The 72,089-nt window shown below is 32.6% G+C and overlaps 1 protein-coding gene across 1 annotated transcript; it reads right to left on the bottom strand.

Moving 5' to 3' along the window:
• Positions 1–24,216: 24,216 nt before the first annotated feature.
• Positions 24,217–53,318, bottom strand: LOC145307581 (uncharacterized). Its single transcript, XM_080150035.1, has 23 exons — positions 53,269–53,318; positions 53,042–53,095; positions 52,815–52,868; positions 48,543–48,667; positions 42,929–43,027; positions 42,640–42,738; positions 42,307–42,405; positions 41,941–42,039; positions 39,519–39,617; positions 37,411–37,461; positions 37,105–37,188; positions 36,518–36,610; positions 35,360–35,449; positions 31,902–33,748; positions 31,235–31,427; positions 30,083–30,339; positions 29,616–29,669; positions 29,438–29,500; positions 29,241–29,312; positions 29,036–29,101; positions 27,564–27,632; positions 27,275–27,412; positions 24,217–25,933 (listed from the first exon to the last, which is right to left on the bottom strand). The coding sequence occupies exons 1-23, from the start codon at positions 53,316–53,318 to the stop codon at positions 25,901–25,903; spliced, it is 3,888 nt and encodes a 1,295-aa protein (XP_080006161.1). The 3' UTR covers positions 24,217–25,900.
• Positions 53,319–72,089: the final 18,771 nt, after the last annotated feature.

The following is a 72,089-nucleotide window of genomic DNA, read 5'->3' as shown; positions in this document are numbered from 1 at the left end:
TCCTATTCATTTTATTTTTTTGAATAATGATTCTCAGGACAACTTGGCAAAGTATTAAAAGCGAGGTAACTTAATAATCAAATCCTAAAAATTAAAGTATGCCCTTTTAAATCCTATATTTACGCAATTTTGCTACAAATTTATGTATAATTTCGTTCAGACTTAGAAATTAATGTTCTGCTTAATAAATTCTGACACTCTCCAAGAGTTATTGTTCGTTTATCCTTCCTTCTGATTTTAGGGCTTCACTTTTATGGATGTTGTCATCCTTGTTTTTATACACGTACACAATTTGTAGTATTTACTTATTCATATAATATAAATTTACACAGAAATATTGTAGTAAGGTTCACCAATGAGTTGTAGAGTAGCTTTGCTACAAGGATTTAAAATGTATAACTGTAATATATATATATATCAATAGAGTTCAATTAGAGTTCAATTACCCCTAACCCTGATTGATGCCAGGGATGAGGGATACTTGCCTCTTATTACATATTATTATTCTATGTAATTGTTATTATTGTATTTATGTATGTCCATTGTCTATTCTTGTATCTATGATTTATAACCAATTTTCTATTGTACTTAGTTCTCTGTAAATCATTTAAATTCTGTCCTTGTTATTTTTCAAGGAAGCAAAGCTTACTTATACTTGGGGTATATACGTCAATGTCTGACCGTCGTTCAGTATTCACCTTTGCAGAACTTGCGCAGTATCCAGCAGGACAGGATACTACAATACAATAATGCGTAAAATTATGTAATATAAAAACGCAAAATAAATTTTTACTCATATTTGTATTTCAAACACATTCAATATTGAACAGAGAAAGCTGAACAGTGAACATTCATTTTTCTATATTCTCGAATCGGCTCATGTATTTGTGATTAAATAGATAGGTAAGCAATTTTTACATTAAACAATCAAATATATATAATACATATATATTTCATACATACTGACTAAAAAAGAAAGATAATACACAGAACAATTCCCACTACTCAATAAGCATGGATCAAAAACTCGAAAATTTAAAAACTAAATTGATAAAAGATTCATCCGATTTTGTACATGTAAACGACAGACAAAAATTCACTGAAAAAATGACAAAATTACTCAATATTGAGCTTGAAAAACTCAAGATAGAATTGGGGGTACTACCTAAAATACAACGAGAATTCGCTAAATCGAAAAACTGCTTCTTCTTAGCCACCCAAAATGACCAAAATACAGAGGAAATTGACAACATAGTTAGGGACATCCTTAATGATGGACTTGAAAAAAAAACGGACGGAAAAACAGACACAAAAAAAGAGATTGAAAAATCTTTCCCAAAAATGATCAACAACCCACCCGTTAAGATTCCCATGGGCGGAAAGACGGACAAGAAAGAGAAGAAAAAAACAGGTTGTCTCTACAAAATCTCTTTTACTAACAATAAGTTCAATCTTTCAGATGATACAGGCTATTATCCAGCTGAAATCTTCCTGATGGGTCTTGCAAGCTTAAGTTTTTGCTTCGCTACTTATGAATGTTGTCATCCTTGTTTTTATCAAATTGAATAAGGATAATTATAACAATAGTGTTAAAATAATCGTTGATTAAAAAGAAGTCATGTTTGTATTTTTTGTATTCCCTATTGTTTTGTATTTGAACAAGAAAGATTGTATACATTAGTACCATTTAGAAATTGTATAATAACAACACCAAGTAATTTTGGGATGGTATTTACTAACTATGAATTTTTTAAGGGTAGTAAAACTTTTAGAAAGTCTTTAAAAACTAATTTGTTACAAAAATGGTTTTATTCATGCATGGGGTTAAGCTCGAAATTAATCTTTAAGGGTAAATTTTATAATAAGGGGTTGGGAATCAAACATTATTTTTTGGGATTAGTTTAACGCCCCATTAGCCCCCTTCTCTGACCTACCTGGATTTCATTCAATTTGTCCCCTGAGAAAACAAAAGACATTCAGACTGACAAACTTTTCCATTTGTAGAGTAAATTCGCTTTATTGAAAATTATCATGTCTGAATTTATATTATAATTAATTATATTGTCTGAGACCTTGGAATTAGAAAACAATTGCTACTTTGAATGTATTAAAATATATTAACTAAAAAAGAAATGAGTTAATGCGTTTAATTTTAAAATATACACCATTGTTGTTTTAATCCTTATTAAACAATTCAAAAATGTCAAATAAAAATGAATTTTAAGGTCATAATGGGCATTTTCTCTCAAATTAGATATCTTAGTATTTATATTCTACCTACGAAAAAATAAGTTTATAATTAAGGATTACAGCATCCATCCATAAGTATAACGTAACAAATCAGAAATAGATTTTACGAATTTACACAATTCTAATTCATAAAATTGAAGCTTTTCTATGATTATGGTCAGTCCGTCCGTCTGAAACGGTTAGCTATTTCCACTAATTCTAGTAATAAAGTAATAGTATGTCTGTCTGCCTTTGCTGTCTGCTTGTCTGTCTGTTTGTACCTAAGGATAACGCTAATTGCTAAACTGATATGGCTCTCCTTTAAAGTGTAGCTCCTCATAGGTTCTATTTTGGAGGAGGGTACCAACAACAACAAAATCATCCATAGAAAAAAATTTGAGGCTTCTAGGGACTTAGCCGCTAGTTTAAATATAATTTATACTTGGAAAGCAAAGAAACTCTATAATCTTTACCAGAAAGTCTTACATTCATTAAAAACATGCAGATTTTTAATTTTTTGTATAATATAATTATTCTATTTTTCTAGATTAGGTACAGTTAGGTACAATATAGAAAGCAAAGTCACTCTATAATAGTTACCAAAAAGACCGTACTTCCATATCATTTTGGTTTTTAACCTAATACAACATAAATTCTGAAACTCTATAAGTTTAATGATCGTTTGTCCTTCCATTTCAGAGCTTTGCTTTTATGTTATCATTCTTGTTGAATAAAAAAATAAAAGCATAGAAAAGGTCCATGAGGCCTGAGGGTGGCGGGCGCTAGTTAACAAGGATAAAATTAGTGCAATTGATAACCTATTGGGAAGATGTCGGGTTCAAGTCCCTACCATATAATATTATAGAAAAGAATTAAGGGGAGTGCCAATAATAAATGCATCACATCAATATGCAAAGGGAGAGAACAATGGAGTGGTTGTCGGTTAAGTGTTAATCTGGATAACCTGTACGGGATGGGATGATCTATTTACATTACATTATAATTAATTGATGTATCTCTAAACTAAAATTTTTTTCTTTTAATTCAATAATATTTAATTTAAAAAACTGTATAATCCTCCCCCCTCCCCATTGTTCTACAGATTTATCTAGATTTTACAGATATAATTATGTATCATGAAATATTTTGTTTTTGTAAATTAAAAAACTTTATCATATAAAAACAATTGTGTATGCATCAAATTTTTTATTCAACAGGAAGAAATGTTTCCAAAGTTAGAGTATGGAATAGCTATTTAAAAACTAATGTCAATCACATTTTCCTGTATTCTTATTAATTTACTTTAAAACTTTGGGTACTTTTTATATATTTTGATTAGTTGGTTCATTAATTTGAATGTCCTAACATATAAATAGTTGAAATATACATGAAGGGTAAAATTGTTTATCATCATTTGGTATTCGAATCTATTTTATCATGTATCGTTTTATTTATGCTTGTATTTCCTTAAATAATTAAAAAGACATGTCAAAGAAATATATCAGGTTTCTTTCAAAAGAAAAGAAAAAAGTAGACATTTATTTTCATAGATTCAGATACAATATATACTACTAGCGGCCTCTAGGGGCACTCAAGGTAAAGAAGGAAGGGGTAAGTCGACACGATAATTTCCATTTCAGTTTTAAAAATGAAATAATATTAAAGGTTGTTTTTTTATTTTTTCTTGAATGTGTGGATGTACCCTCCCGTAAATATTTTGGATGATGACCTTTTGGGGACTAGGTGACGTTTTGGGTTCAAATCTTTCCACACCATATTGAACATATGCTGACGCCCTCAATCGCCCAGGGTATTAAGTAAGGTAACAACTAACAGACAACAAACTCTTTGATTGCACAACCTTTATCTGAAAGTCCTAACTGTGCACAGAAATGTGTTGCATCTGTTTTGGGCCAAGGAATCCTCCTACTCTAACTATTTATGTCCCACATCTGACATAACAGCAGTAGGAACCATTTCTAATGTCTATATTTTGACGCAATGTGGATTCCTATAACAGTACAATTTAGAAAGCGCAGCAACTCTATAATCTTACTAGAAAGTCCTTACGTCCTTTTAAAACAATCTGATTTTTACTTTTTTGACAAAAAACATGTTAAAATTATCTTTTTCTTCTGATTTTTGGAATACTGAATCCTATTAAAACAAGGTACAATGTTATGAGCGAAGCATCTCTATAATCAAATCCTATAAATGTCAGTATTACAATTTTTTAAACTTTTATACATTCATATTCTAATTATTAAGTTCTGACACTCTACAAGTGTTAATGTTCGTTCGCTCTTCCATTTCAAAGCTTCGCTTTTATGGATGTTGTCATCCTTGTTTGATTAGATTTATATTTGATATTCTATGATACAAATTCACAGTGAAGTGTGGTTTTACATGCCTCAGGGAGGGAGGGGACATTGGAATGTAAATCATACTGGTACCAAAAGTTTTATACCTACAGAAGGGGTAATTTTATTTATCATCAATTTGGATATATGTATATCCCACAATCGTCCATTGACTTATCCCTAAAAACTCCTGCAGATATCAAAGCATTAAACAATGTGTTACAATTGCAGCTGCCGAGCCCTGTTTTAATATCAAATTTGTCAGGGAATTAAAGGGATAAGACAACAGCCAATAAATGACGATACACAAAATAACCCCTTCTGTAGTGGTCTAAACTTTTAGACTCAAAACTTAATGAACTAACTTTGAGGACTAGTGTAATAAACAGCCTAATTTCCCCTCCCCCCCTTACTGCAGATTTGTACTTGTCTCATTAATATTAATGTAGATAAAACAAATCTTTTTGGAAATAATATTTATAGCAGCAATTAATATTTTTATATTTGACATAATGACAGGTTTTTTTTATTAATCTGTTTTAAAACATTTGTATCCTATTTTTAATTGCAAAAATCATTTTGGATCATTTTTGACACAATTTTAACACAATATAGGCCTTGTCGGTTTTCAGCCATACTGAAAAATTATGTATAGCATCCTATTATATTCAGTTTTCTAAGAATATAAGAATGCACAATCATAGTATTAAAACCAGTTTTGTTAGACTGTGCCTTCGGCCTCTTCTCAGGGCTATCAAAACTGGTTCAATCTTATAATTGTACATTTTGATATTCACAGAAAACTGTTTATAATACGATGCGATAAATAACTATTATCATATCGTCATGGAGTTTATTTATATTGATATCCTTCAAGAGTAGGATGTAGCAAACATTTGATTATAAAGCATAAATGAAAGTTTCTTAAAATTGTTCTCCCGCCTGTAGGTTCAGAAACACCAGGGACTTTTTACAAAATCTTTGATAATCAGATCTGTGCCGTCAGATTTTAATCTAACTGGCAGTTCACATCTAAAACAATCTTATTTTAAATCGAAATTCTGTTGGATGCAGTGTTTTTTGTCGTCTTGTGTCACTTTATGATTTACTAGCGGCTACGCCCCTAGAGGCCTCTGAGGACTAAGGTGGATGGAGGGGGGGGGGGAGGTGTTAGGTCTCAAACTTTCAAATTTAGTTTTGTAAAAAGGAAAAAAATGTTCAAGGAGGGAGTCAGTTTCTTCTAGAGGAGGGTATAATACAAAAATGTTATATATCTATAACGGTTAGCAAGTTCCTTTTGAGCTGACTGACACAGAGTTTACTGTTACTCTTATATAAGCTTTGCTTTTTATATAGCTTTGCTTTTTATATAGCTTTGCTTTTTATATGCTGTTTAAAAAATGTTACTGATCAATGTATATGTGAAAAGTAATTGGGTAGTAAAATGATTCTTTAGGTATCTGCCGAACTGGCCATTTTTATTTGTTGAAATAAGGTTGAATTATCCAATATAATAGCCATGCAACAAAAAAGCAACATTTTTTCAATTCGATAGAGCAGGTTTTGTGACTTTATTATATTAATTATATTACATTATTATAATTATATTAATTTTTGCACACTTGTTAAGAGCGAAGCTTTTCTATGTGTGTGTAGCCCTAGTTTCTTAGTGTTTAGACCTAAGTAGTGATGGAGTATGCTGGCACCAGGGCCTGCTCAAGGTCCACGCTCAAGTATAATTAGAGTTGGTCCATCTGTACATTTGTCACTTGTCACATTTTTAAAAATAGGTTGGAATTGTCCTATCGATTTCAAACTTTGCATGATGATTCCTATAATAATTTGGTAGACACTCTTTATACTCTTTACAAGAAAGACTGAACGTCCATTAAAAATATGCTGATTTCTTACTTTTTTGATAACAATTTTTGTAGGTCATAATTATCATAATTTTGGAATACTAATTCCTATTACCACAAAGGATAATGTTATTGGCGAAGCATCTCTATAGTAAAATCCTAAATATGTAATTATGTCCTTAAACAGTATCCTGTATTTAAGAAGTTTTTCGACAGATTTATTTACAATTTTGTTTAGACTTAATTGTGTCCATCAATATTCTGTTTATTCAGATCTGACGCTTTACTAATTTTAATGTTTGTTTCAGAGCTTTGCTTTTTATAATGTTGTCATCCTTGTTTTAGTTCTTTTTATGTTAAAGAGAGGTTTTGTGATTTTTATAATTATCAAAATTCTAACTATTAGTACACAGTATATCTATTGGCTGCGCCCCTGGCACCTAGGAGAGGAAGGACAGATATAGCCTAAACCAATCTCAATCTGAAAACAAGAATAATTATGTAAGTGCTATGCTTTCTAGATTGTACCTTATTGTTACAGTAATCATTATGTTAGTTAAAGATAGATAGGACAATTATAACATGCATAGTAAAAAGATATTTATAATTAAGGTTTAAACTGATTAACAAGTATTCCTAAATAAAAAAAAATTCGCATTTAATTAACGCGTGGACATTTAAAACAAAAAAGCAAATGCCTAGATGAAGGCATGCAGAAAGGTGATTTATAGATGTATCTACTCCTTGAGTCAACAGGTCTGGATCTTCCAAGTATTTTTCAACTCAGGAACTTATAGGTGCAAATGAAGGCTTGCTTTTGGTAACGGGTTCAAGTCAGGACCAAACCATATTATATTAAAGACCAGTGAAAATAACTGACTAAGCCCAATCTGTCCTACTTTTGATTCCCGTGACGTCATAAGAATGAGGGAGTATCCATCTTTTTTAGGGGATATCTTTCCCACTTCTCCTCTCATCTCTCTTATTTTTGTGACGTCACAGGAATCAAAAGTAGCTCAGATTGGGCTTCGTCAATTAATTATATTGTTTAGAAGTCGAAACTGAGCATTGTTTCTTCGCCTGTTTTGGTGTCAGGCATTCTCCCATTATGAATATTTTTGTCATACGCTTTATATATCTGCAGCAGGAAGCATTTCTAACACCTTTAGTTTTAGTTACTACAAAAATTACATTATACTGGCCTACCATTGGTCAATTAAAATGTATCCTGGCCTGCCATTGGTAATTTAGTCTATGTATTTGCATTTCATTGGTCATTTGTATTGTATTGTTTGGAAAAGATTTTAACCTAGCACCTTCATGATATTTCTCAGTGGCATATGTTACCAGAGAGAGAGAGGGGACAATGGGCTGTTTATTACACAAGTTCCCAAAGTTTTATAATAACATTTTCTTCTAAGGCTTAACAACTTTGGGGACATTAAGTTGAGTGTTCAAGCGTTTGAACAACTAATTTTGATCTTTAAAAGGGGTAATTTTGTGTATCATCATTGGGGTGGAGATCTACATAAACTTTTATCAACAGCAGTCTTTTCTCAACGACCTTTCAAGATAGCTGAAATTTTTTCTATAGTATAAAATTTACTTTATTCGCCAGTCTGACAGAATTGCTATAAAAAATATAAATATTAAAACATAAACATGAAAGGTTTTGTGATTTTTAAATTGTTTTGTCAATAGCATAAAAAAAATTAATCCAGGGATCAAGAAGAGATAATGGAACAATGACCAATAACTTTATGTGCATCCCCAATGATGATAAACAATATTATTATGACACTTTTTATACTTATATTACTTTTTATATTTAGCAAAGGTACTACTACAATTTACTTTGTCTGTATATTGCTTATACAGGGTGCGGCAAAATTGTCAACACAATTTAGACATTTTTAAGTATCTTTTTTTGAAAATCAAATCTAAGACTGGCATATGTTATACGTGATTAATCAATAGAATCACCGTTGGCCTCAATGACCGCCTCGATATGGCCTTTAAACCATAAGATATGAACCAGTTTGATAGCACATTTCTTCGGCATCTTGGGGCTAAAAAAAACTTGTTTTGATCTTATAATTGTACCTTTTTTATATTAGCGGAAAAAATACGATGTTCCGCTTTATTTTTAGTTACTGTAATTTAAGATTATATTGAGTACATGGCAGGAATAAGTTATAACCAAAAAGCGAAATAAATCTTAAATAATATTTGGGGGGAAAATGGAGAGGTTGTCAATCTGTCAATATCCGGTATCTAGATATTGCAAATGGCCGGATATCAGGCCCAACGCTAGTTTTAGTATTTTAATAAGGATGACAATATCTATAAGCAACAAAGCATAAAAAAATTAAAGAAATAGAAAAAGCAGATATTTAATTCTCATAAAAAAATATTCTCTAAGTAGAAATCAAGTCAAGAGAGAGAGAGAGAAAAAGGGACATATGTATATATATATATATATATATATAGAGAGAGAGAGAGAGAGAGAGAGAGAGAGAGGGAGAGAGTTAAAAGGACTCTCCACAGAAAAATCAACTTTGGATTTTTGAAAATCTAACCTGAAACTATTATTCTCTGTTCAATTTTAGGCATTTTTTGTTTTTGTGGCATCGCGATCGAAGCCCTTTGAAAATTTTGTCCGCCGCCTATTTGTACTGCCGCTATAACAATATATACTACACTTTCCTCCACTCAATATGTGTTCGCCGCTAAAGAACATTTGCTCCATTGCAACCGGCCGCTCTACGATTTATCCTCTTCCTTGACTGGACAATCCTGCCGCCTCCATTTTGTGTTCGCCTCCGCCAAATATAACCATCTTTTGCCGCAGTTGCCGCATTCATCGCCCTTCTCCGCCGCTACTCCGCTATACATTGCGTACGTAGCTAAACACAACACCCCCAGCCTCCATTTAATTTCTGAACAAGGGAGAGGGGAGCATGTATTAAAAAGCGACGTACAGCGGAGTGGCGGCGGAGAAGGGCGATGAATGCGGCAACGGCGGCAAAAATAGAAGCTAAAAATCACTAAAGCAGCACAAATTAAATGGCGGGAGGATTCACTTAAAGGAGGTAAAAAATTTCAAAGGGCTTCGATCGCGATGCCACAAAAACAAAAAATGCCTAAAATTGAACAGAGAATAATAATTTCAGGTTAGATTTTCAAAAATCCAAAGTTGATTTTTCTGTGGAGAGTCCTTTTAAGTGTAGTTGGCTTTATTTGCTCATAATATTTGTATTAACTGATAAGAGTTAGAATTCAAACATTCGAATTTATGAAAAATTTAAAAAAATGCACTGAACATTCATAATTTTTATTTACAACAAGTATGACAACATCCATTAAGGCTGGTGACAGAGAGGACTCTAGCCCAATGTGGGGACAACATCCATAAAATCAACGCTATAAAATAAAACATTAATACTTGAAGGAAAGCCAGAACATACATTTTCAGAAGGAGATTGTAGAGATGTATTGCTCATAATATTGTTCTTTGTTGTCCTGGCCTGGGGGTTAATAATCCAAAATTCAGATCATAAAGAAGTGTGGCTCACCTTCGTGGTATTATAGGCTTGATCCACTCTAAAATACACAAGCCAATTAGAGATCAGGGTACTTGCTTACATGTGGTAGACTGGAGCACCGAAACCCCCCCCCCCCCCGCTTAGTTTTGACAAAAATCAAAAATAAGGGGGGAATAGTTTTTTAATGTCTGGAAAATGGCAAGGAGGAAAAGGGCACGGCAAGGCAAAGACTTAACCCCCCCCTTAATTTTGAAGAAAATCAAAAATAAGGGGGGGGGGTAGTTTTTTCACTGTACAACACGCCAGAAAGTTGAGTGAGGTAAATCAAGTAAATCCAGTATACCAGAGGGGAAACCTTATTACAGGGATATTCATGTTTTGGGGCATAATTTCCTTATTTATTGACTGATTTTAGTAATTGATGTATCCCTGAACAGGTAGTCCTAAGGAGAATATATCAGAAGTGTTTTCATGGGGACTGAGGGGGAAAGGGGGAAAAAGGGAAGGAAGGGGACAATTTCTTTACTTTTCACCATAGACTTTTTATTTATTGTCCAAATTTAGTGATTGGTGTATTTTTGGAAAGGTAATCTTTAGGGGAACACATTAGAAGCCTTTATATAGGGAAGGGGGGTAGGGGAAAGGGGGAAAAAAGGGAAGGAAGGGGACAATTTCTTTACTTTTCACCATAGACTTGTTATTTATTGTCCAAATTTAATGATCAATATATTTAAGGTCATTATTGAATACAAGAAAATAGGTATAAACCTTCCCGGGACCTATGAGAAGCTACCCTGTAAAGGAGAACCCTATCGGTTCAGCGGTAAGCGAGATCCTTTGCTGCAAACAAACAAACAAACAGACAAACAGACACACAGACAAACAAACAGACATACATCGATCTACTTTGTATTATAGATATTTTTGTTATTTTGAAAAAATCAACCACCCCTCCCTCCTTTTATGTAGATATGATGGAGTCTTAGAAAATGCCATTTCTTGCAAATGTGTCATGTTGGAAGGATTTGCTATTTGAGAAAAAAGTATCTTTATATTATAACGAATTGGTTAATTTTGAATAATCTTGCGATAAATGGCAATTAATTTACCCAATTGGTTAAATATATATGAAAAGGAAATAAAGTAAGAGGTAAATACATCAAGTTGTTAATAACTTAATACATTAATAAAGTGCGATCAACTGAATTTTGATTGCCGATTGTGTACACAGTTTCCTCATCCTATCTCAATATCTACTACTAGCTATAAAAAATCTTCAAACCTCCAAAAAAAAATCAAAATTTGAAAAATTAATATTTAAATGTATAACGTATAAATCTGTCATACATTCAAAAAAATTTTTTTTTTAATTTTAAAAAAAAGTTTTTTAGCTAGTAGTGAATATTTAGATAGGATGATGAAACACTGAGGAAACTGTGTACACAATCGGCAATTCAAATTCAGTTGATCTAAAATGCATATTATATACTTGTATATGGGCGTGAATAGGATTTTGTCAAAGGGGTGCGTGAAGTTAAACTTTTTTTTTAACACCCATATGTTTAATTAACCCAAAGCTTTTACAAAAATGTTCCTATAGAGCAGAAAAGGTTATGCAATCAAAGGGTTTTGTTGTCTATTGGGGAATTAACGCTTTAAACCACAATTATTTCAAGATTTTTTTTTGGGGGGGGGGGTCATCATAAACTAAAAGTTAATATCGCATCATTTAATATTCATAGATATTAAAATTCAAAATCATAAGATTAATACTGACTTTGCCTTTAGCTTTGTGTATGTGTTGTTGAAGGTCAGTTTAGGTTAGGTTTTTACTGGGAACATTGGTAGGGTTAGGGAAGAGTAGGTATAGGCTTCTGTGAAGGAGGCCCTAACCCTTTGGGGCACATACCAGTGCTGCACATACCAACTCTGCAAGGCTACCCAGTATCAAAAATAACCTGACCTAACAGGATTTAACTAAAGTTAAATAGAAGAGAAATAGAAAACTACCCTCTTTCATTTACAATAGAGTTCCACAGGGTTGGGGGGCAATCATCTGGAAGGGTAGGTTGTGCAGTGAGGGTTGGTCGTTAATCCGCTGATAGCTGTTCATGGCATTTGGTTAGAGCTTGGCAGTCAATTTTCTTATAGGTGATACGTGCAAAGTTTTGTTATCAGCAATGGTGGGGGCGAAGGAGCGAAGCATGCTTGGTGTTGGGTCTATTATTCCTTCCCCCATTACCAGGGGCGTCCAAGCTTTTTATTTTGGGGGGGGTAAAATTTTTTTAAGGTGGGGGTAATTCGGTTTTGGGGGGGATAAAATGGCGCGCGAAGCAAATTTTTTTTACCCCACCCAAAATTTTTACCCCGGGGGTAAAATTTGCTTGGGAGGGGTAATTACCCCCCCTGAAATCTGTTGGCAGGGGTAAAATTTGTTTCCCCCCCCACAAATTTACCCCTGGGGTAAAATTTTTGGGGGGGGTAATTTAAATTTAGCATTAAAAATGCGCGTGAAGCGCGCAAAAAAATTTTTGTAAGAGATTTTCTATTTTGGGGGTATTTACCCCCCCATAATTATATTATGAAATATTGTTTAAGGTTTTTCTGTGTCTGTAGTTTATTATCTAGGTAACCGCTGAACCGACAAGGTTCTCCTTTAACATAAAAATAGACCAAAGGCATAAAATATCCCCTTTACAGTGAAGCTTCTTATAGAGAGGTGACTTTAATCACAAAAGTGTTCCCAAAACTGTATTGGTACCAGCTAAAGTAATGCACATCCTCAATGATAATATACATAATTACCACTTCTGTAGAGTACTAATAGTGATTGATTTGTTTAGACACTCAACTAAATGATCCAGATAATCAAAATTCAATAAAAGTCCCCCAAAGTTATTCAGTCAAATAATAAGAAAATTTGTAATTTAAGTAATTATAAAACTTTGGGGACTAGTGTAATAAATAGCCTAATGTCCCTAGGAGTTTTAAATGCTTGTATCCTTAACCCCTCCCCCCCCTTGTATTGCTAGGAGGGTGGGTATACCCTCTGACTACACCCCCCCCCCTAGTATTGCTAGGAGGGTGGGTATACCCTCTGACTACACCCCCCCCCCTAGTATTGCTAGGAGGGTGGGTATACCCTCTGACTACAACCCCCCCCCCCCCTAGTATTGCTAGGAGGGTGGGTATACCCTCTGACTACACCCCCCCCCCCTAGTATTGCTAGGATGGTGGGTATACCCTCTGACTACATCCCCCCCCCCCCCCTAGTATTGCTAGGATGGTGGGTATACCCTCTGACTACACCCACCCCCTAGTATTGCTAGGAGGGTGGGTATACCCTCTTGTATCCTTAACCCCAACCCCCCTTGTATTGCTAGGAGGGTGGGTATACCCTCTGACTACACCCCCCCCCCCTAGTATTGCTAGGAGGGTGGGTATACCCTCTGACTACACCCCCCCCCCATAGTATTGCTAGGAGGGTGGGTATACCCTCTGACTACAACCCCCCCCCCCCTAGTATTGCTAGGAGGGTGGGTATACCCTCTGACTACACCCCCTCCCCTAGTATTGCTAGGAGGGTGGGTATACCCTCTGACTACACCCCCCCCCCTAGTATTGCTTGGAGGGTGGGTATACCCTCTGACTACACCCCCCCCCCCCTAGTATTGCTAGGATGGTGGGTATACCCTCTGACTACACCCCCCCCCCCCCCTAGTATTGCTAGGAGGGTGAGTATACCCTCTGACTACACCCCCCCCCCCTAGTATTGCTAGGATGGAGGGTATACCCTCTGACTACACCCCCCCCCCCCTAGTATTGCTAGGAGGGTGGGTATATCCTCTGACTACACCCCCCCCCCCCCTAGTATTGCTAGGATGGTGGGTATACCCTCTGACTACATCCTCCCCCCCCCCCCCCTAGTATTGCTAGGATGGTGGGTATACCCTCTGACTACACCCCCCCCCCTAGTATTGCTAGGAGGGTGGGTATACCCTCTGACTACACCCCCCCCCCCTAGTATTGCTAGGATGGTGTGTATACCCTCTGACTACACCCCCCCCCCCTAGTATTGCTAGGATGGTGGGTATACCCTCTGACTACACCTCCCCCCCTAGTATTGCTAAGATGGTGGGTATACCCTCTGACTACACCCCCCCCCCCCTAGTATTGCTAGGAGGGTGGGTATACCCTCTGACTACACCTCCCCCCCTAGTATTGCTAGGATGGTGGGTATACCCTCTGACTACACCCCCCCCCCTAGTATTGCTAGGATGATGGGTATACCCTCTGACTACACCCCCCCCTAGTATTGCTAGGAGGGTGGGTATACCCTCTGACTACACCCCCCCCCCTAGTATTGCTAGGAGGGTGGGTATACCCTCTGACTACACCCCCCTCCCCCCTAGTATTGCTAGGAGGGTGGGTATACCCTCTGACTACACCCCCCCCCTAGTATTGCTAGGAGGGTGGGTATACCCTCTGACTACACCCCCCCCCCCCTAGTATTGCTAGGAGGGTGGTATATACCTTCTAACGACACCCCCTCCTTCTGCACGCCACTGCTTATAATGTTTACTTAAAAGATAAGGCAACAATTTTAACAAAAAAAAGTCAATTTAGAAGCAAAAATAAAAAAATGCATATTTTATTTTATCAAGTACAATAATGTTCATACTTAGATTTGAAACTGATTAATTATGGATTGTAACCGGTTATGATCAATTAAAAAGAACATGTATCATATCACAGACAAATATCTCCGAGATTTTAGGCTACAGATAGACATTTTTTTCTTTTTTAAAAGAAAAGCTTTTCTATAAGTAGGGTCAGTCCGTCCGTCACGGACAATTAGCTCTTTTTGTTGATTAAATCAGGCACTATCGATTCCTATAACAATTAGGCACAATTTTGGAAGCTTAGCAACTTTTATAGAAATAAGAGTTATACTTTGATTATGAATTTGTCCATAAGGGGAATAAGGAGTATAGTCTAGCCCTTCACCAAAAAATAATAAATGATTGACGATCGGATAGAAAGGATTATATATAAGGTCGCTTCACTACTAAAAGATGCCAATATACTAGTATAAACGAGATTTTTTTTCAAGTAAGGTTGAAGACGGAAAAAGTCCCTAAAAAATCAGCATGTTTTTTAAGGGTTTTCTTTCCCACTCCTCCTCTTCTCATCCCTCATTTTTATGACGTTATTGGGGAACTTTCTTCGTCTTTTAAAGGTCATCAAGAAGAAATACATTTGAAAATTGTCCAACGCAGCTTATACCAATAACAAAATTAATACGGAAAAAATCACGAAACCTATTCTTGTTTTTCAGCTGTCGTTTTGGGGGGGGGGGGGAGCAACTTACTGCAAATTTGACGACCTCCCCATTTGCCCCCAAAATATTATTTAATATTTATATCATTTTTTGGTTATATACCTCATACCTGTGTTAAACGGAAAAATAATATATTATTACTTTTTTTGAAAAGAAGCTACGCCCCTAGAGGCACTAAAGATAGATAGGTTGTCGAACCTGTAATTTAATATTATCCTTAACCCTCAACGGTCAAGGGGGGGGGGCGTTGAACGACTGTGGCGGCTGGCAGCTGCCAAGTAAAGCTGCGGCCGCTGAAATTTATATTTTGATATTTCTATTATAAAATTTACATAAAGATAAACATATTCTGCAAAAAGCTTTCTAGCTTAAAAAATAAGAAAAATGTCTTTAATAGAAACTGAGATAATAGTGGGGGGGGGGGGGCTTTAATTTGTTTTGTTTTGGAGGGGGGGGGGGCGGGATATTTTTTGTTGGAAGGTTGGTGTTGAATCCTGCTGATATGTAGATATGTTGCAATATGAGAAAGAGCTGAATAATCAGAATATAATGTATAATTGTAAGTAAATTTGCTAAAAACTGCATATATTATATTTACATTGTGTTATTTAAGGACATACTTACATTCTTAGGATGCTTTGTTTATAAAATTGTACTTTGTTGTCATAGGAATCAGTATCAATCGGGTTACTAAATCACATAAAAATTTGTTGTTAAAATGTTGAAAATCAACATGTTTAAATTGGACGTACGGACATTCTTGTAATGTTTATAAAGTTGCTATGCTTTCTATATTGTACCTAACTACTAAAGGAATCACCATGCAAAGTTTATAATCGACAGGACAATTCTAACATGCTTAAATTAACGGAAAAGAGCTATCCGTTATAGACGTGCAGGCGGACAGACCGACCCTAGTTATAGAAAAGCTTCGCTTTTAAAACTATGTTTAAATGGCATATATGGAATTGACAAATCTTCTTTGTAACTCACTTGGTCCGCAGGTTTGTGTGTGTGTGTGTATATGTGTGTGTGTGTGTGTGTGTATGTGTGTGTGTATATGTATATAAGTGTGTGTGTGTGTATATGTGTGTGTGTGTGTGTGTATGTGTGTGTGTATATGTATATAAGTGTGTGTGTGTGTGTATATGTGTGTGTGTGTGTGTATGTGTGTGTGTATATGTATATAAGTGTGTGTGTGTGTATGTGTGTGTAGGTTTGACTGTGTAATGTTTTTAAACTTGTCAAATTTTTATTACATGATGGTTATATTTTTTTAATTTTGTGCTTTTTAAAATTTCTTCTTTAAAATTAAAACAAGGATGACAACATTCATAAAAGCAATACAATCTTTTAAAATTCAAAATATTTATTGGACATTTGGACTGTACGTGAAGATTATGAAATTGCTTTCAAAATTGTACTTAACTGTTTCAGACATTACTATGCAAGCAAAATTGATTTCAATATGAATAAATTAATAATAAACATTCGGAGGGGGTCTCTTCATCCTTAAATGTAGTCCAGGGGGGGGGGATACATCTCCCTATGCCCCATTTCTGCAAATCTTCGATTAATTACACTAATGGATATAAAATACCTGGAAACAAAATTTGACGTCAATTTACTATTTTGCTTGCTAATATGGATTTCATTTATTGGTCAGTTCGTTCATCCAGTAATAGAGGTATAAGTAATGGGTTTAAGGACGTTGACTAGTTTTAGCCAACTGCGAGTATTACTTTATTAGAGTACATACATAAAAATCTGGTGCAACATCCAAGTAATAGTATAGCGATTATTACAGTTAATATAATTGTATTATCGCATTGAAGCTACTCTTCATATTTATTTGCCCAGCTGCTATAAAGATAGACAGCTGAATTTTGTAATTAATTCTAAAAAAAAGTATCTTTTTAAAAAATTGGTCGATCGGTCTATCAGCATTTATTATGGATAGACTTTCCAATATGACTTCAAAATCGATTTATATCCGCAATAAATAGAACAGGTTCTCTATGCTGAAAAATTATGCATTGTATTATAGACAATTTTTCATAAATATTAAAATAAAAATCATAAAATTAATACCTACAAGTTTTGTTAGGCCCCGCCAACAAGCTGGTTTTAGTTTTATAATTTTTACTTTTAATATCCGTGGAAAGCTGTCTATAATATGATGCGATGAATAACTATTCCAGTATTGCTTCAAAACCGATTCATATGCATTATATCATATCAAAGCCAATTTTCCACGAATAAGAAAATAAAAGTCATAATAGTTATTTCTCGTATCGTATAATAAACGGCTTTCCGCGTATATAGAGTGTACAATTATAAGATTAAAACTAGTTTTTTTAGCCCCGAGGTGCCGGAGGCACCGGCTAAAAAACTGGTTTTAATCTTATGATTGTACATTTCTATATTCGTAGAAAACTGGATATAATACGATGCTAGACATAGTTTATTCGTATGGATGAGAACCGGTTTCTATCCCGGATTCGAATGAATACGAGAAAATTATTATTAGTTTTGTTGGCCATAAGTGGACTATATAATATATAGTTTTTATTTGTATGCTTCACAACTTAAAAAGTAATGGATGATGTCATTCTTGTTACAATATATTCTCATCCAAGATGGGTTTTTAAAAGCTCTTTTAAATATTTTTATTCATGTTTTAAGATGAGAAATGCTGCGAAAAAAAAAAAACAATTTCGAGGCATTTTCACATTCGAAGTTGCAACTTAGAATCAAAATAAGTACACATTTCTTTCAAAGTTGCCAACTAAGAATCATCATAATAAGTACATTTGGGTATAGTCCCTTTCATGGCAACGCCTATTAAGGGGCGATTGGTCGTTTTTTAATAGTAGCATCTTTCCTATTTCTAGCACCTGTGGGGGGCTCTAACCATGCGGGGCCAATTGCCTGATCCTGCGGGGCAATCACCTAGCCTAACTTAACCTAAAATAATCAAAAGCTACTGTGAAAATACAATGCATCACCCAATATAAGGAGTTGCCACGAAAGTGACTCTATCCGTACATTTTTCTTTTAAAGTTGTCAATTAAGAATCATCAAAATTTTTTCTTTAAAATACATTTATTTTGATTCTAAGTTGGCAATTTCTGCAAAAATAGCGTGAAATTGTTTTTTTTCCGCGGTATTTCTCATCTAAAAACACAAACAAACATATATAAAAAAGCTCTTGAAAACCCGTCTCTGGTGTTATCTAAGGTATGTTATTATTTCCGCATACTATAACATGTAGCATAGCTAGCTTTATGTCAAAGTACCAGGATGTCCATTAGACTGTATGTTTGTACTAAAGAATCAAACTAAGACTAAAATTTAATAGGGGATGCGGGTCTAATTTCTTCTCCATCCCCCCCCCCCCATTAGTGCTCCTAGAGGTCTGTAGAGGCGTCCTATATAAAGTAACACGATGTTTGGGGGTTATTTTTTTTCTGGTGGCGATTCCTCTACTGTACTTTTATATATAAGGATTATCATGTTCTATTGATTTAAAAATGTCATATTTTTGTGGCATTAAAGACTTTAACACTATAAACTGTTCAGGGATCTAAAGGGATAAGACAATGGCCAATGAAATGATCTATATCCCCAATGATGATATACTAAATTACCCCTTTTGTAGATTATAATTAGTTGTTGAAACGTTTGGACACTTAACTTAATGAACCAACCAATAAGAAATCAACAAAAGTCTCCAAAATTATTATAGAACTTCGGGGACTAGTGTAATAAACATTCCAATGTCCCCTCCCTCCCTGCTAGAAACTATTCAGGGATAAAGGAAAAGTTAAAGAAAGATAATTTTATCTCCCTCCAAATATGTTCAAGCTATAATTATAACTATTGCATTACCAGCGGCTTTGCCCCTAGAGGCCTCTAGGGGCACTTAAGTAGGGGAAGGGGGTCGATCTTCCATTTTTAAAAGAAAAATAAATAAAAAATTTGAGGTGTCATTTTTTGTAAGCGATTTCTCCCGGGACCCCTCGACCTTGGCTAAACACGAAGCACATACGCTCGTCGTTGGGAAGGTGATATGTTCAAATCTTGTTCCGACAATGCGTCATAATTAAAGAATTAAAAATTGTTCCTACTGCCGCTATGTCAGATGCGTAACATTTATAGTTAGAGTAGGGGGAATGCTTTGGCCCCAAACAGGCGCATCTCATTACCATTGACAGTCAGGACTTCTCATAAAAAGGTCGTGCAATCAAAGGGTTGGTTGTCTGATGGGTGTTTGTTCTAAGGTGACGTGGAGAGGACTTGTACCCGAAGCGTCACCCCCCCCCCCACACCTGTCATCATTGGTCATTTGTATTGTATGACAAAGTTTTTTTATTAGGCACTATAAGCTGTTTCTATATTAATTACTAGCGGCTACGCTCCTAGAGGCCTCTAGTGGCACTTTAAATGTGTTTTTTTTTATATTTAAAATATATCTATGTCAGTTTGACGTATAACTCTCTTTGTATAATCAAGAGACGGAAAAAAAATTAGATTTTTTGTGATTTCTCTTGGGAGGGTGGTGGTACCCTCCCCAAAAAAGTTATAAACCTTGCCAAGACCTATGCGAAGCTACCCTGTAAAGAAAAACCCGATCGGTTCAGCGGTTAGCGAGATCCTTCGGTACAGGCAGACAAACAGAGAGACATCCTGTTGCTTTATTATAAGGATAAATTTTCCTATATCTATCTATGTCCCTGGAATTATAATGTTTACTTTTAGAGATAAGCAGAAAAATTTAACACAAAAAACTTAAATTTTAAGGCAAAATTAATAATGCATATTTTAACTTTAACGAAAACGATTGTGTCCATAAGCAGGCAGGGATCTAAAGGGATAAGACAATGGTCGAGAAACTGATGTACATCCATCGTCTTCATACATTAAAAATTAGTGGTTGAAACGTTGGAACACTAAACTTAATGAATTTTAAATTTTATGAGAAAAACGTTATTATAACTGTGGGGATTAGTGTAATTAATAGCCCATTGTCCCATCTCTCTCTGATAATTAGGGCAGTGAGCTATTAATGAATAAGCGGCTAGGGGTCGCTGCGGATGGCAATGGCTAAGGATGGTCGCAGCTGTAGCCGGCTGTGGATGGCAGTTTATTGCGGCTGCGAGTGCAGCTTTGTCTAGAAAAATACGGGCGCGGGTTTAGCCCCTAAAAAGCCACATTACTGAAAGTGGTTGCGGCTAAGGCCATGTTGAGGGGATTGAGTAAGCCGTGCGCTGTTCGTACGAATAGATATTTATTGCATCGTATTATAAACACCTTTTTAAAATGAAAAACTATAAAATTAAGACCTCGGGTCTAACAAAATTGGTATTACATATATTTGATTATATGAGTACATTCCCTATGATGATATATAAAATTACCATATCTATTGACAAAATATTATTTTATAGATTAGAATTATTGGTTAAAAAGTTTGGACACTTTCAGAACTCAGATAAGAATTAACTAATCAAATCAATAAAATTACCCAAAGTTTCTAAGCCAAGAAATAAGATTACTTGACTATAAAACTTTGGGTACCAGTATAATTTATAATACAATGTCCACGCTCTCGACATAAGGTTAAGTAATTGTTTAAAATGCCTTAGGAACTTATGCATAGAAAAAACTAATTAAACTTTAGACTACTTCCAAATTAAGACAATCAAATATTAACACTTGAGTGTCAGTGCTTAGAAAATAGGAAAATATTTCTTACTAGCGGCTTCGCCCCTAGCCTCTAGGGGCTTCGCCCTATTTAGTTATGGGAAGTCAACCCTCCTTAATAGAAATATTCAAAAAAAATTATTCTTTGTTTAATTACTCTGTGGTTAAAGTAAACCCAGGTTGTGCGCTTTATGCACAAAAATTTTAATTTGTACAAATTAAACCCAGGTTGTTTGCCGTATACACAAAAAATTTCCATTCGTAAAAATTAAACCTAGGTTGTTTGCATACACAAAAATTAAAATTTCAAAAAAAAAATTAAATTTTTTTTGGGGGGGGGGGATTCATGGGGGCTTCGCCCCATGTTGCAGTGGGGTTCCCCCACCCCAATTACTGGTTTTTGTTTACAAAAATTTTAAAAAATTAGAAATTTTGGAAGTGGGGATTTTTTTATTTTCTGGGGGGTTGGGGTGTCCCACCCCCCAAGAAAATAGCTTATAACCACCAGAGGACCAGTAGGTATATTCCCAGAAGGGTAGAGCCCAATTTGATCAGCAGTTACTGAGATTTTTAAAAAAATGTAAAAAAAAATTTTTGGGGGTGGTTTTTTTTTATTTTTGGGGGGGTTGGGGGTGTCCCACCATCCAAGAAAATAGCCTAAAACCACCACAGGACCAGTAGGTATATTCCCTGAAGAGTAGAATCTGATCGGTTCAGTGGTTACCGAGATCTTAAGGGACAGACAGACAGACAGACGGACAGACGGACAGACGGACAGACATCAAGCTACTTTGTATAATAGATATGACTCAACTAACCCTCCTCCCCAACCCTAGAGGCCTCTAGAGGTGTAGCCGCTACTACAGAATATTTGAAGATAAAATAAAGGATATACTGGAAAAAATACTGCATGGCTGAGGGCGTCTTAAGCTACAGCAATCGAAATATTATTACTTGGATGTTGCACCAGATTTTTATGTACTCTGATGAAGTAATACTCGCAGCTGGCAAAAATAACAATACTTCTCATTCACCCACTTGATCCCATTCTCTCCCCTACTACTGGTTACCAATAAATGAGTTCCATATTAGCAAGCAAAATAGTAAATTGACTATAAAATTTTCGCTTCCAATATATCCATGTATATCTTAAATCCATTGCTACAGCTTCTACAAAACTGCGTAGCTTAGAAGGTTACAAATGGGTTGAAGCTACTTTGAAGTGAACCATATCGGTTCAGCAGTTAGCGGGATCCTTCAGTACAAACAGACACACAGAGAAACTAATAAACCTCATGTTACTTTTATATAAGGATATTTTTTTCAAATTAGAAATTTTTATTTTTTTTGAAAAATCTTCGAAACCTTTTGTAAAAATCTTTAAAATATTTTTTTTATTTTTCAATATAGAATGTTTCTTTGTAATAAAATGTGTTGCTTCATGAAATAATTCATTAGAATTCTTTTTAGAATTCAAAGTTTTATAATAATGTTCTTTTATTCGTTGGCTTAACAACTTTGGAGACTTTACTTTTGATTGGCTGATTCATTAAGTTAAGTGTTCATACGTTTCAACCACTAAATTTTATCAACAGAAGGGGGTAATTTGTGTATCATCGTTGTGGGAGTACATCAATTTATCTGGAATTATCTTATTCCTTTCGATCCTTGAAAATATCTCCTTACTATTCTTAATTTGTTTGTATAAATGAGTAGTGTTCAATGCTCGACTAGAAAGTTTGAGGGAAACCCCTAATTAATCAAAGTCCTATTAAGTACAATTTTTGTGTGTAAAAAGCCTTAAAATTGAATAATTAAACTGACTCTACAGTAATTATTATACAGTTCACACATTTTTGCTACAGGTTTTTTTAAGCAGAGTTCAAGATATATAGGACGATTATAACATGCCTTACTTATTTAATGTTACACAATAGTCGAAGTCTAGATATAGCAAAGTAAAAAATATCTAAGAGGTGATGACAAACAAACAATTACTCTTGCAAAGCGTCAGTGCTTACTAAGCATAACATTAATTTGTAAGTCTATTCAAAATTGTACATAAATTTGATAAAAATTGTGAAAATACAGTAAAAGAACATACTTCTTTTTTTTAAATTTAATTATAGAGATAATAATGGACCTTGTTGTCCTTAATCATTCTTGAAAAAATCAGAATAATAGGATAATTATATCTAAAGTTGTTGTAAAAAAACTTAAAAATCAACAGTTTTTTAATGGACGCACAGTGGTAACAATTAAAGAGTTGCTATGTTTCCTTATTCGTACAAACGTAGTAACACATTGAAAAAACCTTGTAAAACCTTTAACCCGCGACCGTGGCTCAACACGTAGCGCATCCGCTCGTCTTCAGGAAGGTGATAGGTTCAAATCTCGGTCCGACACCGCGTCATAACTAAAGATGTTAAAAATGTTTTCACTGTTACTATGTCAGATGCGCGACGTAAATAGTTAGAGTGGGGGGAATGCCTTGGTCCAAAACAGGCGCAACTCGCTACCATGCACAGTTGGGACTTCTCAGACAAAGGTCGGGCATCTCAGAGAGTTGTCTGATGGGTGAATGGACGCTTTACACCACAATCATAAGTGTTGTATGTATGTTTCAAGGTGCGTGGAGAGAGGTCTAGTACTCGAAGCTACACCTAGCCCAATAGAGGCTTAACTCTTATGTATGACAAACGGACCAACACCAATTGTAGAAAAGTAAATTTAGAAATTGAATGTAGTGTGAATATAAACTAAACAAGGATGACAATATCCATAAGTAGCAAAGCTCCTGAATAAAATATTATGTATGGTATTATGTACAAAAGTAACATGATCTGTGTACCAAGGATCTCGCCAACTACTGAACTAATAAGCTTCTCTATAACAATGTAGCTTCATATAGGTCTTGGAAAGGTTTATTGCTGTTTTGGGAGAGAGTACCACAACCCTCCCAAGAACAATAACCCTTAGAAAAAAATGTCCCCCTCAAAATAATTTAATTTTTCTTTTTCTTTTATAAACTAAAATAAAAAGTGGTGATGGGTAGAACCACTCCCTCCCCCAACCTTAATTATCCCCAGAGGCCTCTAGGGGCGTAGCTCTAGTTTACAAATATTTAGACAGAGCTAATTATAGAGTATACATTGTAAATAATAATAAATAAAGGATTCTTGTTAGTTTTTTATTATCAAACCATACAAAATCAAGATAATGTTAGTAATTATATAAAAAGTATACAAAATATAAATCAATTTTCCATACTTAGTAGGTAATAATTAGGGTGGGCCCATTTCCCCCTTTTTTTTAGATTTTACTGTTATCATAAGTTGTGGAAGTCATATATGTATGATAAGCCCCATTCAAGTTTCAAAAGTGACTTGGCTCTTATGGCTGCCGGCGCGCGGGGGGTATAAATGGTGCCCACCCCCTTATAAAACCAAAATTTTTAATTCCTTCAAATACAGGCATGTTGCATATCAAAATGACCGCATTGAAATGCTGATTACGAATATGAAAACTGTTTTGAAAAATATTGCTCCTAGTTCGAATAAGATCTCATTAAGTACCTAAAAACAGCTAATTTGGTCAAAATTGTTCATTTTGGTAGGTTATTTGAAAATCATTTCAGACTGAATCAATATTTTTCAAAGCCGTTTTCAGATTTGTAATCAGCATTTCAAAGCGGTCATTTTGATATGCAACATGCCTGTGTTTAGAGGAATTTCAATTTTTGGTTTTATAGAGGGGCGGGCACATTTTATACCCCCCGCGCGCCTGTTGTTTTTGGTTTAAAAAACCTCTTTCAAGTTTCACAGGTTTTTATACTGGCCCAATAACCCTTGCCAATGTCTACTAATGTGAAATTCCAAAATCGACCCACCCTAGTAATAATAGGTATTTAAACAATTGCAATCAAAACCGGAAAAAAAGTAAAAATATTGCTTTTTGAATTCTATAAATAAATTCTCTACAATTAAATGAATATGATTTAAGTTAAAATCATGTTTACAAATAAATACAAAAAATTAGAAATTACCTTGAGGGACAAAGTGACTCAAAAATCAGCATTATGACGTCATAAAAATGAGTGATTATCCATCTCTTTTTCAGGAGTTTTCTTTTCCACTTCTCCTCTCATCCCCCTAATTTTTATGACGTCACATGGCTAAATTTTTAATCACTTCTACGAAATTACCATAAAAAAATTAAACAGGCATTATTCACCTCTATTAGTAGCAAAGCATAAAAATACCCAAGATATTTGAATTTAAAAATTAAATAAAGAAATACATTTCCTATCATCTATAAACACACAGTTTTACTTTTACCAATACTATCACAAGCAAAAAAATGCGGCTTTAAAGCAGTTCAACTGCCATGGATGTTTTATAATCCATAATGAAGGGAATATTTAATATATATTCAAACTTCAGTTGTTATTTGTATAAGAGCCAAGAAAAATTCTGACAGACATTTCAAATTATAGAGTAGCTTTGCTACTAAAAATATCCATCATACAATAAAAGGTTAAAATAAAAATATGTTACTGTGAAATGTTTCCATTATATGTGAGGAAATTAAGCTTTTTAAACCATTCAAAGCAATAAATATTGAATAAGAAAAATGCTGAAAATCCCCAATAATGTATTCAAAAAAAGGTAAAGCAATTTTTCAAAATGAAATTAAATCTAAAATCTCAAGACTAAATCATATTTTCAAGCAATTTCATAAATATTCTGCTACTATATGGTATAACTCATATTAGTCAAGCAATTAAATCAACCGAAAACCATATAAAGTAATGGGAGAAAAAATTGCATGTATCCATTTTAAAGAATTTTTTTCTCCACTTTAATTTTCCTTCTCTGGCTGTTCAATTAAAGCCTGAAATATAAAAAAAAATCAATTTCATTATATTTATATTTTAATACTTAAAATATATACTAGCAGCTATGCCCCTAGAGGCACATAATACAACTTCTTTTCAATCTATGTTGTTAAAATCAGCTGTTTACCAAAAATATGTTTTATGTTTATTTTGTTTTAGCTGTTTACCAAAAAAACAACTAGGCCAATTTTTTATTTATGGCGATTTTTCTTTGGTGTGTTAAGGTACCCTCCCCAAAAACAATTATAAACTTTTCCAGGACCTATAAGAAGCTACACTGCAAAGAATCACCGGTATTATCCTCTTAGAAATTTTTTTTTTCAATTTTGAAAATTTGAGCAACCCCCCCCCTCCCCCCCCCCCCACCGACAGCGAACTATGAACTCTGGCCGCAGCGCTCGGCTCCCTAGCCTGCCTAGCCGCAGCGCTCGGCCCCCTTGCCTGCCTAGCCACAGCGCTTGACTCCCTAGCCTAAAACCTAACCTAACCTAAAATAGTTGTTCGTCGTTGTCAGGGGGGGGGTACTCAAATTTTCAAAATTGAACAAAAAATTTCCTAAGAGGATAACGCCGAATCACCATATTAGTTCAGCAGTTAGCGATATCCTTACAAACAGACAGACAAACATCCTGTTACTATATTATAAGGATACTAACAATTACTCCACTAGTATATAGGAGATCTCTATTGGAATGAGCAAGGAAAGTAGGAAAATAACCTAAACTAGAGGTCTATAGGGGCATTTTAGTAGGACTCCCCCACCCCAATTTAAAAATGAAATGATTTATATGAATTAAATTTTTTTTGGGGGGGGGGAAGGTTAATTTTTATAGGGGTGATTTTTCTTGGAAGGTATCCTTCCCATAAATCATTATAAACCTTCATAGGACCTATCTGACACTACCCTGTAAACAATATCAGTTCAACAAATAAGATTCGGAACAAACAGTCAAATTGATAAATATAGTTAGACATTCTATTACATTTTTTTTAAAAGTTGAAAGAAGAATTACTTATAATTCTGATCATATTTTGTTCAGTTTTCCACAGTACTTAAGACAAAAAATGGGATTAATTTTAATTTTATATTTGTGGCAAATTGTTTGCAATCCATTGCTTTACATAATTTTTCAGTTTGGCTGAGAACCAGTTCTAACCCAGTGGATATTAATGGGTTTTAAAGCCATACTAGTATAGATTTTATGAACAGAAATGAATAATGTATCTAATCTCTTGGTTGATAAAACCAGAAATATGGTTATCATCTAAGTATTATAACTTTTTCTTGAACTACATGTTGTTGGTAGAATATGAAGGAAATAAATGTAATGTCATACCTTTACTACCACAACTTCAGGGATCTCAATATCCCAATCATCCACAGTGCCAGGTGGAGGAACATCCACAGTGCCAGGTGGAGGAACATCCACAATGCCAGGTGGAGGAACATCCACAGTGCCAGGTGGAGGAACATCCTAGTAAAAAAAATTTCAATTAAATCTTATAAAAATTTCTCCTTGTTACCTTGAACAAAAAAAAGTTTTTTTAAACTTATAAACTTTTTATAAAAGAAAATGCAAATTTAGATTTATAAATTCTTAAATTCCCTGGAACTGGTTAACTCACCTGTTTTACATTTGCAAGCAAGGGCTCTGTCTCAAAATCATTACTACTGCAAGTTTCTTTCCCAGTTTCCTACAAGGAAAAATAATGAATGTTGTAAAATTAGAATGATAATCAAGAACCATCACAGGCTTTATACAATTTTTATATTGAATATATGATCACTTTCATCTAATACATTTTGATCCATTTTACTTATAACTTTACTCAGCATTTAATTACATTATACTTATTAAAGAGTTAATATAGATATTTTATTTTGTAAATAGATACAATATTGAAATAACTTTATACCTTTACATCCACATCTTTAGGGATATCAATATCCAAATTATCCTCAGTGCCATGCGGAGGAAAAGCAATTTATATCAAATTAACCCTTAACGGTCGGGGGGGGGGGGGGGCGTTGAACGCCCCCCCATCCGGTTTTTTCTATCTCATTTTCTGTGTGTGAAAGATAAAGAGCCCAAACTGCTTGACTTTTTAAGTATGGGTATGACACATAACTGAGAGTTGGAATTTTTTGAATATCTCCATCCTGGCGGGCACAGGATGCCAGCAAACCTGGCAGGGTCATCCAGGTAAAGAGCAAAAATATTTTTTTGACTAAAACAAAGCATTTTATCATACCAAAATACTAAAAAATCCTCTAGTAGTACATCCTTATATGAAATACAGGTGTTCAAGTCACTTTCAGGTTCCAGGTATGATCCTGCAGGTCCTGATCCTCCAGGTCTCCAGAAATTTAAAAAAGGCTCCTGTGGCCGCAATTTTTGACTTAGAGACCTCAAATTTTAAACTTAAGCTTTTCTTACATGTCTACATAACGTATAAAAATTTCATGAAGATCCGCCGCCGTTTTCCCGCCGACCGCCGACTGCGGCGGCTGGCAGCTGCCAAGTACAGCTGCGGCCGCTGAAATTTATATTTTGATATTTCTAATGTAAAATTTACATAAAAATAAACATTTTCTGGGAAAAAATTTTTCTTCTAGCTTCAAAAATAAGAAAATTACAGCCGTTTGAAATTTTTAAATAAAAAAAGACCTAAAAACAAAGGTTGTTAAATAAAAGGGTGAAGGAAGCGAAAATTGACTAAGACTTATAAAAGGTCGGAAATTCATTATCAAACAGGGGACTTGCACAAAAAAAATTAGCCCTCTAGCTCTAATAGGAACTGAGATAATTAGGGGGGGCGTTGAACGCCCCTACCCCCCGGCCGATTAAGGTGCGGCAAGGGGCCCGACTGTAGAGATATGCAAATATCTTTTTGTTACCTCAGAAGTTTAAAGTTTACTTATAGTCCATTATTAAAGACTAATGTTTTAAAAAGTGACAAAAAATTTAAAAAAAGAAAATGCAAATTGGTTTTTAAATTCTTAACAACCACTGAAACTGATTCTTGAATCTCATCAACCACCTTATCAGTTACATTTAAAAGGTGTTTTTATTTATATTGAAAAAATCATATAATACCTGTTGTTTCATTCTTACAACTGGTTCTTTCTCAATGTCCAAACTTGGCAGTTCTATTTCTTGATCCTAAACGAATTGATTAATGCTTTATATGACATTGGAAAATTTGATATGAAACCATTGCAACTGAAGATTAATTGTATAATCATTAATTGGATTTATTTGTTTGTCTCCAATAATTCTTTGTCTACACTACAATATTTACCTTTACTACAACTCTTTCCTTAGTATCATCTGCCAGAATTTCAAGAACATCAGGTTGATGAATGATTACATCCTATATAAATATAATATATTTATAATGTATCAATATTTTATATGTAATTTTTACCAAACATGTATGGTAAAGTAGTAAATTATAATCATTTTTACGATCACAATATACAACGCAATATTACTTGCCTGAGTTACATTTCCAATCAAAGGTTCTGTTCCAATATGAATTATTGTTTCATTCCCAGTGTCCTAGTCAAAATATAAATTTAAAATTCTTTCTTTTAACAAAAATAATAATACATTTATGAGATTCTTTTATTTTTGTATAATGTGAAATTAAAAAACTCTTATTTATGATAATAACCTTTGAAACAGAAAGAAAAGGCTGTATTTCCTCAACATTCATGCCATCTATATCCTAAAGATTAAACAAAATATTTCACTTTGAATATAAAACCAAACACAAAAATAGAATTAATCACTTGTATCCTTGACATGGAAAACTTAGCACTAAGAATTATTAAATCTCCACTCTGGAATTTAAAACAGGGGGATCATGGAAAGAAAACAAAGAAGCATATTTTGTCATATTTTACAGTAGCTTTTCTCCTATTTCTAGCCCCTTTGGGGCAATCATTTACATTTACCTAACTTGAAATAACCTATCAAAAGCTACTGTGAAAATATGACGAAACCTGCTACTTTGTTTTCTTTCCATAATCAAAATAGGGTTTACTTTAAATTTATTGAAACTGAAATCCTGGTATTAATTAGATGATGAAAGTATTATAAAAGTGAAAAATTAATTGGGGAATTTATAAAATTGTGGACCTGATCAATCTGAGGCTGCATAATGAATTCTTCGTGTTCTTGATTAAGCTCTTCATTTACTATGTTCATCTCTATTTCCTCAATTTCTTGGAGATTTGAATCTTTCTTGAATTTGTGACAAGAAACTGTGTGAAGAAGGCTTTTCAGGCAACCATTGTCATTTTGATTTGTTTTGTCATTGCTCTGTTCACAGTGTTTCTCCCTGTCAAGTGCTTTTATACCTTCATCATCTTCATGAGAATTTTCACATTTTATTCCTATAATACATAAAAAAATTACCAATTGACATATATAAATTTTGGATCATGGAAAGAAAACAAAGTCATTCCTAATTAGGACAGAAGTCACTGGAAATTGGTCTAAGGAAGGCTACTTATGTCCTTCATCTCACAAAATCTAACTTAAGGGAGGTGACTTATGTCCTTTGTCTGACAAATTCTTACATTAGGAAGGCTGCTTATGTCCTTCATGTTGCAAAACTTAGCTTTTCTGTCCTTTCACATAGCAAAACCTCACAAAACATAGCATTTCTGTCCTTCACATAGCAAATTCTTGCAAAACATAGCAAATGTTTTGCAAGAATTTGCTATGTTTTGCAAGAATTTGCTATGTAAAGGACCAAAAAGGTAGGTTTTGTGTGGTGAAGGGAGGCTACTTATGTCCTCCATCTTGCAAAATCTTTGTTAAGGGAGACAAGTTATGCCCTTCATCTAACAAATTCTCAAATAAGGGAAGCTACTTATGTCCTTTCTAGGAAGGTGACTTCTGTCCTAATTAAGGAATGACTTTGTTTTCTTTCCATGATCCTAAATTTTTAAAAAAATGGTTTTAGTATTTATTGTGTAAATCATTACATGTATAAATATATGTATTCCAGACTTTCCAAAACTGTTTTTTAAGAGGTATTTGCAACATGCAAGGCGAGTGATGATTATAACCCTATGAATGCAGTGAGGTATCTTTTATCAATAATATTAATTTTAGGCAGTCCCTGTGTTTGTAATACTAATTATTCATATTACTATGTGATAATAAACCTGTAGTCAGGTCAAATGTGTGTTGGAAGAAGTCTTACTGTTGCTTTAGTCCTAGCAAAACATTACTTGAATCCAATATCACTGCTGTATATATCCCAAAATACAAGTTTCCTACCTTGTTTAGAATCTTCTTTCCTTTCTTTTGCATCATTAGTAATCTCTTCTTCTTGTCCACAAGAACAACACAGTCTTTTCAGAGAAGATATCATAGTTCCACCAAATCTTTTGCTGACTATCCATATTCTTGAAGAAAATAATTCATCACCATTCACTGCTCCAGTAGGGTGGATCACCAGGTAGTATAAAATCTAAAACATAAATCATTGAAATTTTCAAGCAACTTTTAAGTAATGAAGTTTTTTTCTAGACAAAGAAAAGTTTAACTTCTTTTGACTCTAAAGATGCCTTTTCTTACAAAATTCAATTTAAGTTCAATAATCTATTGATTTGACATTTATTTTGCCTGATTAAAAAGAACAAAATTAATTTAAACACTTTTTGTGACTGTTAATGATCTTGAAACGTACTATCTAACAGTGTGAATAGAAGAGTTTAGAATTAATTAAAACTTTAGGATAAGAAATATAATTGATATTGCACAATCAAATTAATAGTTAATTATTTCTTTCCACAGATAGCAAAATAAGAACTGAAATAAAAGTTGTATTTACTTTTTTTAAAATACCTATCAATTATTGTCTAATGCAATTCAGATCAGGGTCTAATCTTGAAAATATCACTTTAGAATCCATACTAGTATAAAATAAAAAAAATCTTATTACCTGAAGTAGTGCACCAACCAGCCAAAAAGAACATGAGTAAATGATGAGAGAAGGATGGATTTGGAAGCAATCATCCTGCGGGTAATATCCTGGGGCAAGCACTGGGAGCAACAACATTATCAAATTCTCTATCATTATCATTGCTTGAAATATAGTTTGTTTCAGGAAGGTTGGAGTTCCTCTTGCTGGAGAGTTGATGTCAATCCATAATGTATGGGATCCAACTGCACTAATTAAGTTGGGTACAAATTCTGTAGTCAGGGTCCAAATTGAATTCATCATTTTATTCAAACATGCTTGAATTAGATTTCTTCTTACTGGAGAGTTGATCCATAATGTATGAGTTCTTACTGCACTTATTAAGTTGGGTACAAATTCTGTAGTCAAGGTCCAAATTGAATTCATCTTTTTATTCAAACATGCTTGAATCAGAAGAACCATTAGAATGTGAACAAACATAAAGGAGAGTGTGGCTGTCAAAGGATATGATAAGGAAAGTAGAGAAAATATAGCTATTATTCTTGCCAAGCTGAACAGTGAAAAACTTATCCAAAGCACCAGATTCTTGATGGATTGACCAAGAGTTTGACCCCTTTTAGTTGCTTGCCTTGAAGACATCCCGTAGGAGAGGGATAGGATGGTCAGTGTAAGTTTGCCAAGAGCAGCATATCCATCACTTTTGTTACAGTATGATTCAGGCATTGAAAACATGTTGAATATGTTTTCCAGGCTCAAACTGAGAATTTGGCTGAAAGGAAGAGAAATGATAGAGCTTATGTAGGGTAAAATCAGAAAAATTTGGAGCATCATTTGAGCATAATTCTCTATTCCATTTTCGACAGCTCGGAGTAACTTCCATGATTTCTCAGATGTCTCTTCAACTGTTTTCTCTTTCCTATCCACTTCAACTGTTCCCTTGATTAGTCTAAAAGTGTACTCATCATACAAATAGTACACAGGCCAAAATATTTTGACCAAACATTCTATAATTACTCTAGCACGCCTATTCTTGATATCAGGAAATACTGGGTTCAATTTCCACATGTTCCAAATGTAGACCATAACTGAGACTGATATTGAAAACATCATGACTACAAATGCCACTCTATATTTCATAATCATTGCATCATAATCAGTATCTTCACAAGGGGACCACTCATCAGCATCAACACATGTTTCATTTGACAATATGTTTTTCAGAATAGGAGCAATGTCATCAACATGGAAATAAGACAAGTTACCCATAGCTTCTTTAAAACAGGTTTCATAGCTTTGTTGTAATGAACAATTGGTATCCTTCACCCCACCAAAACCAATGCTATAGTAGTATATGCTTAGTCCAATATCTGTGGCCAAGTCCGAGAAAAAGAAGATTATTGAAGGTATGACAGTAAATAGAACTGCAAGAATAGCCTGAAATCTTCTTGTATTTTTTGTAGGGGGATGCAGTAATTTGTAAGTTTCTATATACCATAGGTCCAGATTTTCATATCCTGCCTCCTTCCTAATACACCTCAAGGCTCCAGCTCTGTCATCTTTGTGTGCTTGCTTTTCCAGACTGATCAAATCAAATCCGTTTTTCAGCTGGTAACTCTTATTTGCATAGAAGAGGGCAGTATTATAATCTTCATCCTTGTAATGAAGAACATTACTGATCATATCATGTTCTTCGTCTTTCAAATAAGTGCATATTTCTGTCACCACAGAGTAAATTCCATACTTGCTTGCATAGATCAAGCAATACTGATATAACTCTTCAAGTGCTCTTTCATGTTTTTTGCTGTTTCCCTCCAGGACACTCATTGCTTTGTAGAACCCCAAGTCTTCAACTCTCTGTATGTAGTCTTCTAAAGGTAAAAAATTACTAATTACTAATTTTTTATGTTGTACATTATTTTACTCTACTCTAAAATTTGTAGAAAATTTAAAATCAAATAAGGCACAGAATTTCTATGAAAGTTTAAGTTGAAAATTAATAAAAGAAATTTTTTGAAAATTACAGACACAATTTATAGTTATTATTTTTTGTTTTTTTATTCAAATTTAAATTTTACTTAACCCATTAGTGCCGAGCGCCACTTTTATGGGCCGATCGAGCTGAAAGTTTCAGGGAAGCTTTATAATGGTCAAAACGGAATTCGTATTTTTTTGTTTTGCTCTAGTGGCGTGCACAGGAAAGTTGCAAAAAAACCCGGTTCGGCTCGGCCATAAATACCAACCAGGCATTATTACCCGTTTTTGGTGCTTTCCCCCAGCGTTGAAACCCGGTTTTCCTGTAAAAACCCGGTTATTTTGACCAAAAATCGAAAAATGTAATTTTTAAACGCCAAAAGTGAGATGAACACTTTTTAGAACTTTGATACGATCCGTAATTGAAAACTACACAACCTCATGTAATCTATAGAGCTACAAGTATAATACGAAGCAATTTATTTCAAATTTAGTGTTTAGCCGGCGATTTCGGGTAAAAAAACCCTGTTTTGTTGTTGTTGTCAAAAAAAGATCTATTAGTGAAACCGGGTAATAAAAATTTCAGACTCCAAATGGAAATGCCGAACCGGGCTTATATAGGGCGTAAAAAAACGATAAAAAAATCATATAAAAAATAATAATTTAAATAAAACAAATTCACAAATAGATGTACTTGTCAATAAACTTTAGATTTAACGAAAAAAATCAGCGACTTTACTATAAAAACAAAAAAGTTAGATGGGGTATTTTGAATTTTCATGATTTTCAAACTTTGTTGATCTATACCGGCAAACGGAAGTAAGCAAAACTACCTGCTCCAGGGGGAAATGAAAGCCAGGGTAGTAGAGGGGGGATTCATACTGAGAATGATGCAATTATGAAGCCGAAAACCGTTTTTTTTTACATTTTCTGGAACCGGGTTTTAAAACCCGGTTCGGCACTAATGGGTTAATAGATCATAATATTGTAAATAGCATATTTATCATATATTAAAATATATTTATAAATAATATTTGTACTAGGGTTGGGCCGGATATCCGGTGTGGCCGGATATCCGGCCGGATACCGGATATTGAAACTATCCGGCCGGATATCCGGCTATAACTTTTTTTATATTTTACACCAAAAATCTCTGCTTTTAAAAATTTTAAATGGCTATAATTTTCTTATTATTGAAGCTAGAAGAATATTTTTTGAATATGTTTATCTTTATGTTAATTTTATATATGAAATCTCAAAAGTTTATTAATAAATTTTATTTGCTACTTTAATATCTGGTAATTTAGCCGGTTATCCGGCCGGATATCCGGTAATTTGGCCAAATAACCGGATATTTGCCGGATATCCGGCGTTGGCCGGATATCCGGCCGGATACCGGATATTCGGCATTTGAAATCAGCCAGATAACCGGTATCCGGCCAAACAAGTATCCGGCCCAACCCTAATTTGTACCCATGGAAAGTGTTGTTTAAAAAGAATTAACTTACCCCAATAAGCCTGTTTTCCACTTGGATTTGATAAGTAATCCATAATTTTAACATAATGATGACTTTCAGCCAGTTTTAAAAATTCATTACCTAAATGTAAAATTTGAATAATAAATTGTTCATTAATAGTCTAACCATTAGTACTAGGAGTAATAACTAAAACATATAAATGTTGTGTGATATTTTTAAAAGGTTTTTAAATTATTTTTAAGCTTTTTAATGTAGAATAATTATCCCTGCCTAATACAAACAGACAAAGTTGTTGTTATTTTATCTTAATTTTGTTGACAGTTGCCACATACAGGTTGTTTAGAGAAAAAAGTATTATGCATAGAAAAAATAAACTATGCAAAATGCTTGATATATTTATAAAAAGTGTGGTGGGACATCATGTTTTGAATATTTAGAAATGATCAATTCAACGAACTATGCCATGAAAATGAGCTTTTCCAAAAGCCTTATTTTTGAAGATTTATGTATTTAAAGGTTAGGCAAAAAATATGCACAAAAAATTTAAAATTCCAAAGGGCTGTAATTTTCTTATTTTTGAAGCTACAAACACAATTTTTTCAGAAAATGTTAATAGTTGAAAAATGTTACCCTTATCGTTATAATGATGTTATTTTCTAGTTTTTGGATATATAAGAACCATTCCTGTGCTACATATAGTATGGGAGCTAAATGGTACATGTTTCAACATATTTAAAACTTTTCAAGCTTTTTCTCACATTTTTCAATGCAGCTCCTAAACTACAAATATCACAAAAATGGTACTAATATTTCCAAAAACTGGAGTTTATGACAATATGCATATCAGTTTTCTACAATAAAATTTGCAGAAAACATTTCATTTGTAGCTTTAGATATAAAAAAATTACAGCCGTTTGAAATTTTTGAAAAACAAAAGTTGTTAAGAAAGCAATATTTGACTTTAACTCACATTTAATCAGAAATTCATTATCAAATGTTTTTAAAAAGATTTTTTGACACAATTATTAATCAAGGTCAGCATATCCTATACAAAGGATCAGAAGGAAAAAAAGGGTTATGTGTATTTAACTAGATTTTTTTATATTTTCTACTGAACAGTAAAAACAAAATCTAATTTTTGAGACATTAAATAATGAGCATCTAATTGTTTTACAAACATTTACTTACATTCTTTATCAGTGCATTGAATTACTTCTTCCATAAGATATTTTAGATTATCTAATTTTCCATAATGAACAGCAGCCCATAAAGCAGCTTTGCCTGAATGTAGACATAATGTTAATGTTATCTTGTTTTTACTTGCATTTTCACCCAAATTAGATAAAGATAAAATTTTGTTATAAGTGGACAGACCTGAAACTGAGTAGCTACACTGTTTTAAAAATCATGATAATTATTGTAAAATCTGTTGTTATAATGAATTATAATCTAAGCTTATTGGCCTTTGTATATTTGAGTCTTCCCCCAAGAATACATTTACTGGAAAAAGCGAAATTCTATTTTATTATACCTAACCAAATTTGTAGCTAGAATCGTTTAGTGTTGTAAAACCTTTGACCCAATATACTAAAAATATGAAATTGTTTGTTGATTTGGGAGCAAAGCTTCTCTATAAGTATCAGAATAACACGAATATGCCCACATAAGTACTCTAACACTGAGATCTCAAATATATTACTTTGAAATTTTTTGCTAATATTTTACTGAATTTATTAAACAACTCATTTTCTATTTCAATTTTAATATCTCCTTACCAGCCAACTCATTTCCATTAACAAAGTTTTTTACTTTCTCTAGATCACCTTCTTTTAATAACTCATAAGCTAGGTGATACATGTCTGAATAAAGTGTGAATTAATATATTTGAAATTTAATTGCTCTTACAATAAAAAGAAAGTTTTAACATCTAGGCATGATAACTAAATAAGTAGTGTAAAAAAAAACTCTGCATGCCTAACATTATAAATAGTTCATTGTCCAAAATAAGGTTGATGTTTTACTTTAGAAAATTTATAAGATATTGTAAGAATATTGTAAAGAAATAACAAAAAATAAAATACCTAAAACATCTTTAACAGCTTGACGTTTTGTACAATCAATTGGTCGCTTTCCTGAAAGAAATATTTTGTATCATTTAAAAAACGCTAATGTATATTTTTTCATCCATCTAATTGTCAGTCAGTCCCTAACGGTATTCTGGAAACATGATTTTCTCTGCTCCTATTCAAGATGGACAGCTGAAATTTTCAAGGATTTAATATGTTAAAATTCTTCATATTTTCATCAAGTGTTGTTGGTTATTAGTTAGGGTGCTAGATCAATTCCTGGATTTGTACATTTTCCTTATTAGTTCAATAATTCAAAAGACCAATATTTTCTTTCTCGAATTTCCATCCATAATTTTAATTGTTTTGTTCCTTTTTTTATACTATAGCCCAGTTCACAAAAGACAAAGGTCGACCTCTTGAAATTTTAGGTCGACCTACAGAAGCTTTGAAACCAGGTAGACCAAAAACAACCTGGAGGAGGGAATTCCTTCTTTCAGTGAAGCCTCTACTGAGGCCCAATTCAAAGATAAATGGAGAACCATTGTGCGTGGCCTATGCTCTGGAAAGAAGAGATAAATGGCGATGATGATGATAGAAGCTTTAGGCTGACTGATTTTATATAGGTATTTGTTGGTTCTACTTGTTTAGGTTGACCTACAGAAAAAATCAGTCGACCTTTAAAAACTATTTGAGAACTGGGCATATGTTTCCTTTAGATAATTTAAATGCATTTTTCTGAATATATATACAGATTTTTTTATTTTATCTGATTAATAACATTAGAGGTATACAGAACAGGGGATGGACAATAGAGTGTTTCAATTTTTAATGATTTTTTTATTCTGAATGTGCTACATAAAGCTACTATGTACAAGCAGCTCAAAAATGAAGAATTGGGGGCCATGACCATGTGTCTAAAAATGTGGAGGGGTCCCTTTAAGAGAAAAAATACCCCCTCCCCCCTCTCCATACTAAATAATAATTCAACCAAGAAAAAACTAGGGTGGACTTTTGTAATTTTGAATAATTTACAATTGCTGTGAAGAAAAGTTGCAGCAATATAGGTATTAAAATTATGAGACTACAAACACAGAATAACAATAGGAGGGAAGGGGGAGGGGGGGTGGATTGCATTTCAATTCACTTCTTTGTGCAAAGCTCCTGAAGTCTACAGTTGAAACCACTTTTGATAAACAGCTGATCTTAATATACATTATGACCCACAAAAAAGTATCTTTTAGGTTGTAGAGCTCTTATTTCTTAATTTATCATCAAAAGTAGCATATGTCCTTGTTCTCTGAACATTTCCACATAAGCACTTATAAAATTTTTAATTTTACCTCCATTAACACTGGAGATTTTTAGAGCTAAAGTTTTGAAAAAGTGACTGACTGATTTTTTTGATTCTCATTATTTTGGATGTTTACATTATATCTTTCTGGTAACTGAAGAATGTTATACGAGTTAATAATTATTTATTTTGTATTCCAACAAAAAAAATCAATTTTAAATGGCAAAAAAACTACTGAATAAATTGATTATTTGCAAATTTACTTATTTATCCAAAATAATGAGAATCAAAAAAAATCTTTTGCTTAGTCACTTTTTCAAAGCTTTGTCTATAAAAATCTCCAGTGTTAATGGAGGTAAAATTGAATTTTTTATATATGCTTGTGTGGAAATGTAGAGAACAAGGACATATGCTACTTTTGATAATACATTAAAAAAAGAGCTGTATACCCTAAAAGATATTTTTTCGTGGGTCATACTGTAGATTGAAAAAAAAAATTATTTGCCTTTAGAGGCCTCTAGGGGAGTAGACGCTAAAGTAACATGATGTGTATGTGTCTGCCTGTCTGTGCCTAAGGATCAAACTGCTAAACCAATATGGTTCTTCTTTACAATGCAGCTTTTTAAAATGTTTCCTTTTACAAGTAAAATGAAAGCCTGGGGGGGGGGGGTGTCAACTTTCTTACCTCTCCCCAACACCCTCAATTGCCCTTAGCAGTCTCTAGGGTGAAGCAGGTAGTACATATATTTATTTTGATAGAAAGATGAAAATATATTACATACATAGATAAATAGATAGATATATATGTAAATGTATAAAATAAACTTACCATTATTATCCTTCTGATGTATATCAGCTCCTCTCTCAAGTAGCATCTTGACCACACTCTCGTGACCTTCTCTACTTGCCATGTGAAGACTTGTCCTTCCTAAATATTGTTATACAGGGCGTTTCAAAAAAAACTGCGTTTTCCGGTTTTGGGAAACAACCAGTAGGAGTATGAAAAAAATAATTATATATTCTTATTCTCTATAAAAATATGGATTAATTTTATAAAAGGTGTTTATTGTTTACTCTAAAAACAACGGCGCATTTTAGTGTTGATTAATTCTAAAAAGCATGAATGATAATTTTTTCGGTCAGTTTTTAAGGCTTTTTATATTGTTTTATAAAAAAATACTATTCCTATCTGTCTAAAATGATAAACAAACATATTTTATTTTCATTTCAATTTTTATTCAACTTTTTTACAGGTTTACTGAAACATAAAACGAATTTTTCATAGACAATTCCGGTCAAACTTTAAAACCTCCGCCCACTTTTGGCATCTAATTGAACGAACTACTTAACGGACATTTATAATCCACCCCTCCCCCCTTCAAATACGGATCAAATGTTTTATATTTACGGTCAAACCATAAATCTGAAGTGCATACATCAACATTTAAGCTATTAATTTGTAGGTTGCACTTTTAAGTAAATAAAACAAACTGCTGTAACTTTTTTGTTTTTAAAGATAACTTCTTGGGATAAAAAGTATTTTAATTTTTATGTTATAATCTAAAATACTATAAAGAGTTAGTCACCTAAAGTTTGTTCAACCAAGAAAAACGAGAAATATTGCAATTTGTAAGGATCTAAAAAGCGTTTTTCAGAGAAAAAAAGGGAAATAATGACAAAAAATTAAACATGCACTTTCATTTACCCATTTACCATGACACCATGGAAACTGTCCCAATTTTGTATAACTTTTGCGGAACATGTTCCAGTTACGTCATATACGTTTCGGGAAAGAGAAAGGGAAGGGGGGAAGAAAATCTCTTCAAAAGAGATGGGGAAAACCCCCTTTTCTCCCATCTCTTTTTTCTTCCCCCCTTCCCTTTTTTTTCTTTCCCCCTTCCCTTTCTCTTTCCCGAAACATATATGACATAACTGGAACATGTTCCGCAAAAGTTATACAAAATTGGGACAGTTTCCATGGTGTCATTTACCATATTATTAATGGGATTTTAAAACTTTTTTCTCAAAAATTTACAAGTTATTTCAATCAAATTGATATATCAAATTTAACATCAAGAATTTTTCTCCTACATGTACCTATCAGAAAAGCCGTATTTTTAGAGATATTAAAAAACACCTTAAAGGAAGCCTGCAAGAAATACCACGCTTTAACTGCTGAAAGACTACCACAAGTAGACCCAATACCCCAAATTTGAAGCCTTCAGCTTTTATAACAAAAATGTTCTAGGCATTTCAAAATGACATTTTATGTACAATGAAAATTTTGAAAGAATTGCAGTGCTAATGTTAGAAATTTTGAAATTAAACTACGTGGCCTAGAAACAAAATTATAACCTTATTTTTGTCATAAATTTAGGCAACCAGTAACTAATTATATTTTTACAATAAAAATACCCATTTTTATAGTCAAAATCATTACAAAAAATTAAGTTTTACTTGCGTTGTACCGAGTGTACTGTAGCCAATCAGAAGGCTGAATCAGCTAAACAACCAATCACAGCTGAGCTTGTCTTAGTTTCCCCCTTTGTTTCTGTTTGACTTTTGTTTAAAAATGCAATTTAAATCGAATTTTTTTCGTTGATTTTGACTATGAGATGTGGTGTTTTTATTGTAAAAACGTAATCAGTTACCAGCAATCTAAGTTTCTGACAAAGATAAAGTCATAATTTTGTGTCTAGGCGACGTAATTTAATATTGTTTTTTTCTTTTATAAGCATAGTAAATCTTTCAAAATTTTCATTGTACATAAAATGCTATTTTGAAATGCCTAGAACTTTTTTGTTATTGAAGCTGAAGGCTTTAAATTTGGGGTATTGGGTCTACTTATGGCAGTCTTTTAGCAGTTAAAGCGTGGTATTTCTTGCAGGCGTCCTTTAAGCAAATCTGGTGTACATTTATACATAGAATATGGACCTATAATCATTTTTTTCATACTCCTACTGGTTGTTTCCCAAAACCGAAAAACGCAGTTTTTTTTAAACGCCCTGTATATTTAGTTTATTGTTTTAATTTTTCTCATATTTAATAGGTAGAAACAAAAAAAATGTATATGGATCTTTAGATAGATACAGAAATAGAGAAAGATGGATAGATGAATAAATAGATATATAGATATATTGAAATATAGATAGATAGATAGATAGGTAGATATATAGTTACATGGAAAGATGAAAAGATATCTAAATTGATAGATAGAAACATAGTTAGTTAAATATATAAAATAAACTGACCATAATTATCCTTCTGTTCTATATCAGCTCCTCTCTCTACCAGTATCTTGACCACATCCACTTTACCTCTATCACTTGCCCGGTGAAGACTTGTATATCCTAAATATTGTTATATATTTAGTTAATTGTTTAACTTTTTATATGTTTAATAAATAGAAATAATAGAATATATATGGATCTTTAGTAGAATAGTAGAAAGATAGGTGGGTAATTAGATAGATATATAAATATATAGATAGATAGATATATTGATATATAGATAAATAGATAAATAGATAGGTAGATAGATAGATACATGGAAAGATGAAAAGATATCTAAATTGATAGATAGATACATAGTTAGTTAAAAATATAAAATAAACTTACCACGATCATCCTTCTGATGTATATTGGCTCCACTCTCTACCAGTATCTTGACCACATCCACGTTACCTCCCTCACTTGCCTTGTGGAGACTTGTCTCTCCTAAATATTTTTATATATTTAGTTTAATGTCTTAACTTTTCTCATATTTAAAAGATGAAAACAAAAAAAATGTATATGGATCTTTATATAGATACAGAAATAGAGATAGATGGATAGATGAATAAATAGATAGATAGATAAATAGATAGTAGATAGATTGATACATGGAAAGATGAAAAGATATCTAAATTGATAGATAGAAACATAGTTAGTTAAATATATAAAATAACTTACCATAAATATCCTTCTGATGTATATCAGCTCCTCTCTCTACCAGTATCTTGACCACATCCACGTTACCTCCCTCAATTGCCTTGTGGAGACTTGTCTTTCCTAAATATTGTTATATATTTAGTTTAATGTCTTAACTTTTCTCATATTTAAAAGATAAAAACAAAAAAAAAGGATATGGATCTTTAGATAGATACAGAAATAGAGATAGATAGATAGATAGGTAGATAGATAGATAAATAGATAGATAGATAGATAGATTTATAGGTAGATAGATAGATAGTTAACTTACCACTATTATCCTTCTGATGTATATCAGCTCCTCTCTCTATTAGTATGTTGACCACATCCACGTTACCTCCCTCACTTGCCTTGTGGAGACTTGTCTCTCCTAAATATTGTTATATATTTAGTTTAATGTCTTAACTTTTCTCATATTTAAAAGATAAAAACAAAAAAAAGGATATGGATCTTTAGATAGATACAGAAATAGAGATAGATAGATAGATAGGTAGATAGATAGATAGATAGATAGATAGATAGATAGATAGATAGATAGATAGATAGATAAAAAGATAGATAGATAGATAGATAGATAGATAGATAGATAGATAGATAGATAGATAGATAGATAGATAGATAGATAGATAGATAGATAGATAGATAGATAGATAGATAGATAGATAGATAGATAGATAGATAGATAGATAGATAGATAGATAGATAGATAGATAGATAGATAGATAGATAGATAGATAGATAGATAGATAGATAGATAGATAGATAGATAGATAGATAGATAGATAGATAGATAGATAGATAGATAGATAGATAGATAGATAGATAGATAGATAGATAGATAGATAGATAGATAGATAGATAGATAGATAGATAGATAGATAGATAGATAGATAGATAGATAGATAGATAGATAGATAGATAGATAGATAGATAGATAGATAGATAGATAGATAGATAGATAGATAGATAGATAGATAGATAGATAGATAGATATATAGATAGATAGATAGATAAATAGATAGATAGATAGATAGATAGATAGATGGATAGAAAGATAGATAGATAAATAGTTAAAAGGATAGAAAGATGGATAGAGAGATATACATTTTAAAAAAGATAAACATAAAGCTATATAATAGATAGAAAAATGGAAAGATATTTATATGATAGATAGATAGGTAGTCAGATAAATATATAAAACATTTATACCACTTATCATTCTGAGAGATATATCTATGGGTATATACAGGGTGTTTCAATTGAAACTATGTTTTCCGATTTTCAGATGAAATAAAGAAAACATAATTATAGGTCCTTGTTCACTGTACAAGCATAAATTAAACTTAGAAAAGGTGTTTTATAATATCTCTTAAAACAAGGATGACAACATCCATAAAAGCGAAGCACTTAAACGGTAAGACAAACGGACGTTAACACTTATATATTGTCAGAACTAAATAATCAGAATATAAATATATAAGACTCGAAGCAAAATTCTAAGTAAATTTGTTGAAAAACTGCTTCTTTATACATAATAATGTTTATGGACATACCTACATTTTTAGGACTTGATTATAGAGTTGCTTCGCTTATAACATTATACTTTGTTCTCCCAGGAATCAATATACCAAAAATCAGATCAATCGGATGATTTGATCACATAAAAATTTGTTGTTAAAAAAGTTACAAAAATCAACATGTTTAAAACGGACGTACGGAAATTTTGTTAATGATTATAGAGTTGCTACGCTTTCAAAATCGTACCTAACTATTAAAGGAATCACCATGCAAAATTGGAAATCGATTGGACAATTCTAACATGCCTAAATTAACGAAAAAAGCTATCCGTTACGGACGTACGGACGTACGGACGGACCGACCCTAATTATAGAAAAGCTTCGCTTTTAACAATGGCACATTTTTAGTGCATAAAGATTTCAAAGGGTACGTTTGATGCTTTATTCTGGTAGAATTTTTTGCTTTGGGGAACAATTTAAACCTTTCTTTTACTTGAAAACAACATTTTTAAGACAACAACGAAATAATCTACCAATTACATTAAAAATTCGATCTCAAATTTCTTTTTTGAAAACAAATATTAAATTTTTCTTTTTGTATAATTATAATATTATTATTAATTGTATTTACTGCTTCCGTAAGGCAGGGTGTATTCAGTCACTGAATAAATGTTTTTAGTAGCGAAGCTACTCTATAATTTTTAATGTCCGTCCGTCTCTCAGAGACAAAGTGGGAGGAAACGTGATTTTCTTGGCTCCTATTAAACATATACAGCTGAGATTTTTAGTAAAGTAGCGAAGCCTTTCTATAATTTGAAATGTCTGTCCGTCTGTCAGAGACAAAGTGGGAGAAACATGATTTTCTCGGCTTCAATTGGAATAGACAGCTGAAATATTTAGGGAATATTCCTGTGATATATGCTCATCTATTCTATACATTGTTTTGTCCATCTGTCTGCTAATTGAGGTGCTAGATTGATTATAAAGATTTTTCTGTTTTCGTATTTTTCTCAAGGTCTTTTCAAGACAGGCAGCTTAAATTATCAGGGATTATAAAAATTTACATCCACATATTTTCATTTAGATTTTTACATTATTTGGGGTGCTAGATTGATTCCTAGATTTTTAAGTTTTCATGATTTTATCAAACCTTATTCATGATAGACGGCTGAAAGTTTCAGAAATTATTGGTTATTGGTTGTGGTGCTAGATCGATTCCAAGTTTTTCAGGTTTTTGTGATTTTCTTGACTCCTGTTGAAGAAAAATTTTTAAGGATTGATTAAGTCAACATTCTACATATTTTCACAAAGTTTTGTAAAGACTTACTATTAGTTGGATTGGTAGATTGAATCCTAGATTTACACATTTTTCTTATTAGCTTAATGCTTTAAAAGACATTTCTAAAAGGTTAAGTGATTTATTTTATTTCAGTTTTGTATGACATACTCAATAGATCATTTTTTCTATATGTTTATCCATATTTTTTTAGCTTCGCTACTTATGGATGTTGTCATCCTTGTTATCTATGTTGAAAAATATGACAAATTATAGTTTTCTAAAATGAATTTATGGAGAGCAGAAAAGAAATTCATCTTTAAAATTCATAAAATTATTAATCTTAGACCTTTTTCTAAAGAAGGTGTATCAACTTTTTTTTATGGCTAGCCGGTTCTTTTAGTAAGTAGTAGATGTAAAAATTTTCATAGAATTCAGATATGCAATCGGTTTTTTTGTAGACCTCTTATTTTTTAAGTAATTTAAGTTTTTTAAAAAAATAATTAAGTCGGTTTTAAGGTACTAAAACGCAACAAAAAAAATCGATTTTTTCAATAATTACCTGACAGAATTGAAAAAGTAAGGTGTCAAATTAAAGATCTTACTATTTTTGTTCATAATGGCCATTTTCTTTCTTTTTTTTGTTGCATTTTAGTACCTTAAAATCGACTTAATTTTTTTTTTTTAAACTTAAATTACTTTAAAAATAAGAGGTCTACAAAAAAACCGATTGCATATCTGAATTCTATGAAAAATTTTACATCTACTACTTACTAAAAGGACCGGCTAGCTATAAAAAAAAAGTTGATACAACTTCTTTATATTAATACTTAATTCATATAAAATTAAAGAGTTATCATAATTTTTCTTTCACTGCTTCTTTCACAGAGAGCATTTTTGATACTAAATACTTATAATTGCGGCCATATTTTTAAAAGCGAAGCTTTTTTATAATTAGGGTCGGTCCGTTCGTCCGTACGTCCGTCCGTCCGAGATAGTTAGCTTTTATGGGTCATCTCAAAAAACGCCCATCTCAGAAAACGCCTATCTCAAAAAACACCTTTTTCATAAAATGCCCACTACATTTTAAAAAAAACCTAATTTATTAATAGTATTTAAAAGAATAATACAATACTTGTCATTCATTATCTCTTATTTAAAACACAAATAAATAGTTACCAAATCAACCATTTTATGTACAAAGATGTATAAAATGGTAAACTAAAGAGTAGCTGCTATATTTAGAGAAAAGGGGTAGTTTAAATAAATAGGAAAAAATGTTGGAGGAAGAACTCATTGAAGGAAAGAGTTTAATTATTGAAGCTCATTCAAAAGTACATCATTTTTTAATATGTTAAAAATAAGAAGGAATATAGGGATAAGACATTAAAATAACGTCACCCTATTTTTCCCCCAAAATTCATCAACTATGGAAAGTAGAATCTAAAAAAAATGTTAAATTGCTTTATAATTCATAATGATTAGGTATTCTAAACTATTTTTTTTTTTTTTTGAGGAACAGCTATCTAATTCTGATAAGTTTAAAGCATATCATACTCAATAAATATTTTGTATATTATTTGTGTATTTTAATAATAACATAACACAAATCTAAAATTTCTTTCAAGCATAATAAAAACTAGAACATAATTTTGTGTTTTACAAACTATTTATCCCATCCTTACACCCTACCCAAATTTCACAACGCCATTTTAAAATTTATCCAACCAAAATCACAACATCTTTATGATTATCTCTTAACAAATTTACTAGGTTTAGTCATATTTACAACATTTCAACCTGATATTCTGTTAATTCAAGATATTAGGTCAAATAATAAAGAAAATAGATAAAAAGTATGTTTTAATAGAGCTCATAGTTGTTCATCTAATTGTAATAACTGAAAAGTAAACTAGGTTGTTTGCAGTAGATATATGAAAAAAAATAAAAATTAAAAGATGAATTAACTAGGTAAAAGTTTTTGATATTCAATTGTGATCAATTTTCAAAAAGCAAACCTTTAGTATGTTGTTACTCAAAAGGCTTACAAAAATAAAAAGTACCTAAGGAATGTACAAAAGTGACATTATACTTCAGGAATAGATATTTCAATAAGAAGATTTATAATGTACTATTGTAAAATATTCACAATACCTTCTTAGACTACAAGATAATTTTTAAAAATGTAGTAGGCATTTTATGAAAAAGGCGTTTTTTGAGATAGGCGAATTCTGAGATGGGCGTTTTTTGAGACAGGCGTTTTCTGAGATAGGCGTTTTCTGAGATAGGCGTTTTTTGAGTATAGCCGCTTTTATTCGTTAATATAGGCATGTTAGAATTGTCCTATCAATTTCAAATTTTGCATGGTGATTCCTGTAGTAGATATGTACGATTTAAAAAGCGTAGCAACTCTATAATCGTTACCAGAATGTCCGTACGTCCATTTTAAACATGTTGAATTTTTTACTTTTTAATAACAATTTTTTATGTGATAAAATCATCCGATTGATCTGATTTTTTGATTACTGATTCCTATTACAATAAGGTACAATATTATGAGCAAAGCATCTCTATAATCAAGTATTAAAATGTCAGTAAGTCCTTAAACAGAATTCTGCATTTAATAAGTTTTGCAACAAATTTACGTATAATTTTGTCAAACCTTATATTTTCATATTTTGTATATTCAGTTCTGAAACTCAACAATAGTTAATGTTCGTCTGTCATATCGTTTCAGAGCTTTGCTTTTATGGATGTTGTCATCCTTGTTAGAGATAATAAAAGACTCCTTTTGTAAGTTTTATGTATCTTTTTACAGTACATATAATTATTTTTTCTGTATTCCTTCTTGTTGTGTCAGAAAAACGGAAAACGCAGTTTTATTTGATACACCTTGTAGATATATAGACAGATGGATAGAAAGATAGATAGTTAGATATATATCCTTTTTTAAACTGGATCTGTGTATGTCTGTCTGTTAATTATTAATGTTATTTATTTTTTAAGCTTTCCCGGATATTCCTAATATCAACTAAATCTCAAGCATTGTTAAATGAATATTTTAATGGATCAAAGCAGCTTAATTGACTTACCAGTCCAGTCGTCTTTTTCATGTATAATATCTGGGTATTTAGAGAGGGCATTATTCACTTCATCCAGATTTCCTGCTTCACAGTTCCAGAGAAACTTCTCTGCATCTTCTTTAGAATACATATTCCTATACAAAAATGATTATATATTAGTGTTTTTACATTATTACAGAATATAAATACATTTCTATGTAGACTATGCGTTGAACGGCGCCCCCCCCCCCCCCTCCGATTTTTTCTATATCATTTTCTGTATGTGAAAGATAAAAAGCCTAAACTGTGTGAGTTTTTAAACATGTGTATGACACATAACTGAATGTTGGAATTTTTTTAATATCTCCATCCTGGCGGGCACAGGATTTATGTTACCAAAATACTAAAATATCCTCTAGTAGTACATCCTAATATTAAATACAGGTGTTCAAGTCAATTTCAGGTTCCAGGTATGATCCTGCAGGTCTTGATCCTCCAGGTCCCCAAAAATCTTTAAAGGGCTCCTGTGACCGAAATTTTTGACTTAAGCCTTTCTTACCTGTCTACATAACATATTAAAATTTCCCGTTTTCTCGCTGATTAAGCGGCTTGCAGCTGCCAAGTACAGCTGCAGCTGCTGAAATTTATATTTTGATATTTCTAATGTAAAGTTTACATAAAGATAAACATTTTCTGCCAAAAAATTGTTCTTCTAGCTTCAAAAATAAGAAAATTAGAGCCGCTTGAAATTTTTAAGTAAAAAAAGACCTAAAAACAAAGGTTTTTAAAAAAAGGATGAAGGAAGCAAAAATTTACTTTGACTCACTTAAGGTCGGAAATTTATTATCAAACAGGAGACTTGAACAAAATTTTTAGCCCTCTAGCACTAATAGAAACTGAGATAATAGAGGGGGGGGGGGTAAACTCCCCCCCCCCCTCCAACTGATAAAGGTACGGCAAGGGGCCCGAATGTTAAGGGTTAAAGACCTCAAGTGCCCCTAGAGGTCTTAAGGGGGCATAACTGCTGATTTATTATTATTATCACAACTTACTTTTCTGTAGAAGTATCCTCTTGCTTGTCACCAGCAGAAGGAGACATCCAGAAATCCAGACATAAAAAACTAATTCATAAAGAAATCATGCAAATTATACATGTTATCAGCTGTCATTTGGGGGCAACACATCGTTGACGACCTCTCCATCTGCCCCCCAAACATTCTTCTATATTCATTTTGCTTGTTGGGTATACCTTATACCCGACAAAAAAAAATTCTCCAGTAATTCATCAAAAAAAGCTTTTTAATATTAGGATTTTTATGCTTTTTTTGGTAAAGTAAAGGTTAAAGCCCCCTGGATATAAAAATTGGAAAGTTTTTACAAAAAAAAGGGGAAGAGAAAGCACCAGTTTTTTACACTGTAATTGATTATTCCATCACAAAATACAGCTTTTAATTTTCATATAAGTCTACTAGCGGCTATGCTCTCAGAGGCCTCTAGGGGCATGTATACTTTCTGCAGTTTACCAAGAAAAGTCTACGAGGATTTTTGACAATTTCTGTTGTGAGGGTGGTGGTATAAACCTTCCCTGGACCTATGAGAAGCTTCACTGTAAAGTAGAACCATATTGGTTTGGTAGTTTACGAGATCCTTTGGTATAGACAGACAGAAAAAAAACCTTTTACTTTTTTATATGGATAATATATATAAGTGGATAGTTGTTGGAGGATAATTTACTGTGTTTCCAAAATAAATTTAAATGTATGGATCAACTGCAGTTCACGGTTTATTCCTGGTAACAAATATTTACAAAAATCTATGAATTTTAAAGGCTGCTAGCTGCCAAACGGCTGAAGGTAGAGATCATACCCGCACAGAGTTTTAAGCGGCATAAGAAGGACTACAAACAATCTGGAATAGCCAAGATCCAATGATGCACAGGGAAAGCTTCACTGAAGAAAAAACGCGTAAAATAGGTCTTTTTTGCTCATTTCTCTGCACTGCGAGATAATTATGCATCATTGATTTATGGCTATTCCAAATTATTTGTAGGTCTTCTTATGCCGCTTAAAACAGTGTACGGGCATGATCTGTACATTCAGCCGTTTGGCTAAAACTACTGTTATATACTGTGATGTTCTAGACTTCAAATTATGAATATATTTCTATGAATAATAGGTAAACTATTACTGTACTTTAATATACTGTGATGTTCTAGACTTAATAATATAAATATATTTCTATATATACCAGGTATACTAGTGGTACTGTAATATACTGTGATGCTCTAGACTTCATAATATAAATATATTTCTATATATACCAGGTATACTAGTGGTACTGTAATATACTGTAATGTTCTAGACTTCATAATATAAATATATTTCTATATATACCAGGGATACTAGTGGTACTGTAATATACTGTAATGTTCTAGACTTCATAATATAAATACATTTCTATATATACTAGGTATACTAGTTGTACTGTAATATACTGTGATGTTTTAGACTTCATAATATAAATATATTTCTATATATTCTAGGTATACTAGTGATACTGTAATATACTGTGATGCTCTAGACTTCAGTATATACTTATATATCTATATATTCTTGGTATACTAGTGGTACTTTAAAGGAAGCCTGCAAGAAATACAACGCTTTAACTGCTAAAAGACTGCCAAAAGTAGACCCAATACCTCAAATTTAAAGCCTTAAGCTTCTATGACAAAAAAGTTCTTATCATTTTAAAATGACATTTTATGTACAATGAAAATTTTGAAAGAATCTCAATGCCAATGTTAGAAATTTTGAAATTAAACTATGTGGCCTAGAAAAATAATTATAAGCTTATTTTTGTCATAAATTTAGGTTGCCAGTAACTAATCATATTTTTACAATAGAAATACCCATCTTTATAGTCAAAATCATTAAAAAAAATTAAGTTTAACTTGCATTGTACCGAGTGTACTGTAGCCAATGAGAAGGCTGAATCAGCTAAGCAACCAATCACAGCTGAGCTTGTATTAGTTTACCCCTTTGTTTCCGCTATGATTTTTGTTTACAAATGCAATTTAAATTGATTTTTTTTCATAGATTTTGACTATGAAATGTGGTGTTTTTTATTGTAAAAATGTAATCAGTTACAGGCAATTTAAGTTTCTGACAAAGATAAGGTTATAATTTTTTCTTTTATTAGCATTGGAAATCTTTCAAAAATTTCATTGTACATAAAATGCTACTTTGAAATGCCTAGAACTTTTTTGTTATTGAAGCTGAAGGCTTTAAATTTGGGGTATTGGGTCTACTTGTGGCAGTCTTTAAGCAGTTAAAACGTGGTATTTCTTGCAGGCGTCCTTTAACAGTCAGACCTATTGCCAAACCTTTATCTCAGCTCCTATTAGAGCTAGAGGGCTATTGTTTGATAATGAATTTCTGACTGCAAGTGAGTTAAAGTCAATTTTTGCTTCTTTCACCCTTTAATTTAACAACCTAATTTAGAGGGCTGAATCAGCTCTATAAATCTCCGCTGTTAATGAGGGCAAATGTATAGAGAAGAAGAATATATACAACTTTTGATAATATATTAGAAAATATAGGTTGTACAACCTAAAAAATACTTTTTTGAGGGTCTTACTGTAGTGGTACTGTAATATACTGTTATGTTCTAGACTTCATAATATAAATATATATCAATAATACAAAGTAGTACAATGTATGTCTGTCTTTCCGTCTGTCTGTCCGTCCGTCCATCCGTTTGAAGCTTAAGCTATTTTCTTGGGGGGGGAGACACACCCAACCCCCCCAAAAACAAAAAAATCCCCCCTTTATTTTTATTACTTTTTTTTATTTATTAATTTTTTTTCTTTAATGTTTTTTTTTTTTTTTTTTTTTATTTTTTTTTTATTATTTTTTTAATATTTTTTTAAATTTTTTTTTTAATTTAAATTTAAAAAAAAAATTTTATTTTTATTTTTTTTTGTAAAAGATTTCCTTGGTCCTTTTTTTTTGCTGAAGATTTCCTTGGTCCTTTTACAAATTTCGCTTTCATTTTTATTTTGATCACCTGAGGCTAGGGGCGAAGCGGCTAGTTTCTATATATACTAGGTATACTAGTGGTACTGTAATATACTGTGATGTTCTAGACTTCATGAACATCATTATTAATGTACTTTCTTAACCCCCCCCCCCCCAAAAAAAAAAAAAAGGTGTGTTGACTTTCCCCTCCCCCCAACACAAGGCCCCAAAAGGCCTTAAGAACATATTTGCTGGTGCAATAACATAATGATAATTGATAACTTACTTTTCCTCTGAAGGTGGAGGTGGATCCTCTTCTTCAGAAGAAGAAGACATATTCCTAGAATAAATGAATTAATTACATCCTGGTGGATTGTCTTTAATGTTCAATAGTACTGGAAATCTTAAAGGTTTCCAGACAAATTTTTAAAATTATGAATTTTTGTGCCTATTTCATATTTATTTAGGCCTTAAGAACATATTTGCTAGTGCAATAACATAATAATAACTTACTTTTCATCCACCTCTTCATCAGAAGAATAAAAAGAAGAAGAAGAAGACATATTCCTAGAATAAATGAATAAATTACATCCTGGTGGATTGTCTTTAATGTTCAATAGTACTGGAAATCTTAAAGGTTTCCAGACAAATTTTTAAAATTATGAATTTTTGTGCCTATTTCATATTTATTTAGGCCTTAAGAACATATTTGCTAGTGCAATAACATAATAATAACTTACTTTTCATCCACCTCTTCATCAGAAGAATAAAAAGAAGAAGAAGAAGACATATTCCTAGAATAAATTAATAAATTACATCCTGGTGGATTGTCTTTAATGTTCAATAGTACTGAAAATCTTAAAGGTTTCCAGACAAATTTTTAAAATTATGAATTTTTGTGCCTATTTTATATTTATTTAGGTTAGATAAAAGTAAGAGCCCCCCATTGCTTATTAAAAAAGGGGAGTGGGGTATCCAGAAATAATTTCAAGAACAATCGTTCACCAGGTTATCTGTTGCATCATGAGTTATATATAGTTTTATTACACTAAAAAGTATTGTTCCCTTACATTTATAATTATATTCAATAACCTTTGGTGCTACTTAGTGTTTTAATTATGATAATAGCTCCCTATTATTTATATCATATTTCCAAATTTATTTATTTATTAATTAGAGAAAATTTTACAATGTTTTTAGAAATAAAATTGAATGTATGTTTCAAAAGAATAAAAAAAGTTGTCTGTACACTTTAAAAGTCCAGTTCTTTAATAGTATAGCTTTGTTTTACATTACAAATCTTTCAGATTTTAATAAAATATTGATTGTTGATAATTAAAAAAGAATTTACCTTGCTTTGTTCTTGGCAGGCAAAGTTTCTCTTAGTTTTTAATTTATAAACCTAAAAAATAAATTTTATTGAATCTATAAAAACCTTCCCAAGTGTGGTTCTACAAGAAAAGAAAATAATTTCCAACTGGGTGTATCTACACTAGATGGACACTTGAAAATGTTTCAGAATGAAAAACTACTGAAATACAGTTTTAAGATGTTACTCATATTTGAAAATACCTTCTAAATTTTGAATTAATTCATTATCCCCTACCCCTCTATCTACAAAACACATTTTTTTTTACTTTTTCCACAAAAACTCTTCTCTCCCCCCCCCTTCCAAGTAAAAACTGAATATTTTGTTAAATTTTGATTTCCAATTAAATTTGCAAATATAAAAAGATTTCTTCTTATGAAGCTTACCTGACTTCAGGGCCAAAATTGGCAAAAGAACAACTTGCAATCAACTTTCTTATGACACCTAAAACATTTATATGATTTTCATGTTTCATCAATTGATTCCCAACTTTTGTCAAATTGATAAATCAAATATTTTTAGCTATGGATAAAATAAGTTAGAAATAAGATAAGGAAAAAAAAATTTTAATAAAGGTTTTTGGGTATAGTCCTTTAAGTGGCAATGCCTCTTAAGGGGCGTTTCGTCGTAATTTCACAGTAGATTTTGATAGATGATTGCCCCACAGGATTAGAGCCCCCAAAGGGGCTAGAAATAGGGGTAAAGCTACAGTGAAAATACAATAAAACCCCCTTAGGAGGCGTTGCCCCACAGGATTAGAATCCTCAAAGGGGCTAGAAATAGAGGAAAAGCTACAGTGAAAATACAATGAAAACCCCCTTAAGAGGCGTTGCCATGAAAGGGACTATAGCCAAGTTTTCTTTTAAGTTCTGAGTTTGGCAAATCAAAAGTTTTATACATTTAAATTATGATAAAATTAAATTAATGTGTTGCCTCTTTTTTAGCTTTCCAGGCCTTATAATACACATAGGAAGAAGCCAAATCTGTTCATATGACGTCATAAAAATGAGGGTGATGAGAGGAGAATTGGGAAAGAAAACCCCTAACAAAGAGATGGATAATCAGTTATTTTTATGACGTCACAAGAATCAAAAGTAGGATTTTGCTTCATCTACACAAATAGTCATTGATATTAGTGACTAGAAATTTATTAACCCTTTGTGGTCAGGTCCCTTTCATGACCTTCGGAAGGAGAGGGGCGGGGGGAGGGTAGTTATACGCCCAACCCATAATATCTCGGCTCCTATAAGAGCTAGAGGGCTTGAAAATTTTGTGCATGTCCCCTGTTTAATGAATTTCCAACAATTAGTAAGTTAAAGTCATTTTCGCTTCTTCCACCCTTTTATTTAACCAACTTTTACTTAAAACTCAACTCAATGAACCCCCCCCCGCCCCCCCCCCATTCGACCACTAATAGTTGATATTAGTTAAGAATATAATTAATTTTAAGAAGAAGAATTAAAATTTTATTAAACTGTATTATCCCCACCTCCCCCCCCCTCCAAAAAAAAAACAAATTATGTGTATGTTAATATATCAGATTTACCAGAGGCACAACCAAAAATTAAGATATTTTTTTCTAGGTGTGATTACTATTGTGAGGTTGGCAGTACTCACCCCCAAATAGTTATAAACCTTTTAAGGACCTTGAAGAAGCTAAATTGTAAAGGAGAGCCATATCGGTTCAGCAGTTAGACTGACAGTCTCACATACACCCTGTTACTTTTTAAACTAAGGACTAGAAGCACATGAGGTGGGACACCATCACAAACATCTTGTTACTTTTTCATAAGGACATGCAGCTACGCTCCTAGAGGCACTTGGGGACACTTGAGGTGGAACACACTCATAGACATCTTGCTACTTTTACATGCAGCATTGCTCCTAGAGGCCTCTAGAGACACTTTAAAGGGAGGGGGGGGTTAGTACCACTGTCTATTTTAACTAAAACTTTTTTGGGGTGGGGGGCATTTTTTCTAGGAACAATTTACCCAAAATAGTTCTGAACAAGGAGCTAGAGAAATTTAGGGAGAACCTTATCAACACATTGGTAAGAGAGATCTTTCAGCACAGACAGACATCCTGTTACTTTTCTTTCAGGATTAATAAGATTGTTTAATTGTTTTTAAAAAAATAGGGGACCTTCCTTTCCAGTTACCTGTAAAAAGTATTGCTTTCTATGTATATTTACACTATTATGTTGATTTTATTAATTCAAAACTTCTATTCCTCGTTTATATGGCTATTTAAAGCATAATATCAGCAAAAGCTTTTAGGGATAGATTCATTTTTTGTCTATCATTTAAATATTTCTTCCCCCCCCCCCACCTCTTATTTAAATATGATGGCTATACCCTTATTATAATTACCTAATATTTCTTATCTCACATCACATAAAAAAATTGAATAACTTTGATGAAGAAATTTAAAACACGACTAAACTCTGTTTAAAAATCCTTATCTCTCATTTTTAATTGCGAAGCTTTACTATATTGTTTCTATATTTATATTGTAAGGGTCTGTATGTCAAAGGGGGATAAAATTATAGGTTTTAAAAGTTTGAAGGGAGAGGGGATAACACCTCTCTCTCCCTCCCCGCTTTAAAAATCTATGCACATAACCTTAACATAAATTAGAAATAAAAAAATACAAGAGATATATCTAAATGGTTTTATATTCGCTTATCTGTTGGGAGGTGTCAGGTTTGACTGCATCAATACTAAAGAATGAAAAATTAGTTCCTACTGCTGCTCTTACAGGCAGTATGGGGGGAGGGCAAGACTTCACCCTAAATCACGTGGTCCTTGGCATGGCGCTAGTGGCTTTTGGGAGTCATGCTTGGATCCTAGGTTATTTGGAAAGTCATTGCCAATACAGTGTCATGCTTTGGTGATATAACAGTCACAAGAACCTCTTGCCCAAAAATCACGCAACCTTTTCTTGTCTTCCATGAGATTGAAGTGTAAATTACACATTATATAACAAACAAAAAACTAAACGTGGGGGAATACCATGGCCCCAATAACAGGCATAACTCATTACAACGCAAAAGTATAAGATAGGGGGGGGGGGAGTAATTTTTTATTGGGAGGGTGGAGATAAAATCGGATGTAGAAATTTTACGTCTCTATCTGTAACAGGAGCCGAGAAAATCCCCCTGAGGCCTTATTACAAAAGTCATAAATGACATGGGACCTAATTTTATAAAAGCCCCAAAATGACAAGAGTTATGGTTTGGTTAAGATTATTGGATATAAAGGGGGAGGTAGGTTGTGCTAAATATTGTGAGTTTTAGGTTAAAAACAGTAGTAAAACAACAAAATTTATTTTATTTGTAATAATTTTTTGTCTATACTTCTTTTCAATAGGGATTGCACATATTTAGTAAATATCATCGTTCTACTACTGTTTTTAAGCCTTCTAATTCACACCTATACGGAATTTTAGCTTAACCTTTTAAATCCTTTTTAAATATGATTATAAGATATGCTCAAATTTATATCCAATAGTCTTAACCTAACCTAACTTAACTTGAATTTTATCAGATTAGGTCATTTGTAGGATTAAATCTCTTGTTTGAGGTCTTTTTTATACTTAGCTTTTATACTTAATTTTGATTAGACTTATGCATTAATATTCTGCTCATTCAGTTTTGACACTCTACAAGTTTTAATTTTCGCTTGCCCTACCACTTCCAGTCTTTGTTTTAATGGATGTTGATATCCTTGTATATTTTAGGTCTTGTCATGGTTTTAAGCTACTTTTGGGCACTCATTTCTTTTGCATTATTCTGTAAATTTTTTACCCCGGCTTCCTCCCTAAAATTTGTATCCCATGAGTAAAATTTTGTTCAAGGGGATAATTACCTCCCCCCTCTTACTGAAAAATTATCTGATCTAAAAAGAACATTTAACAAGTATATAAGAATAGTTTTGATGAAAACTGATGCCTTTTTGAAATGTAAAAAGAAAAAAATACAAACCTCAAACATTAATTATATTATTTTGACTTAAACAAAGCATTTTATCTTACTAAAGTACATTAGTACATCCTCATATGAAATTCAGGTTTTCAAGTCAATTTCAGGTTCCAGGTATGATCCTGCAGGTCCTGATCCTACAGGTCTCCAGAAATCTTTAAAAGGCTCCTGTGGCCACAATTTTTGACTTAGTGACGTCAAATTTTAAACTTAAGCTTTTCTTGCATGTACAGCTGCAGCCGCTGAAATTTATATTTTGATATTTCTAATATATAATTCAAATAAAGATAAATATTTTCTTCTAGCTTAAATAAATAAATTACAAAAAAATAAAAAAATTACAGCTTAATGGTTACTGAGATAATAGGGGTGGGGGCGTTCAATCCCCCCCCCGACCAATTAAGGTACGGCAAGAGGGGCCCGATTGTTAAGAGTTAAAGGAAGCCTGCAATAAAAACACCGCTCTAACTGCTAAAATACTGCCACAATTAGACTCAACATTTTGACTATGAAAATGGTTGTATTTGTTCAGAGATTGGGGACAATGTTTATTACACTGGTCCCTAAAGTTTTATAATAAAGTTTTCTTATTCGTTGGATTAACAACTTTGTTGACTTTTTATTGATTCCTTAAGTTGAGTGTTCAACCCTTTCAACCACTAAGGTTAATCTACAGATTAGGTAATTGTTAATATCATCATTGAGGATATTCATTAATTTGTCAGCCATTGTCCTATCCCTTTAGATCCCTAGTTTTTATTATAAAAATAAATTCAATCACAGGCAACCTAATTTTCTCCTGAAAATAAACTTTTAATTTTGCTTCTAGGCAACGTAATTTAATTTCTAAATTCCAATCATGAGGTGGGATAAAAATTTTGAAATTTTGGGTTTTGGGTCTTCTTAAGTTGTGACAGTTGGGGCGATGTATTTCTTGCAGGCTTCCTTAAAGTTTAAAATTTATAGTCTCAAGAGTTGTTCAAAGTTTCCTGGAGGATCAAGATTTGGAGGATGAGTGCCTGCAGGATCACACCTGTAACATTAGACACTCTTATTCTTAATTAGTTAAATTGTTATTATTATCACTTATTCTTTTCAAATTTTAATGAAATATTAAGAAAAATAAAATGAAAGGTTTCGTGATTTTTTAGATTTTATTAAAATAGAAAATATGGTTATATGGTTAGTTCTCCGGCTTTTTCATGAGATTTGGATGGAAAGACAGACAAACTCTATAGACAGATACACAGTCAGACGGACAGACAGACAGACGAATAGACATACAAACAATCAGACATAAAAACAAATTGACAAATAAAAGACATACAAATAGACAGACAAACAGACAAACAGACAGACAAACAGACAGACAGCCAGACCATTGACAGACTGACCGACAAACAGACAGACAAACAGACATACAAACAGACAGACAGACAGACAAACAGACAGACAAACAGACAGACAGACAGACAGACAGACAAACAGACAGACAAACAGACAGACAAACAGACAGACAAACAGACAGACAAACAGACATACAAACAGACAGACAGACAGACAAACAGACAGACAAACAGACAGACAAACAGACAGACAAACTGACAGACAAACAGACAGACAAACAGTTTGACAAAAAAAAAGACTTACAAATAGACAGACAAAAAGACCGACAGACAGCCAAACCATTGACAGACTGACCGACAGACAGATATATTCTAGCTAAAAAGTTGCTACACTTTAAAAAAAATATATTTCAAAAAAAGATTATTACAAAAGCCCCTAGAGGCCTCTTGAAGCACTCGAGGTGATGGGGGTTTTAATTTTATCGTATGATAAACAGCTATCCGCGGAAATAACATTATATTGTTATTTCTGCGCTTCTAATGTTCATTTTTCCTATAATAATCACAGGGATCTAAGTGGAGCTTCACTGTGAAGGAGAACCTTATCGGTCTGGGGTTGTACCAGTAAACTTTTGAAGTTGGGTTTAGAAGCGAAGCTTCTCAACAATTGAAACCAAGGAACATACCACCAATAAGCAACATCTCTAAAACCAAGTTTGTGCGCCCATTGTAAAAAAAATCTTTATATTTAGATAAATAATCTTTAATTTCTGTTCTTGTTATGTATGTTGTTATCTATAATACAAAGTAGAATGATGTCTGTCCGTCCGTCTGTCCCTTAAGATCTCGGTAACCACTGAACCGATTGGATTCTACTCTTCAGGGTATATACCTATTGGTCCTGTGGTGGTTTTAAGCTATTTTCTTGGGGGGTAGGACACCCCGAACCCCACCAAAAATGAAAATTCCCCCCCCCCCAAAAAAAAAATTCATATTTTTTTCTAATCTTAATGTTTTTTCATGTTTTTATATATTTTAGTTTTATATTTTTTTTACTTTTTTTTATTTTTTTATGTTTTCAATTATTTTCCTTCTTTTTAAATTTCTTTTCTTCTTAAAGGCTAATGCCAAAGAAATATTTAAAAACATCAAAAAAGATAAAATTTTTGAAGGTTTTGAAATATATAAACTGATAGCTTTTTCGTTAATGTAGGCATGTTAAAATTGTCCTATCAAATTCAAACAGCATGATGATTTCTGTAGCGTTTAGGTACGATTTAGAATACGTAGCAACTCTATACTCATTACCAGAATGCAAAAGAATCATATCTAAAATAAAGTCCTAAAAATGTCAGTATGTCCTTAAACAGAATTCGGTATTTTATAAGTTTCGCAATTTTGTCAAAACATATGTATTTATATTTTGTATATTCAGTTCTGACACTCTACAAAAGGTAATGTTCGTCTGTCATACCGTTCCAGAGCTTTGCTTTTATGGATGTTGTCATCCTTGTTTCATTTTAATTGGTTAAAACCTTCTAGTGAACAAATGTGTCAACAAATAATTTTTATTTGCAGATGGGATAATTTTGTTTATCCGCATAGGGTGTGTATATCAATTTATCTTCCATTGTCTTATCCCTAAAGATCCCTGAAAGTCTGAGAAGTGGTTCCTCCTAAGTTTATCACTATAGCATCACAATAAGATAAGAACTAGTACTGTTAATGTATCCACTGTGATGTCACACACTTATCTTAGAAACAGCTTTATTCAATTTGTTTAGTCTAAAAGATAAGAAACTTAATAGTTAATTATCGCATCGTATTATAGACAGCTTTCCGCGAATGTTAAAATGAGAAAAAAAAATTGGATTAAAACTAGTTTTGCTAGCCCCTAGGGACCGTGGGACTGTGCTAACAAAACTGATATTAATCTTATGATTTTTATTGTAATGTTCGTGGAAAATTGTCGGTAATACTATGTTATTCAGAATGGCTGACAACCGGTTCTAATCCAGTGGATATTAATCGGTTTTGAAGCCATTCTGGTAATTGAATAAAATCATACTGTTTAATACACAAAGAGTGTTCTATAAATGTTAGGATCCCTCACACTATCTGTTTGTAATTCTGTTATACATTACTTGTAATGCTAAAAACATAGTTTGTCGATGGAATAATTTATTTACAGTGGCCTAACTTTAATAGCGGCTGAGAAAATCTCATTACGGACAGACTGACGGACGGACAGACATTGTGAATTATAGAGTAGCTTTGCTATCAAAAATGGCAATCCGTCCAGTAGATTGCAAGATCTTGGGCTTCATACAGACAGACAGACAGACAAACAGACAGCATTCTACTTTATATTTAAACACACCTTGGCTTCTAACTATTTTATTCACAACTAGCGGGTGCGCCCCTAGCATCTAGGGTCTCTATATTCGAAGGGATAAATAAGGTCAGAAAATAGCTTAAAAACCATACATTGACTTAATTATAAAAATAAAATATACTAAAACCATCTAGGGGCCTATACAAAGCTTCCATCTAAAGGAGAACCATATCGGTTCAGTGGTTAGCGAGATCCTTCGCTACAAAAAAAAAGCTTAGTACTTTATATTATAGGATAGCCTTTTTACATTAATTAATAAATATTCGAAACTGATTAAAACCCGGTGGATAAGAACCGGTTTCTACGAAAATGTACAAGCATAAGATTAAAATCAGTCTTTTTTGTCCGTGCCTTTGGCATCTTTGGGCTAAAAAAAACTAGATTTAATCTTATAATTGTACATGTAGTATCCGTTGAAAGCTGTTTATAATACAATGCGAGAAATAAATATTCTGACACATAAGTATGGATGGCATTAAACGGAAATTTCTAAATATCGATAAGTTTGAAATTGATATGAGGCAAAAAAAATGACGTCAAACAATAAAAATGACGAATGAGAGGCCAATATGAATTTTTCCATTGGTCAATTACAATGTATACTGGCCTATCATTTGTCTTTTAATTGTATGACGTAATTTTTTAAAGCGAGCTTTTCTATAATTAGGGTCGGTCCGTCCGTACGTAACGGATAGCTGTTTTCGTCGTTAATTTAGGCATTTTAGAATTATCCTATCGATTTCAAACTTTGCATGGTGATTCCTATAGAAGTTAGATACGAGTTAGCAACTCTATAATCATTACCAGAATGTCCGTACGTCCATTTAAAATATGTTGATTTTTTTACAATTTTAACAATAAAATTGTATGTGACCTAATTATCCGATTGGTCTGATTTTTGGTATACTGATTCCTTGGACAACAAAGTACAATATTATGAGCGAAGCAACTCTATAATCAAGTCCTAAAAATGTAAGTATGTCCATAATCATTATCCTGTATCAAGCAGTTTTTCAACAAATTTACTTACAATTTTGCTTTGACTCTTATACATTAGCATTCTGATTATTCAGTTCTGACATTATACAAGTGTTAATGTCTGTTTGTCCTACCGTTTCAGAGCTTTGCTTTTATGGATGTTGTCATCCTTGTTTTGTTGTTCTATTAGATAAATCAAGATTTTTACCTCAAGGAGTAGTTCCATTGAAAAATTTTTTAAAATATGTAAACACAGAAAAATAGGTTGCAGCCTTTTGTATGGCCTAATCAAACTTTCATAATGATTATTTCTATATCTTTATATTAGTTGCTTTGCCTCTAGCCTCTTAGGTCTTTACCTCAACAGGTTTGATCAAACCAATTTTTCGTATTTTTTGGGGGGAGGGAGGGGGGGTATTTTACATTTTTTTGAGGTTGGAGGTGGCCCACTCCCCAAAAACATAGTTAAAAACCTTCCCGGGAACTATGATGAGCTACCCTGGAGAACCCGATCGGTTCAGTGGTTGGCGAGATCCTTCGCTACAAACAAACAAATATACAAACAGACAAACAAACAGACAGACAGACAGACATCGTTCTACTTTGTATTATAGATTAATTGCTTTGTTAAATGAAGGAATCCCGAAAACGGCCTAAAAACACACCAAGACATTTCCAAACATTATATGTAAAGTCTAATACAGTTGGGCCTTTCAGAGATCTATATTTTCAGACAAAAAATATCATTACTATTTTATATCATTATTTTATCTTTAAATCCGATTAATCTATTATACAAAGTAGAATGATGTCTGTCCGTCTGTCCCTTAAGATCTTGGTAACCACTGAACCGATTCACACCCCACCCGAATGCGTGTTAGGTTAGAAAAAACCCCCCGCAGAAACGGTTTACACAGGATGTACTGGGACCTTATAGTGAGTTCAGAACATGCTTTCCCTAAATTGAGTTAGTACCTTCCAATAGTAGAAAATTTTAAAATTACTTTTGGTGATCAAATTTTACTTTTATTTTTAGACCACCTTCACCTAACCTGCTTTATTGTCTTATTTTGCCTTTCATGTTTATCATGCAAATTCTCTCACATTACAGTTGAAATGACAGATATTGGAGCTTTCTAAAAAGGTCTCTAACATTTTTCTAGTTCTAATACTTTTTGAGATATCTTATTTCAAAGTATTGTTGTAAAAACATCTTTTACACAGCAAAAAGTTGAAATAAAAAATTAGTTATTTTAGAGAAAATTACAAGTATCTTCATCTAAATCTTTCTAATATTGCTCCAAATTGACCAAATTGGACAGTTAAGGTGCCTAAAACTATCTACATTCAATGGAAAATCCAAATCCACACTTTTTAAGACTTTATAAGTCAACAGGAGCATGATGAAGTGAATTTTAAAAATGCTAAAGGAAAAAATATTTGCTGTTTATTTAAATAAATTGAAATTTAATCGACTTTAGCAAGGATTTTAAGATAAGTTATGGTGTAAAAAGTTGTGACTTTGTAATGAGAAAGCCAATAAAACACAATCATATGATATTTTGAACCAATAGAAACATATCTTAAGAAAAATAGACATAATCATTGAAAATAAACAAAAAATTTGTTAGAATTTTAAGCATTCCCAAGCAGTTTACAAATGTAATCTACTAATTCTAGTAATTTTTTCTAAGAATAGTTGATTGGCCTTTTAAATTTTTTATAACCTTATGAAACAAAATTAGTTTTTGCCACCTTAAATAAGAAATCATAGTATTTTAAAGACTTTCATGGATAATCTCATATATAATAAAAGAAACAATTTATTCTTAAGCCACATTTTTTTGTTAATATACACTATTAGGTACTCTAAACTAATACTGAGATTTTTAAAAATAATAAATCATAATCAATTATGAGTTTCTTGTACCTTAAAACACATTTTACATTATTAAAAAATGCCTAAAAAGTGATTTATAATAAAAATTAAATTACATTTGTTTCTTTGATATTACATTTTAGCCTTCTCCTGTTGACTTATAAAGTCTCAAAAGGTGTGGATTTGGATTGTCCATTGAATGTAGATAGTTTTAGGCACCTTGACTGTCCAATTTGGTCAATTTGGAGCAAAATTAGAAAGATTTACATAAAGATACTTGTAATTTTCTCTAAAATAACTAATTTTTTATTTCAACTTTTTGCTGTGTAAAAGATGATTTTACAACAATACTTTGAAATAAGATATCTCAAAAAGTATTAGAGCTAGAAAAATGTTAGAGACCTTTTTAGAAAGCTCCAATATCTGTCATTTCAACTGTAATGTGAACGAATTTGCATGATTAACATGAAAGACAATAAAGCAGGTTAGGTGAAGGTGGTCTAAAAATAAAAGTAAAATTTGATCACCAAAAGTAATTTTAAAATTTTCTACTATTGGAAGGTACTAACTCAATTTAGGGAAAGCATGTTCTGAACTCATTATAAGGTCCCAGTACATCCTGTGTAAACCGTTTCTGCGGGGGATTTTTTCTAACCTAACACGCCTTCGGGTGGGGTGTGGATTGGATTCTACTCTTCAGGGAATATACCTACTACTGGTCCTGTGGTGGTTTGAGGCTATTTATTTGGGGGTGGGAAACCCCCAACCTCCCAAAAACAAAAAATCCCCCCGCCATTTTTAAAACAATTATTTAAGATAGTGGTGGAGTGGGGGATCTCCAGGTAATAAAAGATGTAATTATACCTCTTGGGGCAAAGCCCCTAGAGGCTAGGGACGAAGCCGCTAGTTATCTAAAATGTAATAATCTATTGTTAATCTATTTAGAAGGTGTACAGAGCCGACTCTTTCCAACAGTCTACATCCACAGAGGTCTATGTGGAATCAATCTGAAATTCAATGTCTGTATATATAGATAATTTTTTAAAGGCAAAGCTTTTCTATAATTAGGGTCGGTCCGTACGTACGTCCGTCCGGCCGTACGTCCGTCACACACGAATAGCTTTTTTCGTTCATTTAGGCATATTAGAATTGTCCTATCAATTTTAAACTTTGCATGGTGATTTCTGTAGTAGTTAGGTACGATTAAGAAAGTGTATCAACTCTATAATTATTACAAGAATGTCCGTACGTCCATTTTAAACATGTTGATTTTTTACTTTTTAAAATTTTTACGTGAACTTATCATCCGATTGTTCTGATTTTTGAAATTCTGATTCCTATAACAACAAAATACAACATTATAAGCGAAGCATCTCTATAATCAAGTCCTAAAAATGTAAGCATGTCCTTAAACAATATCCTGTATTTAAGCAGTTTTTCAACAAAATTACTTACAATCTTCAACTTATATTAATTTGTATTTTGATTATTCAGTTCTGACACTATTCAAGTGTTAATGTCCGTTTGTCCTACCGTTTCAAAGCTTCGCTTTAATGGATGTTGTCATCCTTGTTTGTTTACAGTTATAGCAACCATTTGGTTATTATTAACGGATCTTGGACAAACTAGCTTCGGACAAAGTAGCTTCAGGACAAAGTAGCTTCGGACAAAGTAGCTTCAGGACAAAGTAGCTTCAGGACATTTACTTAAGAAAAGTAGCTTCCTAAGAAAAATAGTCTCCAATATGGCCGCAGCGCTCGTCCCCCTGGCCTGCCTAGCCGCGGGCGCTCGGCCCCATAGCCTACAACCTAACTTAACCTATGTTAGCCTCAGAACATTTATTTAAGAAAAATATCCACTAATATTACATAGATGGTTTAGAATTTCGTGGATTTTACAAAAAGTGGTTGAGAGATTTTTACAATTTTAAATATTGTTTTTACAATTTTTTTGGTTAGGTTAGGTTAGGTTATGGGCTAGGGGGCGAGCGCTGCGGCCATGACCTTTATTAACAGTGGAGGCTACTTTCCTCAGGAGGCTACTTTGTCCTGAAGCTACTTTGTCCTGAAGCTACTTTAACTAGTAACCAAGTAACTAGTAGTAACTAATAGCGAAGCAAGCAACTTCATAGATCTAAAGGAATAAGATAATGGCCGATAAATTGATGTAAAAAATCCCCGATGGCGATACACAAAATTACGCCTATTGTAGATTACAATTAGTATTTAAAACGTTTGGACACTTATCTTAATGAACCAACCAATCAAAATGGATAAAAAGTCCACAAAGCTGTTAAGAAGACGAATTAAAAAACGATAAAATAAAACTTTGGGGACTGGAAAAATAAAGTTGATGTCTTTTAGTCATTATAGATAATTATAAACATAAACATATTTATTTATACATAAGTCAGACAGCAGTAATTTTGACGTTATTATAGTCCCCAAAGGTTTATAATATATTAACGTTCTTATTGCCTTGCTTAACAACTTTGGGGACTTTTGTGAATTTTGAATGGTTGATTAATTAAGTTGAGTGTTTAAACATTTCAACCACTATTTTTAATCTACTGAAGGGCTAATTTTGTCTATCATCACTGGGGATAAACATCAATTCATCTGCCATTGTCTTATCCCTTTACATCCCTGAATATTTGAAACATCATGGAATCCATCTATCTTAAATAGTAGTTGAGTAAATGATATTTTTCCAATAAAAAAGTTCTCCTAATAGCATTATTGGGTAAAAGGAAATCTTTAATAATAGCCGAAAATATATCTCTAAATGTTTGAGAAATATGGATGGACAGACGGACATTAGAATTATTTGTTAGCTTCGCTACAAAAGTATTTAGTTAGAAAGCAAAAATTAATAATTCACAATTTTTCTAGAAGCGAATCTACTCTATATTCTGTCTGTAAGTCTGTAATGCTATGTGGAAAATGTGATTTTCTCAGCTGCTATTCAACATAGACGGCTGAATTTTTTTATGAAGATTCCCTATACCAATAAGCATCTAGTATGTAATTTACTTTGTCCGTCAGTTTTTCAGTTATAAAATAAAAATATTTGAGAAAGGTTTCGTGACTTTTTTCTCCAATAAATTTATATTCTTGATTTTTGCAAACAGTCTTTAAATATTCCCATTCATGATTTTTGTGCTTCGCTACTTCTACCATATTTTTTTGGACGGGGGATGGGGTGCGTGGCTAAGTGATCAATATTTTGAATGGAGTGTGCTTACCTATCTTTAAAAATAGCATAAAACTATATCATAGCCAGTAGAAAACAAAACAACTATTATTAGAAAGCCTGTTTTAGGGCGATTTATTTTGTAAGGGTGGTGGTTTCCCCCCCTCCCCAAAAATAATTATAAACCTTCCCCGGACCTAAATGAGAAGCTAAAGGAGAATCATATTGGTTCAGTGCAGCGGTTAGTGTACACACAGACACACACGTACGGAGACATTCTATTACTTTTATATTAAGAAAACCATTTCTATAACCAATTCTTAAATTGTATGTCCAAAAATGTTATCTATCTATGATACAAAGTAGCTTGATGTCTGTCTGTCCGTCCGTCCGTCCCTTAAGATCTCGGTAACCACTGAACCGATCTGATTCTACTCTTCAGGGAATATACCTACTGGTCCTGTGGTGGTTTTAAGCTATTTTCTTGGGGGGTGGGACACCCCAACTCACCAAAAAATGAAAATTTCCCCCCCACAAAAAAAATTGGGCAGTTAATTTACACAAAATTGGCAGCACCAGAAATTTTTTTAAGATTACCTCTGGGGCTAGGTATTAATATATTTGTTTTTTGTACGTTTGTCTAACTTTCTGATTTGTTGAGTAACGCTTTTGTGGAAGTTGTCAACCTTATCTTTTAAAAAGAAATAGCCTCGTAGCTAAGTTACTCTATAACTCACTTTGTCCGTCAGTCAGTCCGTAACGCTGTGGGGATTTTCTTGGCTGCTATTAATTGAAAATAGAGAGCTGTAATTTTCAAAGGAATATGCACATCTAGTCTATACATTGTTTATCCGTTTGGCTGTCGGTCAGGTTTCAAAAGTTATAATTCTATTTTTGAAAGGTTTCGTGATTTTCATTAAGATTTTTCATATTATCTCTATTTCTTTCTTTGTTAAGACATCTGTAGTATGTTTGACAATTTCATGATTTTTTTAAGCTTCGCTACTTATAGATGTTGTCATCCTTGTTTTTGGTATAAATCGATGTAGAATATACGTGGATATTATGACAGGGAAAAAAATGTTGTCAATTTTAGTTGCAATATACCCGCGCTTTTTAGGACAGGGGTGTATCCAGTAGGAGGGTAGGGGATGGGGAGATCGTTATTTTAGCCCGCTACAGAGTTCACTTTATCATAGAACATCTATAGAACATCTAAAGTAATAATACATCCATTATTCTAGAACATGAAAATCTGGTGTAAGATCCAAGTAATAATATATCCATTATTAGAGAACATGAAAATCTGGTGAAAGATCCAAGTAATAATATATCCATTATTAGAGAATATGAAAATCTGGTGTAAGATCCAAGTAATAATATATCCATTATTAGAGAACATGAAAATCTGGTGTAAGATCCAAGTAATAATATATCCATTATTAGAGAACATGAAAATCTGGTGTAAGATCCAAGTAATAATATATCCATTATTAGAGAATATGAAAATCTAGTGTAAGATCCAAGTAATAATATATCCATTATTAGAGAACATGAAAATCTGGTGTAAGATCCAAGTAATAATATATCCATTATTAGAGAACATGAAAATCTGGTGTAACATCCAAGTAATAATATATCCATTATTCTAGAACATGAAAATCTGGTGTAAGATCCAAGTAATAATATATCCATTATTCTAGAACATGAAAATCTGGTGAAAGATCCAAGTAATAATATATCCATTATTCTAGAACATGAAAATCTGGTGTAAGATCCAAGTAATAATATATCCATTATTAGAGAACATGAAAATCTGGTGTAAGATCCAAGTAATAATATATCCATTATTAGAGAATATGAAAATCTGGTGAAAGATCCAAGTAATAATATATCCATTATTCTAGAACATGAAAATCTGGTGTAAGATCCAAGTAATAATATATCCATTATTAGAGAACACGAAAATCTGGTGTAACATCCAAGTAATAATATATCCATTATTAGAGAACATGAAAATCTGGTGTAAGATCCAAGTAATAATATATCCATTATTAGAGAATATGAAAATCTGGTGAAAGATCCAAGTAATAATATATCCATTATTCTAGAACATGAAAATCTGGTGTAAGATCCAAGTAATAATATATCCATTATTAGAGAACACGAAAATCTGGTGTAACATCCAAGTAATAATATATCCATTATTAGAGAACATGAAAATCTGGTGTAACATCCAAGTAATAATATATCCATTATTAGAGAATATGAAAATCTGGTGTAAGATCCAAATAATAATATATCCATTATTCTAGAACATGAAAATCTGATATAAGATCCAAGTAATAATATATCCAATGGTATGTAAAGGAAAGCTTGCTTTAGGTAATTAGTCACCATACAACTTCATGGATCTATAGGGATAAGACAATGGCACATAAATTGATGTACAACCCCAATAATAAAACACCAAATTAACCCTTCTGTTGATTACAATTAGTGGTTGAAACATTTGGACACTCAACTTATAATAAGCCAACTAATTAAAATTCAATAAAAGTCCTAAAAGTTGTTGAGCCAACAAATAATTAAAAGTTATTATAAAACTTTGAGGATTATTTTAATAAACAGTCCAATGTCCCCTCCCTCCCTGATCTAACTTTCATTATTTTTGAATGGTAGTTAAGCTAGAATTTGTATAGTGACAACAACCTAGTACACATATTAAAACAGTTTGATAATAATAGTGCAGTTACTCTATAATTAACTCTAGTTTGATAATAATAGTGCAGCTACTCTATAATTAACTCTATCAGTACGTCCGTAACGCTATGGATTATATATGTTTATCTACTCTCAGGGGCTGCTATTCAGCCAATCAATTCCAAAATGAAATTGCCGCAAAATATAATATTTTGTTGGGGAAAAGTTGGTGTATAACTTGTTTTTTATGTAACTGAAGAGGAGTGGGTAAGAAGGGGAGAAAAAAGAGAAGGGGTTTGTAGGGAAATTTTCACTTAGAATTGTTTGTCAGAATCACATTCCCTTTTTCCCTAATCTACTTTATATGTTATTTTGTCCGCCCGTAACGCTATGGGGGAAATTTGTATCTCGGCTAAAATTGAAGATAGACAGCTGAAATTTTAGTAAGGATTCCTATTGTATATGTGCATATACTCTATACATTAGTTTTAAGTCTGTCTGTCCGTTCGTGACGCTATGGGGGCAATTTGTATCTCGGCTAAAATTGAAGATAGACAGCTGAAACTTTTAGTGAATATTCCTATTATATATGTGCATTTACTCTTTAAATTATTTTGTAAGTCTGTCTGTCTTTCTCTGGCGCTATAGGGACAATGTGATTCTCGGTCGCTATTGAAGATAGACAGCTGAAATTTTTAGTGAAGATTCCCTATACCATTGAGCATCCAGTTTATAATTTATTTTGTCAGTCGGTTTGTTGTTTATGCTTTAAAATGATAAAAATACTTATTGGTTGTTTAAGGTTTTGTTAAATTATTTGAATTATGATATATTCTGTCTTGGTAAAATGCAGGAATCTAAAGGGAAAAGACAAAAGCCGATAAATTGATGTACATCGCCAACGATGAAACACAAAATTACTCCTTCTGTATATAGAACTCTAATGAGACAGTAATCAATTTCAGGGATATAAGAACTAGGGTTGGGCCGGATATCCGGTTTGGCCAGATATTCAAACTATCCTGATACCGGATATCCGGCTAATTTATAGTGCCTAATATCCGGTTATCCGGTAATTTGCCGTATATAGAACGTTAGAAACAGCCGAATATCTGGAATCCGGTATCTGGCCCAACCCTACTAAGAACGTTTGGACACTCAACTAAATGAACCTACCAATGAAAGGGGTAGTTTCACAAAATGCATTTAAACTTAATTTAGTGAATCGCATATTTTTTGCTAGTTAATGGAATTAACTATATTTATATGGCATATATTTAAAAGAATTTCAATTTTCTACCATGTAGTTTTAAAAATATCAAGACTTGAAAATCGTCTTTTGTGATATGCAATTTAAAGAGACGATTTTCAAATTGAAGTCTTGATATTTTAAAAACTATGTGGTAGAAAATTGAAATTCTTTCAAATATATGCAATATAAATGTAGTTTAACCAATTAACCATGAAAAAATATGCGGTTCACTAAATTAAGTTCAAATGCCTTTCGTGAAACTACCCCTTTCAATAAAATTTCCCACAGTTGTTCAACTGCATAGTAGCAGTAATCTTATTATTTGTGCAGCTTCTCTATATTTCACTTTTTCTCTCTGTCCATAACTCTATGGGGAAATTTGATTTTCTCAGCTGATTTTCAAGATAGACTGCTAATGTTTTTTGTGAAGATGGTCTGTATCAATTAGCTTCCAATATGTAACTTACA

The sequence above is a fragment of the Acartia tonsa genome, chromosome 15, assembly GCF_053477335.1.
Source record: "Acartia tonsa isolate MP-2025a chromosome 15, ASM5347733v1, whole genome shotgun sequence".
NCBI classification, from domain to species: Eukaryota; Metazoa; Arthropoda; class Copepoda; order Calanoida; family Acartiidae; genus Acartia; species Acartia tonsa.
Note: the sequence above shows the minus strand (reverse complement) of the source record. Positions and strands in the feature narration are given on the sequence as shown.

Bases quoted from the DNA above. Each gene is read 5' to 3' on its own strand.
- LOC145307581 (XM_080150035.1), bottom strand. From the start codon at position 53,318: ATGTCTTCTTCTTCTTCTTTTTATTCTTCTGATGAAGAGGTGGATGAA. The intron at 39,618-41,940 runs GTCAGTTTATTT...AACAATATTTAG, and splicing joins AGAACAGAAGGATAATTATG to GAAGGACAAGTCTTCACATG. The intron at 36,611-37,104 runs GTAAGGAGATAT...GTCTACATTCAG, and splicing joins TAATGGAAATGAGTTGGCTG to GCAAAGCTGCTTTATGGGCT.